The following is a 71625-nucleotide window of genomic DNA, read 5'->3' on the forward strand; positions in this document are numbered from 1 at the left end:
AAATATTAGCATTTTAAAATAAAAACTGGGGCACCTGGGTGGCGCAGTCGGTTAAGCATCCAATTCTTGGTTTCAGCTCAGGTCGTAATCTTAAGACGTTAAGATCACGACCCCCCCCCCCCCCCGCTGTGTCAGGCTTGCGGCTCAGCACGAAGTCTGCTTAAGATTCTGTCCCACTCTCCCTCTGCCCCTCCAGCTCCTGCTGGCTCTCTCTCTAAAATAAATAAATAAATCTTTAAAAAATAATAAAATAAAACCCTTCAGGTACTTCTTGAAACTATATATATAGCACTAAAATCTATCCCTGAAACTAATAATGCAGTATATGTTAATGAAATTGAAATTATTTTTTATTTTTTAAAGATTTTATTAATTTATTTGACAGAGAGAGAGAGTACAAGCAGGAAGAGCTGCAGGCAGAGGGAGAGGGAGAAGCATGCCGAGGAGAGAACCCGATGCGGGCTGGATCCCAGGACCATGGGATCATGACCTGAGCTGAAGGTGGATGCTTAACTGACTGAGCCAGGTTCCCCTGCAATTGAATTTAAATAAAAAATTAAAAAATATATATGTAGCATCTAAATACGATTTTTTAAATGAGATATTGATTTGATGCCTACTATCATCTATTTAAAAATACATGAACAATTCCTTAAAAATCAGAAATTTTATATAATTGCATTTTCTCCTTGAACTTGTATGTCAGTTTTACTTTCCCCACAATAATTTATAATAATGCAATAGTTTTAACCTTGAAAGTTTTATTGTTCACTTCATCATCATTTTCTTCAACAAAAATATGTTGAAAAATATGTTGAAATCTATTTTTTTAAAATATTTTATTTATTTATTTATTTCACAGTGCGAGAGACAGCGAGAAAGGGAATCCAAGTGGGAGAGGGAGAAGCAGGCTTCCCACTGAGCAGGTAGCCCGATGCGGGCTCAATCCCAGGACCCTGGGATCATGACCTGAGCTGAAGGCAGACGCTTAACTGACTGAGCCACCCAGGTGCCCCCAAAGATATGTATATAAATTAAAATATTCAAATTTTTTCTGTGGCCATTTGAAAAATTATTATGATTGACTAAGCATAATTAGTAGTAGTATACAACTTATCAAAACAACATAAATATATTACAACTTTTTTAAATGCTTTAACTATTAGTGATTAGCATATTTTTATGTTACAATTTTTCAGAGTTGAAATATATCTCTTAATGAAAGGGACAGAGGCTTTTTGGGAAAAGAAGAGAGAGAGAGACATATCCAGGAGTTGTTATTCACTTCCTCATTAATTTGGTATATCAAATTGTCCTTTTGAAGTCACTTGAAATTTTCCAGGGGTAATCAACCATAGTTAGACCGGAGGTAGCTGAGACGTATGGCTTGCTTTTGTAAGATGAGAGAAGGGCCATTGTGAAATGGGACACCTTGACTTTAATTTTTTTAAGTTTTTTTTTTTTTTAAGTAATCTCTACACCCAACGTGGGGCTCAAAACCACAACCCAGAGATCAAGAGTTGCATGCTCTACTGACTAAGCCAGCCAGGCGTCCCATGGACACCTTGAATTTAGAGCTTTCTTAGGCAAAGCAATATAAAGGAAGAATGGGGGCACCTGGGTGGCTCAGTCAATTAAGATCGACTCTTGATTTCGGCTGAGGTCATGATCTCAGGGTCATGAAATCAAACCCTGAGTTGTTGGGCTCTGTGCTGGGCATGGAACCTGCTTAAGATCCTCTCTCTCTCTCAAAAATAAATAAAATAAAATAAAATAAAATAAAATAAAATAAAATAAAATAAAATAATGTATATGATCTAGAGATTGATTCTCTTGACACTATCCATGTTTTCAGGGCACCTGGGTGGCTCAGTCAGTTAAGTGTCTGCCTTCAGCTCAGGCCATGATCTCAGGGTCCTGAGATCAAGCCCCATGTCCAGCTCCCTGCTCGGTGGGGAGTCTGCTTCTCCCTGTTCCTCTGCCTCTCTGCACTGCTCATAGTTTCTCTCTCTCTCTATCAAATAAATAAATAAAATCTTTTTAAAAAAGAAAAAAAAACTATCCATGTTCTTATCCTAAGAAATCCTTCACTACTCCCAGAGGACCCTAGCTTCAGGATAGTGCATCTTGAGTATTTTTTGTTCTTATCCTATTCTATCCCTAGTCTCTCCTTTAAAAAAACTTACCCCATCCTTCTCTTTCCATTCCCATATTCAAGCTGCACCTTTATTCTTTTCCCAACCCATTGGGCTTCCCTGAAACTAATCATTTGAGGATACACCAACAGCAAACCTGATGGACACTTTCATCCTGATCTTGTTTGAACTATGGACTCCATTCTCCCTTTCAAAACTCTCCACTAGATCTTCCCTACACAATGTTCTCCTGATTCTTTTCTACTTATCAGTTACCTTCACTGTCTTCTCATTCTCTGCTACCCCTTTGAAGTCGCCACTGTATTGGCTGTTAGTCCGAGACCACTTCTCAACTCTGCCTGCCCTTTCTCTGCATTCCCTGCTGCCTCATCTTCAATTACTAAATGACGAATTTCTCTCTCCAGTTAGCTTCTCCTGGACATCTCCACCTACATGTCCTACCTGTGCTTCAAATTCAACAGATCTCCAACCGAATATATTTTCCTTCTCAAACCTACCTCCTGTATCCCTCAGTGTGTGGAACCAGCATCCAGTTGACCAAACCAGAGTCCTGAGAGTAGCCCATAATCTTATCTTCTCCCTCAGTGCTACTCACCATCCGCAGATTGTCACTGAGCAGTATTAGTTAGGGGTTCTTCGGTTCCCAGTGCAGACCAACTCGTGTAAGGACGACGATATCTGAAGACGAGTACTGGAGTAATTCACAGAAACAAAGAAAAATGAAAGAAATTGGCTTCCAAAAGATAAGAAGTGGGCACAACCAGGATCTAGGCAACAGAACTCGAAGATCATCCCCCAGGGAATTACAACCAGCTGATTCAGCAATAACACAGCCTTTCATTTCTGGATGTTGTGGAAAAAGAATGATAAGCCCCAACCTCTGATTCGACCTTGATTAAAAATAAAAGAAACCTTAAGTGCAAATGCTAATAGATGAAAGGTAAACAACCTTAGTGACATAAATTCTTTGGGAACCCAAATTATTCTGTGACATAAGTACTTTGGGAATTCAAAGTATTCTGTTGGTCTAACATTTCTCAACAACAATAAAAAAAAAGAGATGATTTTTAAAACTTTGCATTCTGATGACTAGAGGAGCAGGATGAATAAGAGACCGACTTGTAAGTGGCAAAGGTCATGTTTAAGTTTCAACTAGGGGCACCTGGCTGGCTTAGTTAGTAGAGCATACAACTCTTGATTTCAGGGTTGTAGGTTTGAGCCCCATGTTGAGTGTAGAGATGATATCTTTTAAAAAAATTCAAGTATAAATGTGCTCTATTTCTTGTTATTATGATTATAGCTTCTTTAATGTTTAGTAAGGAACAAGAAACTACTCTTAAGTAATCGAATTATCTCATTCACGCTACAAATGAATTCAGTAGCCTTTGGTGTACAAAAACGCTGTGTGGATGCGTCTGTCAAATCAAGAATGACTTTGAATGACTTCCTCTCAGAGCTGTAGAAATTAAAACCACCTCTCATATAGCTGATCCAAATGCAAACGAGGTGTGATTTCTTCAACGGTGTCAAGTTTAAAGTCCTGGAATGGGAAAGTTGATTGATCTAGTTTGGATCACTTGTCCACACTGGTGGAGATTTGGGACTATTAATAGAAGAAGGAGAATGGGAAAGTTGAACAACTAGACAAACATAGCAACCACCTCCCACTGGTCTAAATAGCAAATATTCATTCTCCTTAAAATGGCTCTAATCTGCCACTTTCACTCTATACCTTGACTTTTTTCTTTTTTTGAAAGATTATTTTATTTATTTGACAGAGATAGAGACAGCCAGCGAGAGAGGGAACACAAGCAGGGGGAGTGGTAGAGGAAGAAGCAGGCTCCCAGTGGAGGAGCCTGATGTGGGGCTCGATCCCATAACACCGGGATCACGCCCCGAGCCAAAGGCAGGCGCTTAACCGCTGTGCCACCCAGGTGCCCCTCACTCTATACCTTGACTTAATCTACTTTCTTTAAGGCATCTTTTGGTAAAAAGAAGTACTCAGTCTTTAATCCTTTGCACACTGGCTTCTGGCTTCTTCACTTTACCTTGATAAAGAACACCACTGTTGGGGCGCCTGGGTGGCACAGCGGTTGAGCGTCTGCCTTCGGCTCAGGGTGTGATCCCGGCGTTGTGGGATCGAGCCCCACGTCAGGCTCCTCCACTATGAGCCTGCTTCTTCCTCTCCCACTCCCCCTGCTTGTGTTCTCTCTCTCGCTGGCTGCCTCTATCCTGTCGAATAAATAAATAAAATCTTTAAAAAAAAAAAAAAAAAGAACACCACTGTTGATCCGAAAATTTACCATGATTTCTCTATGTTTTAATTTTTTAAATTTAATACATATGTACATGTATGCTTTATACATATATTTTTATATTTTGTATAATTTATCATAAATACAAAGATTTAATTTTCAAAACTTAGTACATATGTATGCATTTTTAACATTCAGCTCTGACACGTTATTGTATTCCTTCTAGGTGTACAACACAATTTAATATATGTATATATTACCAAATGATCACTACAATAAGCGTAGTTACCATCCATCACCACACATAGTTTAAAAGATTTCTTGTGATGAGAATTTTTAAGATCTACTCTCCTAGCAACTTTTAAACCATAAGGTTTTGTTAACTATAGTCACCATGCTGCACATTTTATCCCTAAGACTTTATTATCTTGCAACCGGAAGTTTGTACCTTTTGACCATCGTCACCCATTTTGCATATCCCTCATATCATATTTAGTGGTTTTTCTTTTTTTTTTTTTTTAAGATTTTATTTATTCGACAAAGACAGCCAGCGAGTGGAGGAAGAAGCAGGCTCATAGCGGAGGAGCCTGATGTGGGGCTCGATCCCATAATGCCGGGATCACGCCCTGAGCCGAAGGCAGACGCTTAACCGCTATGCTACCCAGGCGCCCCATTTAGTGGTTTTTCAAGACAGCTTAACCTCCCTGACGTCTCTCAAATATCAAACATTTCTTGCAACTCCAACCTCTCTTGTCACCCTTGACTCATTTTTCTTCTACCTTATTTTTTTTCAAGGTTTTATTTATTTATTTATTTATTTATTTGAGAGAGCAAGCACGCAAGAGCACAAGTAGAGGGAGGGACAGAGGGATGGGCAGACTCCTCGCCAAGCTCAGAGCCTGAGAGCCCGACCTCGGGCTCCATCCCAGGACCTCCCCCTCCCATTAAGATCATGACCAGAGTGGAAATCAGACACTTTACCGACAGCCGCTCAGGCACCCCTCTTCTACCTTTCTAAAGTTTGCCTGATTCCCTCACCATTTCCCCTTCCTACTCCTTTATGCACCTTATCAGCCAATCTTCAGCCCTTCCTGTAAAGGGCTAGCTAGTATACAGTTTAGGCTTTGTGGGCTACAGAGTTTCACAACTATTCAATTCTGCCATTATAACGTGAGAGCAGTCGTGAATACTACAGAAACCAAGGAGCATGGTCATGTTCCAATAAAACTTTATTTACAAAAACAGTGGGCTGATTTGGACTAAAGACCAAAGTTTGCTGATCTCTCATCTAGGAGCTTCCTGAGAAAGGGAGACTAGGAGATGAATGTTGGGGGCTTATATGTCTAAAACTGTCTCTAATCTCCAACTGAAATACCCAGGATGACTGGAATAGAATTCTAGGTTGGAAATAACCACTCCTCGTAATTTTGAAGGTACTGCTCAATTTCTTCTACCTTCCCCAACGGCTTCTTTCCTTTAGCTTGGTTAGCTCCACTAGCCTCCAGAGGTAGGGCTTTGCCTTAAGATTTTATTCAGGCTCACGGAGCTATTTTACTTCATTAGTAACATTTTTTCATTTCTAAAAAATAAAATGCATTTGAAGAAATTGACCATGATGTTTTCCAATTTCCTGTACCCAAGGAATACCTTTTCCTAGAATTTGGTACCAGGAAAATGTTTGAATCTCATGGAAACTTCTATGCTTTCTTTCATGAGACAACGGGCATTAAGTAATCCATTGTGATTCATTTTTTGTCTTGACTATTAGTGTCCAATTGCATTAAACTCTCATACTATATTCAATTCATTTGCATCCTCAGATGTTTAATAAAAGTAAATAAATGTGGAGGAACAGACAATGCGAAGGCAACTATTTTGTCAACTATTTCAGCACTCCAGACTGAAGGGAAAGAAATAGATATTTCTTTCAATGGAAGGGCATCAACATCAGGTTGTAATAATATATATCTAGATTGGAAATAGATCAGTGCAGCCATCTTTACAAAATATAATCTGCCATATTGTGCATGATTTTGATGATTTCTTTGTTCTCACCCATCAGTATTTGCATTAAATCACCAAATCCTACTACTACCACGTGCTGGGTCTTTTTTAGTTCGTCACCATTTAGACCACCTTCATTGTCCCACCTGGATTATTGCACAACCTCCTAACAAAACCAGTCTTTTTGCCTCCAGCCTTCTCTCTCCAATCTTTTCTCCATCCTGAAGCCAAAACAGCTAAAAACAAACAAAAAGCCTACTTATTTAAGTATTACTTAGTTTGCTTATCATGGCTAGAGATCCCACCAGATTGCTTACAAGTGAAACTAATTGACTTGTGGTTTTTCTCTTTCTTTACTGATGCACGATCTCCCACCCTTTACCATGATGGTGGCATTTAATCAAAAGTTACAGTTTTGTCACAGTTCCAAGAAGGAGTCATTTTTTCCCTGGGAATTTATTCATATGTAACATGTCACTTACTTACAGAGTATTTCAACTAGCATAGTGTTTCTCAAAGTGTAGTCCAAGGATCACTCACAATGGGTTGTGGAGGGGAAGGTCCCCGAATTTGTATTCAAATGAAGAATACCATGTGGTTCTAAGGTACATACAGTTTGAGAACCACTAAGTAAAGTTTCTCTGACTTGCCCAGTTAAACTTAAGAGCCAATTTGATTTCACATCCCTCTGCTTTCTCCAGCTTCTCCTTGATGCCCCATTTTCAGCCTGACAAGGAGAGGTGGGTATAGGATAAGAATATGTACTCGGACCTGGGACTGGGATAGCTTCTTCTTGACTGTTTCTTCAGCTTGCATTGCTGCCTGTGAGATGAACCTAGTGGTTCATTTAGTTGAGTTTGCTCTATCTTTTTAAAGTCTCAGTGCCTTGACTTACCCTGGTCTTTCAGTCTAGAATGTTTTTCTCTCCCGACTCCACCCCTCCAAAAATCATCTCATTATTAGAACCCTCCAAACAATCCTTCTGGAGTCCCTCAGCCCTTTTTGCTATGCCCCCAGGAATCCGGGCCAACGGCCATTCATATAGTCAACAAATCGACTGACCCCTGCTATGTAGCACGTACTGTTCCAAGGACTGGAGATTGTGTCTCATGGAACAGACCAGATAAAAATTCTTACTCTGGAATTGGTATTCTAGTGAAAAAGACAGACCCCCCCCCCCAAAAAAAGACTGCCAACACGTAGTAAACAAATAAAACTGTATGTTAGAAGGGGAAACAGGAGTGGGGAGGGTTGGGGTCCAATTTAAGCAGTGTGGTGGGAGAGCTTCATTGAGAAGCTATTAAAGGATGGAAGAGTGAGCCATAGGGCTACCTACTGGAGAAGCGCGCAGCCAGAAATGCCAAGCAGGTTGGAAGGAGAGGGAGAGCAAGGAGACCCTTGTGACTGGCGATTTCTAGGAAGAGTTCAAGGTTATGGGTGATCAGTTTCTATCAAGCTTTGTAAGCCACTGTTAAAATTCGGGTTTTTACTCCAAGTGGAATGGGAAGCCTTTGCAGGGTGTTAAGCAGAAGGACATTATCTGTTTCACGTTTTTAACCATCCCTTCGCTGCAGTGTAAAGAACTTAACCATCCCTTCGCTGCAGTGTAAAGAACGGACAAGATTAGAAAAGTGGGGGCGCCTGGGTGGCTCAGTCGTTAAGCGTCTGCCTTCGGCTCAGGGCGTGATCCCAGCGATCTGGGATCGAGCCCCACATCAGGCTCCTCTGCTGGGGGCCTGCTTCTTCCTCTCCCACTCCCCCTGCTTGTGTGTTACCTCTCTCGCTGGCTGTCTCTCTCTGTCAAATAAATAAATAAAATCTTAAAAAAAAAAAAAAAAAGGTTAGAAAAGTGCATTCAACAGGCTATTGCAGTAACCCAGGGGAGGCATGATGGTGTTCTGGAGCATGGTGGCAGGTGTGAAATTAATAAAATTACTATTTGTTCAAATGCAACTTGTGGCATTAATTATGGGTTGCATTGAATGCATCACTGGTATGCTTCTGCAGTGGGTTTTTCCAGCCTGGATTTCAGGGAAGGGCAGAAAGAAGAAGGAGGAGGGATGGTTTGAGGTGACCAAGGAGACCGAGCATCAAAAACCTGAAAACCTGAGATGGTTCCAGGCCTTTAGGCCTCTGGCGCAGCAATAATTCTCTGGGCGAGCCCACCAGCCGTTTCCCAATGACCATGCGCAACAGGCCAGGTGGGAGCCTATGGAAAACACAGGACTCTCGCAAAGCGGGACAAACGCATTCCGGGAATCGTAGTTCTGCGCCTTTACGCAGGCGCAGTGGCCCCTCGCCGGCTTGCGCGCGCAGCTCCTGCAGGACCAGTTTCTAGAAGCTCATTGCGGTGGCGATGGTTCTGACTGCGGGTGCTGATGCAGGTAGCGGTTGTCCCGGGCCCCTGATTTGGGGGCCGCGGCCGGCTCTCCGGTTCCAAGGATGCACCCGGAGCGGGGTGGGTGGGGAGCCGAGCGACCTCACCGTGCACTCCCGATGCCGCAGCTTGGGGGGGGGGGGCGGGTAGGTGGGCACTGTCCTGAATGATGGAGCTTTCCTCCATCCCTTCCCTGCCCTTACGGTCCTGCAACTTGGGGACGCGGGCATTTTGGGCGGGAAAGTTCTTTGATGTGTGCGCGTAGGGGAAGGGAGCTATGCGGTAACTGCAGGATGTTTAGCAGCATCCGCTGTACGCGCCAGGTAGGTACGAGTAGCGCGCCTCCTCCAGTCGTGATAACCAAAATGTCTTCAGCGCCCCCCTCCCTTTGAGAACTTCTCTCTGCCTGCGTCACATTTTCGCGGAGCCTCTGTTGTAGGCTCCCTGGAGACCGAGACGAGTGTCTAGTCACCGCACAGCCCCAGGTGCTCAGCGCGGCGCAGGTACTCCGTAGGCGCCTAATATTTGGCGGAGGAATAAGTGACGTCATGCATACGTGTGAGCCAGGCTCTGTGCTCGGAGATGGGAAATTACTGGTGTTATAGTTGCAACAGGAGGAGAGAGTGCTTTCACCTGCCGCATTGTAGCGCATCTCACTCAGGCTGTATTGTCATTTCCTGGGTGTTGTCTGAGGGTGGGGACCCTGCCACATCTGTCCACGCGTGTCTCCATAGTGTCCTGATGTTCAGTTATTTGCAGCATGAAAGAACGCACGTAGCACAGGATAGGTTCTGTGCAAAAGAGCACCTGGGGATCAGAGAAAGCTTTGTACAAGAGGTGACAGTTGAAAGGAGTCAAGTTTTAACGGATGAGTAAAAGTTTGGTAGGAGAGGGAAAGAAGGCAGCTTTCAAGGAGAGGGAAGGGCCCAGTGAAAGGATGGAAGGGGAGAGAGGGTGTGTGGAAATGGGGACATTCTTTCTGGCTGCAGCCCCCATCAGGGGCAGCTAGAGCTCGAGAGGTGAGGTCTTTAGGGCAGGGTCTCTAGCTCATCATGCATGGCCTCTGCATTTGAATTTTACCTTGGTACAGATGGGGGGGGGGGGTTTGACCCAGGTGTGCATATTAGAAGGCATCCTTAGGCTGCAGTGTGACTGAATTGAAACCTGTACATGGGTAGCTTAAGTAGGATAGAATGGAGAGGTTCTTAGGAAATAAAACCGCCAGAACTTGGTTATTGATTATGAGAAATTTGAGAGGCAAATAGGAAATCAGGCTGGTAAGTTGAGCACCTGGTGGGAAGTGGGTGGCCCTTCACTGCAATAGTTCAGGAGCTGATAAATAACTTTGTGCCTGGATTCTCTTGTAGCCGTGAGCCTTTTCTTATGTGTTTTACTTATGAGGAGTATTTAGTTTGAAGAAATTGTTTTCTTGGAGGGTATCTTTAATTACTGTTAAATAACTCCTCCGCTTCTCACGTAGACCTTTAATGTAGCAGCTGGGCAGGGCTGTTCTAGGCTTCTAGATACACGCATGTCTACATATATCTGAACCAATCCAAGAACTATGTTCTTAGGAGTAATAATTTGTTTTGCTTAATATCTTCTATTTCTTGACAGTTGCTGCAAGACCATAAGCTGAATGCTTGGAACCCTTGATATTTCACTGTCTATAGTGCCTGTTGGTGGACTGTACTGATAATTCAACTAGAGTCTAAAGGGAATTGGGTTCCTGCTGCTGATACACATTGCAGGCTGTGGTATCCTTGAAGAAGATGACAGCCATCTCCCCAGACCCTCACACTCTGGCCTCAAGTGAACCAAGCAAGGTCCTAAGCATGGATACTCCTGGGGATCAAGAAGCCATCCTGAGAGGAGACAGTACTGACCCAGAGACTTTCAGACAGAGATTCAGGTGGTTTTGTTACTCAGAAGCAGCTGGACCCAGAAAAGCCCTGAATCAGCTCTGGGATCTCTGCATTCGGTGGCTGAGACCAGACATCCACACGAAAGAGCAGATTTTGGAGCTTTTGGTGTTTGAGCAATTCCTGACCATTCTGCCCGGGGAGATCAGGATTTGGGTAAAGTCACAGCATCCTGAGAGTAGTGAGGAAGTGGTGACCCTAATAGAGGATTTGACCCCAATGCTTGAAGAAAAGGAAGGTGAGATTTATAGATGGCGGGAGGAAGAGGGAGCAGTCTTCTCAAGGTGTGAAAGTAAACTCCCCCAAAGAAAGCAACTGATTGCTAAAAAGGAGTCTAAGTTTGGGGTTGGAACTGGCTTTGGATCAGCCCTGACTTTTACGGTGTAATCGTGGGCAAGCTATGCAACCTCTCAGAACCTTCTTCTTCTTTTTTTTTTTAATCTTTACGAGGGTTAAACTTGATAAGGTATAATACTAATTTCTTTCCTTTCAGCCTTGAGTAAAAGGGAATCTTAGAACACGGGAAATTACCTGAAAATGTGGGGACTCACAAGCATATCATCCAGCCCAGGCCTTAACTTTTGCCTCCACTGTGTGTGGGAGCAAGTTTGTAGATTGGGGTGCCCGGTATCCGTGATGATGGAAATGCATTCTGTGCTGTTTGGCACTGCAGGTTAAGCCTCTGAAATGTAACAAGGGCAAATAAGGAAATGAATCTTAAATTTAAATGGCTGTAGGTGGCAAGCAGCTACGCTATTGGATAGTACGATTTCCACAGCATCGGGGGAGGAACAGCTGACCTACAGTTTTATAATTACATTATTATACATATACACATGCTTAAAACATAAATTGAATTATATCTTCGTAAAATATTGATAAAAAGACTTCTAGGGTGGCTAGCCCTTTGAGGTCATGTGGTTCAACTTTTATAAAATCCCTCTAATATGCTACAAGTGTTCCGAATATGTGGAGCGGACGAGCTACCGTAAGGCTCTCAGTACATTCATAGGACAGTTTATATTCCACCAAGAGTTCCATGGTAGGAAAATGGCATTTACCTCCACAGAGTTAGGTTGTGGTGACACAGCTAATTGGTATGTTCGACATTGGGGTTTCCTGACTTCTCTGACTTGTCATGGCAACACAGTGCTTCTCCAAAATTAGGGCCTCTGTGTGGAAGCCTCTTGCAATAAAAAAGTTCGTGAATTAATTGCTTTAGCACTCTGTAAGAACAGTTTCCTTAGAAGAGTCCCTTCTACATAATTCTGATTCTTAATTCCTCTTGATTATCTAATCAATACGCTGTCTAAGATTCTCTTCATAAGAAAGTAAAGCCTGATTTAAAAAATACTTAACCCTTATCAGAAGAAGATCTGTTGACATCTCAAGGTATATAATCTCTTTAGTTGATATGTTCAGGTTCCTCATTTCCCTCTTTAGGCATCTGCTGGTGACCGCAGAAGAGGTGCGTGTTCCTGAGACCAGCCCCATGCTTTCATTCGAGAAGTGACTCTCTGCGAGGCACTGTGCTAGGACTATGAAGAAAACAAATTAATACATAAAACAAATATGCTGTTTTATATTAATACAGCCTGTGAATATTTTAAAAATAACTTATGCAAATTAAACACATTAAAACTGTAGGTGTGTGGATTGAATGAAATCAATTATTGTGAGCTTAGGGATTGAAAGGCTATTTTGTGGAGTAGGGGAAAAACTTGGATTTTAAAAAGAGAGTGTATGTGGCTTTTATCTCTGTTTTAAAAAGAGTGGGAAAAACTTTGTTTCTTCTGACCTTTTTCTCCAAAGAAACATGTATAAGAATTTCTAGCCTGAGGAATGCATTTGAAAGACTAGAGTGTTCTTTCCCACCCCCCGTTCCTAGATCCAGTCTCTCAAGAGTCTGTTATTTCCCAAGAGGAGAACCCTGAAGAAAATAAAGTGGTTTCTGTCCTTCCAAGTACTGAGTCCCAGGTAAGCTTCCTTTCACTGGTTTTCATTCTTAAGTGAATTACTTGCTGAGCTCCTACAGAGTGGTATAAAGATACTAGAATGATGAAGACAGTTTCCTTCACATTCTTCACATTCTTCGAACTCATTCTTCAGATGCTGTTTTATTTCAGTTACCAGAATTTGTCACAGGTCTGACTCTAAGAAAAACAACAACAAAAAGTTTACTAAAATTCTACAGTTATTCTTGATAAAGTTAGTCAAGTGGAAATAGAATTATATTTCCTTAAAACAATTTTAAAAAATCTCCAGCTGAGCGGTGTTGGAAAATAAAAAGCATCTCTCACAATGCCTGTAAAAAGATAAGGATGTCTAATCATGCTGCTGTTAATGAGTAGTTTTTGAATATTCTAGCCAATGCAGTAAGATAAGAAGGGAATGAGGTAAGTATTGGTATGAAAGAGACAAATGTGTTATTTGCAGATAACATGGTCTATTTGGAAAACCTCTGAGAATCAACTGAACAAGTACTAAAACTCATAATTGAGAAAAGGAGCTAGTTACAAATCAGAATAACTTGTAATCAGTTAAAAATCACTTAGAAAAACATTTTTTTAAAGATTTTACTTATTTGAGAGAGAGAACACATGTGCACGCACGCATGAGCAGCGGGGATCAGCAGAGGGGAGAGAGAAGAAGGCTCTTCACTGAGCAGGGAACCCGGATGCAGGGCTTTACCAGGATCCTGGGATCATGACATGAGCCAAAGGCAGACGCTTAACTGAGCCACCCAGACACCCTGGGAAAAAAAATTCTTATTCACAGTTGTAATTAATACTGCTATCGTAGACTGATAATGGCTCCCCAAAATATGTCCACTTCCTGATCTCTAGAACCTGTGAATGTTAATCCAATGCAAAAAGACTGTATTTTATGTGTTTGTTAGGAATCCATGACATTCAAGGATGTGATCGTGAGCTTTTCCAGAGGAGAGTGGAGGAGGCTGGAGCCTTTTCAGAAGGAGCTCTATAAGGAAGTGCTACTGGAGAACTTTAGGAACCTAGAGTTTCTGGGTAAAGATACCTCTTTATGATCTAACATATAAGCTGTGTACCTTTTTGTCCCCTATTATTGAAAGATAAGTGCTATTAACTATATTGGCTGGGCATGCAGGGGTGATAACGACTAATCCTAAAAGTGGGTTCTGAAAATGTACTTTTCTGCAATGTTTTCTCCAAAAAAGCATTTCCGCTTCATTGAACTGGAAATGTTGAGTATCACTGTGCTGTTTTCAAGGACATACCTTCCCCAGTTCCTCATATTCCAGGATTAATGTCTGTATTTGACAGCATCTTCTCTTTCCTGGAGAACCAGAGGCTGTGTGTGAATGTTGGAACATCTTCATCCTGTGCAGAAACAGTCATTTTTTTCATTCTTTTCTCTATGAGCAGGATTTCCAGTTTCCAAATTAGATTTGATTTCCCAGTTTAAGTGGGTTGAACTGCCATGGCTGCTGGAAAAAGAAATCGCAAAAGGCTCCAGACCAGGTGAGTTGGTGAAAAGCAAAGAAATTAAAACAGTTGCTTAAACAAGTCATTTGTGAAGAGCTTTTGAAATGTTGGGTGGGCTAGATGCTAAAATAGAAAGGTTGACTAGAGTAGACCCTTGCTTTCCTGGAATATTCATTTGAGCGGAGAGACCATTCGTGTAGGTCCCCTGAGAGGTAGATGCCAAGACATGATTAGCTATGCCAGGGACTTAGTGGGGAGAATTGCAGTGAGGGAAATGGGGAGACCTGTCAGGGCATAAGGTGGGTGTGACACCTGTGAATGAGAGAGGGAAGGAAGGAAGGCTGGGTAGGAAGTGTCTTAGACTGATGTGCAGTGTTTTGTTTTTTAAGTATTTGAGAGCGAGAGAGGGACAAGAGAGCATGAGTTGGGGGGGGAGGGGCAGAGGGAGAAGCAGACTCCCTGCTGAGCAGGGAGCTCAATGTTGGACTCCATCCCATCATGAGCTGAGCTGAAGGCAGGTACCTAGCCAACTGAGCCACCCAGGCGCATGATGTGCCGTTTAGGAAAGTTTTGGCAAGGCCAAAGAAGAGTTCTCCAGCTGGAGTCGCCTATCAGGAGTACTGTGTCTCTGGGCTGCCCAGGTGTACCTGCCGTACTTGCCATTGCCTGGGAGCAGCTGTGGGAAAGTGGCCTTGGCGGGAATGCCGTGGTGGAATCAGAGAGCAGCCATGGGGGCTGTTAAGTAAGCACTGCAGAGCTGGAGATCTGAGCAGTGCATTTCTGGGAATGCCATAATACAGATATCAAAGCACACAGTGTTAGTAATGGGATGTATGCTGTACTAACAGCCGTATAACGTTGAAGTTGAACTTTGAAGGAAAAGGAGGAATTCATCCAGCGGACAGCATGGAAAGTATAATCTCATTTTTGTTAAAAGGAAAAAAACGTACATATATGTGTATAGATACAGATAGATTTTTTAATGTCTGGAGAACATTCACATTAACCCTGGTCATCTTCGAGGGATTACGTTTTTTCTTTGTCCTTCTATTTTAAAATTTAGCAGTAAATTTCAAGAAAAATTTTAGCAGTAAATATATTAACTTTACATTTAAAAAATAAGTTATTGTTTATATATCAATACCTTGTTGGTTTTTTTTTTTTAAGGAAAAAACCCTGTAATTTCACTTAGCTCTATTCCATCTTAACCAAAGTCAACCTGTTGGCTGTTTTCAGTATAGATGCCCAATGAAAGGATATTATGTTTAATACAAATGATGTAAATATGCACCCCTCTCCTGCATAAGCATTATGTAGATGTACAACTTGTTTAAAAAGTTATTTACAACAGACTGGAGAAAAAACTTTTTTGATAGACAAAGCAGAGTCGGTAGCTATAATTTAGAAAATACTTTAGCAAATCAATAAGGAACGCTGAGCCTGTTAGAAAGATGGGCAAAGAACTTGAGCAGATAGCTGACAAAATTAAAAGTAACCGACAAAACTAAACTTTAAATTGCTGTAAACTTGAAAAAAATGTTCCAACTCACCAGTCAACAATGAAATATACATTTAAAGCAACAGTATGGAGGCGCCCGAGTGGCATAGTTGGTTAAGCCTCCAACTCTTTGGTTTTGACTCAGGTCATGATCTCAGGGTCCTGAGATCGAGCCTCACATCGGGCTCCACGTTCAGCGGGAAGTCTGCTTGAGCTTCTGTCACCCTGTCCCTCTACCTCTCCCCCCGTGCACTCTCTCTAAAATAAATAAATAATTCTTTTTAAAAATGCACAGACTTTTTAATAATGGTTAACTTCTGGGGAATAGAATTTTGTTTTTTATAGTTAACTCTTTAAAAAATAGTTTTATGAAAGTGATGGTGTGATCTCATGATTAAGAGTCAAGATGAATGATGTGGTTAATAAGTGAGTTCAAAGTTCGGAGAGGAGTATAGAGTATGGTATTGGAGAAAGCTGTGGGGATTGTGGGACTTGAACCCGAGGCTCTGGGTGTTTGTGTTCAGGAAGGTGCTATGAGATTGCATTTGAGGGAGGACAAAGACCGAAGGAATAGGATTGAAAACACAGTAGTGTGATAGGGACAGCAAATGGATGCCTGATTAGAGTGAATCCATAAGGTTGACTGTGATAACCTTTGAAAGCCTAACATAGGGAATACTGCATGTCTATGACATTTTCTATAAACTTAGTGCTACTTGGCTGCTTTGAGAAGCAGTGTGGTATAGGGATCAAAAGTATGGGCTTTGGTGTCAGAATAGATGAAAAATCTGGTTCTGTCACTTAGAACACGTGTGACTTTGGGCATGCTTCTTACACCCTCTGTGCCTAGTTGCCACACCCACAAAACAGGGATAATATCAAGACCAACCTTATAGGGCTGTTGTGAAAATTAAGGGAGATACAAGTATAGTGCTTGATATGGGGCCTGGCGTTTACTAAGCATTCAATAAACGTTTGCACTGTCATTATTTGGAAAGAGAATAGAGTGGATTGAGAGAGAGTGCGTTTGTACCTCTTACAGAAATTTGAAATGAGGGTAAGAACTTGCATCTTTATTCTAACTATAAAGCACAAACTTTTCATTTTCCCCAATATTTTTCTTAACCCCTATATTTACCTAGTTTCTCTATATTTTTTCCTTCTCTGTTTCCTAAGATTCTGAAAATCATCCAAGACATATTCATATCGTTTATAGTCATTCCTTCATCTCTTCCTGTCTCAATCCCAGATAGGACAGCTTCCTTCATTGCAAACAGGACACATTCTATTTGTTATTTCTTTTAGAGTGTGAACCTAGAGGTGAATTGAAGGAATCCTCTCGAAATCAAGATGTTCTTCTGGAAGAATCTACTTTAGATAAAATAATAGAAAGATGCCTAATGGGTGGTAATTATGGCTTGATGGGAGAGTCCCGGAAACGTAGCAGTAAGGAATATTCGCAAGTCACAGGCACACAAAAGAAAACTCATGGGAGAGGCAGTAAGGGTGAGGAATTTGACCCAGAAAAGAGCCCCTTTGGAAGTAGTTTCAAGCAAACCTCAGATATAATTAAACATCTGAGAGTCTACTTAAGGAAGAAATCTCGGAGGTATAATGAATGCAAGAAACCCTTCAGTTTTCATTCAGACCTTATTCTGAACCGCAAAGAACACACTGGAGAGAAGCCACGGAAATGTAATGAAGGCAGAAAAGTCTTAGGTCACTCTTCCTCCCTAACTGAACACCAGAAACATCAGAAAATGCACTTGGGGGGGAAGACCCAAAAGTGCACTAATTGTGGGATAGCCTTTACGCGGAGCTCATCCCTTAAGAGAAAAAACTCCTCTATCTGTGAAAAATGTTGGAAAAATTTAAATCAAGATGCAACCTCAGATAAAGATGAGGGAGCTGAGATGGGAGAGAAGACCCATAAATGTAGCAAATGCGGAAAAGCCTTTGGCTACAGTGCCTCACTGACCAAACATAGGAGAATTCACACAGGGGAGAAACCCTACATGTGCAATGAATGTGGAAAAGCTTTCAGTGATAGTTCATCCCTCACGCCACATCACAGAACTCATAGCGGAGAAAAACCCTACAAATGTGACGACTGTGGAAAAGCTTTCACCCTGAGTGCCCACCTCATCAAACACCAGAGAGTTCATACTGGAGAAAAACCCTATAAATGTAAAGAATGCGGGAGACCCTTCAGTGACAGTTCCTCTCTTATTCAACATCAGCGAATTCATACTGGCGAAAAACCCTACACGTGTAACAACTGTGGAAAATCCTTCAGTCACAGCTCGTCCCTTTCCAAACATCAGAGGATTCATACTGGAGAGAAACCCTATAAATGCGGTGAATGTGGAAAAGCCTTTAGACAGAATTCTTGCCTCACTCGACATCAGAGGATCCACACTGGAGAAAAACCCTATTTGTGTAACGACTGCGGGATGACTTTCAGCCATTTTACATCTGTCATTTACCATCAGAGACTTCATTCAGGAGAAAAGCCCTACAAGTGTAACCAGTGTGAGAAGGCCTTCCCTACCCATTCACTCCTCAGCCGCCATCAGAGAATTCATACTGGCGTAAAACCGTATAAATGTAAAGAATGTGGGAAGTCTTTCAGTCAGAGTTCATCTCTTAACGAGCACCATCGAATTCATACCGGAGAGAAGCCCTATGAATGTAATTACTGCGGAGCAACCTTCAGCCGGAGCTCCATCCTCGTCGAGCACCTAAAAATCCATACTGGCAGGAGAGAGTACGAATGTAATGAATGTGAAAAGACATTTAAGAGTAACTCAGGCCTCATCAGACATCGGGGATTTCACTCTGGAGAGTAATTCTTGAAATACAGTTAAGGTGGTTGGGGGGGTGGAATCTCATCAAATTGTCCCTTATTGAAAACCCGGGGTGTCCACTACCACAGCACGGATCCGGAGCTACAACTTTAATGGGTTGGCACTGGGAAAACATATTGTGCCACTCACCACTCTTCTGTGGTAGATCATAAGAGGCTTGGTAAAGTCCCGTGGGAAGCGAAGGAAGCAGGATGAGATGCGCAATGATTCTGAAAGGCCAAATGCAGATTTAAAAAGCAAGAGGAGGTGCACGGGACCCACTGGCGAACCTTTTTTTTTTCTTCAAGAGATTTCCCTCTTCTAGCTTCTAGCAAGAACTGGTCTCGAGTCATAACCTAGGTTCTGGGTTCTGTCCCAGTTTGCCAACGAGCTCACTAACCTTGGGCACATCATTTGACCTTTCTAAATTTGAGTTTTCTTTACTGGCAGCATGAAGGGGGTGGGACTCACGATTTCTAAGTTTACCTCCGATCCTCTCCGAAGCTGTGGAAATAAGCTAACCACTTTGGGTTCGATGGAATTTTCAGGTTTCTCTAGTAGAAAGTGCTCATTTGGGATCCTGAACTGAGACTGTGGTATACTTTTTGAATGGCTGGTGCTGGGAACCCTAGAGTATCAACAGGGCCGAGTCGGCGGAGCTCACGTGGGTGTGTCTTCAGGGAACGTTTTAACTGGACAAAGTACCCCAACCTGTTTTTCCCTCTGGGCTTTGACTGAGGGGATTAGGAATCTAGAGGGCATACATTGGAGCCATCTTGGCCATGAGAGTGCCAGTCTTAGGAAAATGGGTTGGGGGCTGGGAAACGGGGGGGGGGGCGGTGTGGAAGGAAATGGGTGCTGAAAACAGAGCTATTTGGGATGGATTATCTTTTGCAAAATAGAATTCTATTTTTTTTAAAAGTTTGCTTATCCTAAGTACAGCCCCCTGTGATCAGAGTGCAAATGTGTAGGACAAAGGTCACAAGCTATGATTGGGCCGTCTGATATGTTTTGGTTGGTCTGCATGGTAAGGGGTGTGTGTGTGTGTGAGAGAGAGAGAGAGACAGACTAGTTGTCACCATTTAAAAAGGAGATTTCATACCAAAAAAAAAAAAATCTTGCCTTGAAAAATTATAAGGGCTGACAACCCTGGCCCGTATTTCTGTGGGGTCGTCAGCTGGTTTGGAGTAGCAGCTGCTGCCTTTACATGGGGAATCTACTCTTCTACTGGCCAAGTCCTCTGATTTATAGGACCTGACTTGCCCCACTATAGGAACTTGATACTATGGTCCCCTACCATCTGGAGAATACATATTCTAAAGTCTAAAGAGACTGCTCCACTGATAGTAAAATTCAGGAAAAGAATGTAGAAATCCCACAAAATAACTTCTCCATTAAGTGTTTTGTTGAGAAATTAGACCTGAAAATAAGAGTGAACAGTATCAGTGGGTCATTTCTTACGATGCCTCTCATTGGTGGAGCGTGAGTAATAATTTCTGACTGAAAAAGGAACTAAAAACCCAGAGTCAGGTTTAGGTCTCAAGTCCTAGGGTTCTGGAGGCACCCTACAGATTCACCGATGGTACCACAAAGTTCGTAAAGTTGAAATTTGAGGTAGCTCCTATAAGTGAGGACGCAAACAGACAACTGTTTATGAAAGTGAAGAGATCCTTAGTGCTGATGGGAGACTCAGCAGTATTTGCTGTGATTTAAGGGGTGTAGGCTTGCAGTGCTACCTCTGAATAATGCTTCTGGTTTCTTCCTTATACCCCAACTCCCCCCCCCCACCCCCACCCCCCAAAAAAGTTTGTAGTTCGGATATTGCTGTATGGTAATCTGATCTGCATAGTTACTGCTAAATGGACCAACCAGAGACATTCTAGCCATGAGAGGAATATGGCTTACAGGAATCATTCATCTGGTCTTAAGTTTTTTGCAAACATATATAAACCCTGATTTGTTTTCTTGAGAAAGAGACAATTTATAGAGAAATATATAAGATTCTTGAAAAGAGACTTCTTCAGGACGTTTACTGGTTACAGCCTCCAGCATACGTAAGAGGAGGTGTTATACCAGCACCGGCTGGGTATCTGGAACATAGAGGGGCTTTTTAAAACAAGTTTTTGGGGTATAAAGTACATATAAAAGTCATTTCAAGTGTACAATCCAGTGAGTTTTGGCAGATTGACCGAGTTGTACCAAATCACCATAATCCATTTTTAGAACATTATGTAACCTCAGTAAGATCCCTCGTGCCCGTTTACAGCTAACCCCCTTCCCACACCTAGTCTCAGGCAACCACTCATCAGTTTACACTCCTGTCTTTGGAGAGTTGCCTTTTCTGGACATTTTATACAAGTGGGATCATATGTGCTCTTGTGTATTTCATTGACGTATTTTCTAAGTTTATGTTCTAGCACATCAGGCCTTTATTGTTAAATGATACCCTGTTTTATGGGTATACCGTATTTTGTCCATTCACCGGCGCAAGGACGTTTGGGTCGTTTACAGTTTATGGCTCTTCAGAATAATGCTGCTTTGAATATTGATGCGTAAGTCTTTCTGTAGACACGTTTTCATTGTTCTTAGATGCCTGAGTGGCTGGCTCGTAGGGTAAATTTTTGTTTAACTTTTTAGGAAATTGCCAAATTGTTGAGCAGCCCTGTATGATCCCCTACAATCTGGGGAATATGTATCTTTTTTTTTTTTTTAAGATTTTTATTTATTTATTTGACAGAGATAGAGACAGCCAGCGAGAGAGGGAACACAAACAGGGGGAGTAGGAGAGGAAGAAGCAGGCTCATAGCGGAGGAGCCTGATGTGGGGCTCGATCCCATAACGCCGGGATCACGCCCTGAGCCGAAGGCAGACGCTTAACCGCTGTGCCACCCAGGCGCCCCCATGGGGAATATGTATCTTAACATCCAAGACTCCGTTGAGAGTAAGTGAAATTCAGGAAAAGCATAAAAAAATCATACAGAGTGCCTTTTCAGTTAAGTTTTCTTTGTGAAATTAGACCTCAGAGGAATAGAGTGTGCAGATACTAGTGATTATCTCTTTAAGAATTTCATTGGCAAAGTCTCCGTCATAATTTCTAAATGGAAAGGGAACTGAAGCCCTGAGTCAGTCAGGTTTCCCTACATCCTCACCAACCCTTGTCTGTCTGTTTCATTATCGCTGTCCTAAGGGCTGAAATGGTATCTCTTTGTGATTTTAATTTGCATTTCCCTGATGGCTGATGATGGCGAGAATATTTCCATGTGCCCTGTAGCTATTCATATATCTTCAGCAAAATGTTTATTCAAGTGTTTTTTCCATTTAAAGAATGGAGTTTATTGAGTTGTCATATTTTTTATTCTACATAAAAGTCCCTTCTCCAGTATGAACTCTCTAAATACTAGCCACAGAGAGCAACCTCAAACCCTGCTTCACGACATTTATCAAAAGCTTGCTTTCAATAACTCCTTAGGTATAATTGCCTAAAGGATATTCAATGCGGGCTGTCATCTAAGTACTTAAATTCATTTTTTATGTCCTATCAGATCATCAAGAGATTTTAAACTTCTTTTGATTCCTTATAGAATTGTTCTTATTAACCAGCGTGTGACTTCGTGCTGTTGATGTACGTTGACAGGTATTAAAATCAGCCCTTTAACACATTCTACTTCAAAGTGAAGACTTTGCTTTTCAAAATGTTTCTTCTTAATGACTTTCCACTGAAGACACTTCTTTCAGGTCACAGGACAAGATAAAGCTGCTCCTGCCAGCGAATCTCCTTTTATATACTTATTTTTGAGTTAGTTTTTAATGTGTCAAAATACACATAACATAAAATGGGCCATTTTAACCCCTTTTGGGAGTACAACTCAGTGGCATTAAGTACATTCATGTTGTTGTGTAATCATCACCACTGTCCATCTCCAGAACTATTCTGTCCTGCCCTCAGCCCCTGGCGACCACTGTTCTGCTTTCTGTCTCTCTGAATTTGAATATTCTAGGTACCTCCTATACATGGAATCATTGAATATTTGTTCTTTTGTGTCTGGCTTTTTTCACTTAGCAAAATGTTTTTTTTTTTTTTTTTTTTTTTTTAAGGTTCATGTTGTAGCAGGTGTCAGAATCTCATTCCTTTTCAAGACTGAATAATATTCCATCGTATGTATATACCACATTTTGTTCCTTCATCCATCAATGGACATTTGGGTTATTTCCACCATTTTGACTGTTTTTAGTGGTGTAAAATAGCAGAGTCCCTGTATTCAGTTCTTCACAGATGTTGTTAATGGCATCTAGAACGGAGACTCTTCCAGAAGGTTTTCAGTTCACTTTTCCGAGATCCCACAGAGGAATCACTATGGCAGCTACAGCCTTACGAAATGTATTCCTGATGAGACCTGGAAGTTGAAATCAATCCTTGATGTTGATGCGGGGGTTGCAGAGAGGATATTGTGTTAGCAGTGACAAAAACCACAACCTTGTACATCTTCATCAGAGCCCTTGGGTGACCAGGTAAATTACTACGAGCAGTAATATTTTGAAAGGGATTTTTTTTTTTTCTGAGCAGTAGGTCTCAATAGTGGGCTTACAGAATTCAGTAAAAACCGTGTTGTAAACAGATGTGCTGTCATCCAGGTGTTGTTCCATGTATAGAGCACAGGCAGAGAAGATACTAGCATAATTCTTAAGGGCCCTAGGATTTTTAGAATGGTAAGTTAGCATGGTTGCAACTTGAAGTCACCAACTGCATTCGTGCCTAACAAGAGAGTTAGCCTTCCCTTTGAAGCCAGGCACTGACCTCTCTGGTTATGAAAGTCCTAGATGGCATTTTCTTATAAGGCTGTTTGGTCCTCACTGAAAATCTGTCGTTTGGGGTAACCACCTTCATTAAGTAGCTAGTTCTGGATAACTTGCTGCAGCTTCTGCATCAGCTGTTTATCTGTTATCTGTTTATCTGTTATGTAGCTGTTATTTCTATTTACTGCTTATGTGATGAAGGTGCCTTCTTTCCTTAACTCTCATGACCCAATCCCTGCTCACTTTGAATTTTTCTGTGCACCTTTCTTACCTCTCTCAGCCTTCATAGAATTCAGGAGAGTTAGGGCCTGGCTCTGGATGAGGCTTTGGCTTAAGGGAATGTTGTGGCTGGTTTGATCTTCTCTCCAGACCACTCAGACTTTCTCCCTATCACTAAGAAGGGTACTTTGCTTTCTTATCATTCATGTGTTCATTGGAGTAGCAGGTTTAATTTCTTTCAAAAACTTTTCCTTTGTGTTCACAACTTGGCTAACTGACGCCAGAGGCCTAGCTTTTGGCCAGTCAGCTTTCGACATGCCTTCCTTACTAAGCTTAATTATTTCTGGTTTTTTGATTTAAAGCGAGGAATGTGTGACTCTTCCTTTCACTTGAACCCTTAGAGGCCATTATAGGGTTATTAACTGGCCTCATTTCAGTATTGTTGTGTCTCAGGGAATCAGGAGGTCTGAGGAGAGGGAGAGAGACCTGGGGACCATGGGTCAATGGCACAGTCAGAACATACACATTAATCAGTTAAGTTCGCCGTCTTATGTGGGTGTGGTTCGTGATGGCCCAAAACAATACAGTAGTAACATCAAGGATCACTGATCACAGAACACCATAACAGAAACGGTAATAGTCGAAAAGTTTGAAATATTGTGAGAATCCCCCAAACGTGACACATAAAGTGAGCAGATGCTGTTGGAAAATGGTGCCAGTAGACTTGCTCAACCCAAGGTTGGTGCGAACTTTCAATTTGTGTAACACAAAAAACCACATGCACAATATCTCTGAAGCACAATAAGATATGCCTCTATTTTTGTAAATGCTACAAACATTCATTAATGCTTAGTATATACAATGCACTTTATGAGGAGACGAATAGTTCACATTCTCCACCCTGTAGAAATCCAGTCGGATGTGTAAGACTGACGTGTATTGGAAGGGTGCGTAGGCTGCAGGTCAGAGCAGGATTGCAGCTAACAGCTAAAATGAGCTGTGTGCAGTGCTAAAAATGAAGGGAAACCTCGCAGGTGGGAACACACGGGAAAGTGACTCTGACACTTGGGGGTAGGAGTCGGTTGCACCTCGTGTTGCCACAGTTGAGGCCCCACATCATAAAGACCTTTCTTCCCAGCCCCTTTGAGGAGTTTGTGTTTTATTAGCAGGGCAGTGGAGAACCACTGGAAGTTCTTCCCGTGTGTGTGTATTACCTGATAGAGACTTCTATTTTTGTTGTTTCTTGTTTTGTGTTTTCCTCAGAATTATTTCTCTGAGGTGGAACTACTTGATGAAAAGGGAGACACATTTTAAGGTTCTGAAAATGTACTGTCAAATTGTCGTTTATGAAGTACAGCACTTTCATAGGGTCTCTCCCTTATGTGGAAATATGGACGTCTATAACGGTCTGACCTAAGGAAGCTTTTCCCCAAACCAGGGCACTTGTGTGGGCTCTCTCCTGAATTAATCTCATGCTTACAAAGTTGGAAATTACTAGCAAAATATTTTCTACCCTGAGGGCATTGGTGAGATCTTGCTGCTGGACTCTTTCTTACAGGTTCTAAGGTCAAGAGATTCTTCCAGGTTGGAGTCCTCAAGTGTCTCTCCCTATAGAGTGATTCTGGTAACCTACAAGCATTGCCAAATCTATCAGTAGCTCTTCTGGGGGCTTTGCCGTTGGTATTCAAGAGGTTTGTAGTCTTTTTGTAAAACAGAACCAAGGAGAGCAGTCCCCTCTAAAGTAGTAATTCATGGATGCCTAGTCCCTGTTTTTTTCTGCTTTGAAGAATCTTCATTTTCTCACTTGATCTGCCAGCCTCATCAGAACCTTCCTTTCACTCTTAAAGATCTTTAAGACGGTTGTTTTAAAGGTTTTGTTTAGCAAGTCTGATCCCTGGGCTTCCCAAGCTACGTTTTCTATTGATTTGTGTTATTCCTTCAAATGGGCCTTACTTTTCTGTTTCTTTGTATGCCTTGTGATTTTTTTCGTTGAAAACTCGACATATAAATCTTCTGGTTTGGTAGCTCTGGAAATCAGGCTTTCCCTCTTTTGAGAGTTTGTCATCTTTTTGATTGTTTTAGGGTGTGTCTGTGCTGGGGATCAGTCTGTGCGGAATGCTTAAATTTTTCTGACTCTGTATTTCCCTGGGCAGAGGCTATGGTTTTCTAAATTCTCCCATATGTGAATTTTTTTTTTCAATGTCCAGAAAAACCAGGTGCTCTCCCTTACTTCCTCTGGAAGCTACTTTAGCCAGTGGGGGTTGGAAGAATGGTGGCTGGCTTCTGTGTCTGCTCTTCCTTCATGATCAAAAGATCCACCCACAGTCAGAACCCAGAACTCCGATATATAGAGGCAAAGGTGTTTATTGCCTCCTGTGGCTCCAGCAAGGCAAACTATGGATGTGGGCCGGCCAGTAGAGGCTGGGTGGCTCCTTACTGTCCTGAAGGCTAACATCCACCGTGAATCATCCCAGTTTACCAGTCAAGGTTTCCCCTGGGAGCTCTTAAGTTTTTTTAAATAGACCTCCTGTATTCCAGAATAATCACTAGATACCTTCTTCCAGTACAGTTGTTGTCTAGGTGGCAAGATGGATTCCTGGCACTTCCTACTCCACCATCTTCCCTGACATCACTTCCTCCACATCTTTGATCTTTATCTTGCTTTCTGGAAAATTTTTTTGGCTTTATCCTCCAACTCTACTACTAAATGTTTTGAGTGTTTTATTGCTGTTGTCATATTTATAATTCTAAATGCATTTTCAGATTCTCTTTTCTTTTTTGATCATTGGTTTTTGTTTCATGGGTGAATTTTTTCTTCCTCTGAGGATGCTACTACAGTGTCTTTCCATGTTATTCTGCTCTCTGCATTGTCTGTCTTCCTCCAGGTTTTTAACCTATTTTCTATCTTTCACATTGGAAGCTTTCCTCAAATTTCTGGTGATCTTTGTCCACATTTAAGAAGAGGGCTCTAAAAAGCTGACTGGAAGGTGTTTAAGTTACTGCAGCACTGTCCAAGAGGAGCAAACTGTGAGCCACATATGTAATGTCAAATTTTCTAGTAGCTACTTTTAAAAAGCAAAGCAGATGAAGCTAACAGTATATTTTATTTTGAGGGAGACATAATATTATTTCAACATATTTTAACCAGTGTAAAACTTATTGATGAGATATTTTATATTATTTTTTGCATTGTCTTCAAAACCCAGTGTGTATTTTATAAACGTTGCAGCACATTTTAATCCATATACTAAATTTTCATCTGAATTACTTGATGCATTTTTAGATTTATAAAACTTAGTGTTGAAAAGTAGATTCACATAGTTCTTCCAAACATATCTTGTTATTCTAAATAGATGTAAAATTTTCCAATAACTACATCAAGTATCAAAAGAATAACTTTACTTCGATATTTGCATCCACATTGACAAAACTATTCATCTTTTTATTGGAAGAACTGATTTGATTTTGAAGCAGAAGCATATCATTTTGAAAACTGTTCAAGTAAATTCACTAACTCTTACGTCAACTCAGTATTATTAACATCAAATTTGGTATAAGGTATTGCATTAAATAGAAACAAAACTAAATTTATCCGTATCAACAAACCAGTCTTTACATCTTTTTTTTTTTGCAGCTAACATACATAAAATGCTACTGATTACATTTAAAATTTCAATATTGACCCAATGTTAGAAAAATGTATACAATTGTCATTTTTAATTTGTATTATGAAATGTTTCAGTTTTAACTAAATTATTTTAAATAAATTTTTTCACCTAAGTAGGTACAAGTTTTTCCTGTTTTAAGGATCTTCAAATTTAGCTTATTCGTGCACAGTGTTACGTTAAGGAGAATTATCATACTGCCACTTTTTGTCCTTGATTAAGTGGCAGGCATTCCTTTCATTTTAAGAAAACCTTGAATTGGAATTCCTCATATAGGAAATCTTTGTAAAAATTCTTTTACGACGCAACCAAAGGACATTAATAAAAACGCAAGATCATTAAAACCATTATCGTCACCAATTCCATAACCTGGCAATGATTATTTCATGGGCATTCGCAAATATATATTGAAGAATTTTGACATCTGTATTCCTGACTCCTTAGAGTCTAACTTAGAAAACAACACAAGTATTTTCAACAGTTATCAGACAATGGAACAAAGCAATGAGGGAAACATCATTCTCTTGCTTTAAAATTCCACTACTTTTGGTCTTTTGACTTAACATAGCTGGAGTCTCCTTCTTATGATAGAAACTAATTTTTCTATGTCTAGCTGAAATTCTTCAACAGATGAAAAACTGTCAAAAGTACCTGTCATGAGTTCGAGTTTTTAGGCAATGAATTGACATTCCTTTGTAAATTTGGATGTTCTTTGAGACAGAATGTTCCAAAATTTCCGACGGGCACTGTCTTACTTTACATGACTCATCTAAAGCTAAAGTATATACTTCGCAACTTTTAAAATTGTGAATCAACTGATCTTTGATAGTATTAGAAACTTCTTGTATACTATGAATAACATTGCTTAGAGGGTTAATTGAAAATTTCAACTTTTGGAAATGTCTTTTTAAGTCTTTCTCATAATTTTCTAACTAAATTACCATAACTGAAATGATCATTTCTTTTTATCATCTTTCCACCGAGGATCGTGTGTGTGTGTGTGTGTGTGTGTGTGTGTGCCCAAGAATTCAAGTATTGTATAGCTGGCCAAGTTTACAAGCTCAAAAATCCTGTTAAAAACTGTTTAAATTTTTTTGATGGATATTGCTCATTTCATGTGACTAATTTCGTGGATTTTTTTTTTTTTTTTGACTGTTAGAATACTTATCGAACTCACTAGATTGTTACTGGAAATGACAAATATTAGCTGTTGTCTTAAATATCGTCTACTGTATTTAACGCTTCTGTATACAACAGACAGCTTTTCCATTTCGCTGTGCCTGCAGTAAATTGCAATCACCATTCATCGCACTATCCCCCCTTCCCCTTTTCCCTTTGCTAGTTGTAGTACTTGCTTCTGTAGTGCACTGAATTCTGCCTTGGTAATATGCCTTCATTTAAAAGTTAAATATTTTCCCATTATTTTTTTAACCTAGAAAATGATTATAATCAAAATCGTGCGTCTCTCAGTTGATGATTACGATTTGCATAGGTATCACCATAACTCGTACTGTCTATCTAGGTATACTTGAACTCGTGCTAGCCACAACAAATATCCAAGCAAACGCATCGTGATGTTATTTCAGTGCATAGAAGAAAATCATCTGAACCGAATCAATCTGTCGATCCTGCCTAGATTGGTGAAGTGTTTATCTGTAATCCTAGAACTAATGCACGTTCCTGTATAAGCATTACAGTACAACATCCTGTGCGATGCAACAGTTAAAGTGAATTGTAGTTCTATGAAAACAATAAAGTTGTGTTTAATGGGAAAACATTGCGCTTCAGTGTTTTAAATCTCAGAACGTGGCACTGTTCATACTTGCAACTTTATGTGGCTACCATATTGGACAATACAGGGTCGGAGTAACCCTTGCTGGCCAGTAAGCCCAACAGGTCAAAGTGGCCTAACTGAACAACAGTTCCTTACCCAGGCAGGCTTCCTGCATTTTGTTGCCTTCCAACATTTTGTAGCTGTGCCATCTGGAGGCCCCAGAGGCAAAGAAAGCAAGAATAGGAGCATTGTACATTTATACATATATATTTAAACACTAACCTGGAAGCAGCTTAGAACCATGGGTCCTGGGGCACCTGGGTGGCTCAGTTGGTTAAACAGCTGCCTTCAGCTCAGGTCATGATCTCGGGGTCCTGGGATTGAGCCCCATATCGGGCTCCCTACTCAGTGGGGAGTCTGCTTCTCCCTCTTCCTCTGCTGCTCTCTTGCTTGTGCCCTCTCTCAAATAAATGAATAAAATCTTAAAAAAAAAAAAAAAAGAAAGAAAGAAAGAAAGAAAGAAAGAAAGAAAAGAACCATGGGTCCCAACTGGGTCCCAAGGTATCACAGGTCACAAGAGAACTCATAGGGATTTCCCAGGATATTTTAAATTTTAGGGAAACAGCTATCACTATTGGGCATAGTACCAAATACTATTTGGACCTATTTAGCAAATGGGACAGTTAGGTATTTCTTACTTAATTGTGCCTAGGGGCACTGTGAAAAGCTGACTGTGGTGCTAAGAATGCTCTAACCAAGAAACAGGGAGCATGTGGCTTAGAAATCGCTTCCGCTCTTTTCTGTTGGCCAGAAATCAGTCACATGACACCTCACTGCAAAGGAGCCTGGGAAATTGTCTTCCCCTCATTGTAAGCACATGGATTGGTTTGGCCACAGCCTCTCCTAATCACTATGGACTTTCATTATCCCCCCACACAGTACATACCTTCTTTTCCTAAGGGAGGCAATCCAAAGTCTGTTATCAGTGTTTCCACCTGTAAGTCCAGGGTCTCTGGGTTAGAAGCTTGAGTACATGGGAGCAGCAGATCAATTTGTGGGCTTCACAGAAGGATGGGGTGTTCACTTAGTTTTTGCCTTAGGGACCCCAAATGTCAGTGTCTGTCGGTCATCCTTGGAGTGGTGTTATTTCTCCAGAAGGATCTACAGTTTTCCAGAGAGGGAACTAATCTGCCAGGGGCTATACAGCTGGCTGTTGTGGACTAGGTGGAAGAAAGCAGCATGGCAGGATGGGAGTTGGACTTCACCCCGCCCCCCTTATACAGACTTCCGCTTAATCTGTTCTCAGCCTTACATCTCATCTCCACCCTCTTCCAGGGCCAGGGACCCAAGTTAAAAGCCTCAGTTCCCATTCGGTCAAAGATTATACTTCAGTTTTCTGTGGGGGTTGTGGAGGGATAGATAATCACTGTGCAAAGTAGGAGTGGCATTGTGGGCTTGAGCTGCTCTTTACGCATATTTTCAAGCACTATCTTTTTAGCCCCCCGATTTCCTCCCCACTTCCAGAGTACCTGATGCCTCCACCCCCCAATTCCTTGTAGGTTTCATCAGTGCCCTTTGAAAGAAGGCAGTCGTGCCTTTTTTTTTTTTTCCTGTGCTGTCAATAGAAGTTCCTCTAAACAGTATGTGTCTTCATACAATATTGTTTGGAGTTATATGTGTTTCTTAATTTTTTATAACAGATTTCTTGAGATATAGTTCACATATCAAAATTTCACCTCCCTTTTCAGCTTTGTAGAGGTAAAATCGACAAAATTGTAAGATATTTAAAGCATACAAAGTGATGATTTGATATACATATACATTGTGAAATGATCTCCCCCTTGAGTAAATTCACACATCCATCACTTTACCTTTTTTTGATGGGAACATTTAAGTTCTACTCCTAGCAAATTTCAATGATACAATATGATGTTATCAACTATACTCATCATGTAATACATTCGGTCCTCAGAACTTATTCATCTTATAACTGAGTTTGTATCCTTTTACAAACCTCTCACTATTTCTCCCCACCCCCAACCCCTGGCAACCACTTTTCTACTCTGCTTCTATGAGTTTGACTTTTTTCTTTTTCTTTTCTTTTTTTTTTTTTTTAAGATTTTATTTTTGAGAGAGAGCACGAGCGGGGGAGAGGGGCAAAGGGAGAAGCAGACTTCCTGCTGAGCAGGGAGCCTGATGTGGGGCTCCATCCCAGAACCTTAGTATCATGACCTGAGCTGAAGGCAGACGCGTAACTGAGCCACTGAGGCGCCCAACTTTTTTCTTTTTTTAGATTGCATATATGGTGCCACACAGTATTTGTCTTTTCCTGACTGGCTTATTTCACTTAGCATACATAATGCCCTTGTTTCATCCATGTTGTTGCAAGCGGCAATTTCCTCTTCTAAGTCTGAAGGATATTTGTGTGCGTGTGCATGTGTGTATGTGCGTTTTCTTTATCCGTTCATCTGTTGATGAATGATGATGATGATACATTGGCTATCGTGAATAATGCTGCAAAAATTCGTTTCTTTGAAAAGCGTACAATTTAGTGGTTTTAGTGTAGTCACAAATATGTGCAACTATCACCATTATATAATTCAAGAATATTTTTATCTCCCCCAAAATAAATTCCAAACCTATTAGCCATCACTTCTGACTCCTCCCTGCCCCATCCATACAACCACTAATCTACTTTCTGTCTCTGAATTTGCCTGTTTGTTCTGGACATTTCATATAAATAGGATCATACAGGGGCGCCTGGGTGGCTCAGTCAGTTAAGTGTCTGTCTCGGGCTCAGGTCGTGATCCCGAGTCCAGGGATGGAGCCCCATGTCAGGCTCCCAGCTCACTGGGGAGTCTGTTTCTCCCTCTGCCCCTTACCCCGCTCGTGCTCTCTCTCTCCCAAATAAATAAAATCTTTAAAAAAAAAATCATACAATGAATGGTCTTTTGTGTCTTCTTTCAGTTAGCCTAATGTTTTCAACATCTATTTAGGTTGTAGCATGTATCAGTACTTCATTCCTTTTTATGGCTGAATAGTATTCCATTGTATGGATATGCCACATTATAGCCATTCATCGTTTGATGAACATTGGGTTGTTTCTTCTTTGGGCTATTATGAATAATGCTGCTATGAGCACCATGTGTACAAGTTTTTGTGTGGATGTATGTTTTCAGTTCTCTTTGGTGTATACCTGTGAGTGAAATTGGCGGTGCACATGGCAACTCTGTTTAGCATTTTGAAGAATTGCTGAACTGTTTCCCGAAGCGGCCACACCACTTTACATTCCCACCAGCAATGTGTGAGTAAATTGGTAAAATCAATTTTTCACCTCTTTGCCATCACTTGTTATTACCTGTCTTTTTTTTTTTTATAACAACTGGTTATAAAAATCCTACTGGTTCCTCTTAATTTTTCTTAAACAGAGTTTCTTTTTAATTTTTATTTATTTATGTTTCTTATGCCCTTTGTTGTTTTGGATGATTTTCCAGATGAGAGGGCAGAATTCTTGCTTCCTTAAAATTAGAAGCTCTGTACATCTTGTTAAACTTTCTGTTGGGCTGATGATACATGTCAGTGGTGATGTCCTGCCTGGTTCTTCATCGGGAAATGTCCATAGCATGCTGACTGTCACTTTACTATTGAAATTACACTGAAAAAATTATATTCTTGGGACATACACAAGTTCACAGAACATAAACTCAGAATACTTGAATTGTGGAATATTACATGCTGGCAAAAATCACATTTTTTTTTGATGCAGTGAGTTGTAGCATACCAAGTCCAGTTAGTCACTTGGCAGTAGTTCTGGATTATGACAAAACACTGCGGGGGCGCCTGGGTGGCACAGCGGTTAAGCTTCTGCCTTCGGCTCAGGGCGTGATCCCGGCGTTGTGGGATCGAGCCCCACATCAGGCTCCTCTGCTATGAGCCTGCTTCTTCCTCTCCCACTCCCCCTGCTTGTGTTCCCTCTCTCGCTGGCTGTCTCTATCTCTGTCAAATAAATAAATAAATTCTTTAAAAAAAAAAACAAAAACAAACAAACAAAAAAAAACACTGCGGCAAGTATTTTAAGTGAGTTAATCTTCTGAAACTAATAATACATGTTAATTAACTGAATTTAAATAAAATTCAAAAAAATAAATGAGTTAATCTGAAATACTATATTAAAAAGAGCATTCTTTTCTTCAATACTTTATTAAAAAATGCATAATTGTGCATAGATTGATAGACATATTTAAAAACTTTCCCAAGCTCTAGCAGTAACTAAAAAAAAAAAAGTAATGGAAAAAAGATCCTATTCACATTATTGTCAAAATAATGAAACACAAATCTTTGTGTTTTGAGTGACAAAGTCTAGATATGGAACCAAGTACCTATGAATAGGAAACATAGTAAAAGATGTATTTTAAGACAATGAAGGGAAAATGGATTCCATCAATGATGTAGAAAAACTGGGTCATAACTTGGGAAAAAATTAAGACAGAAACCTATCTTACTGTTGGGACCAAAATAAATTCCAGAAAGAGATGTCGATGGGAGTGGGGGAAACATGAAGACCTGTGTTGCTCCTGTCTCCTCTGAAATTGAAAATATGAATGCCCGCTTGGGAGGTTTTCCCACAAAGTATATGTAGCGTGTGGTTGTGAGTCTCATAGACTTTGGCCTTACCTTGGCTGTTTATTGTCTTTCTCCCTCAGAGTGAGTCAGGGCTCCATAGCAGTTTGGCAGCCAGTACACTCCTGTCTTGCGGCCGACTTTTGTACTGGATGTATTTTTTTCTTCTTTTAAAAAATTAACTGTATTGAGGTATAATTTACATATAATAAGATGCACATTTAAACATACTGCTTTATGAGTTCTGACAAATGTCTCCCCTTATGTCATCCCCACCCCAACGGAACACTGAAATCACCCCCAGAAAATTCTCTCTTGCTCCTTTGTAGTCAGCCTCACTCAATCCCCTATTCTCTGCTCTGTCACAGATCAAATGGAACAGCTAAAATATGGGAGAAAAATTTCATGAGCTTGAGCTAGGCAAAGGTTTGTTAGGTGAGACATGAAAATCAGTAACTGTAAAGGAAAAAAAGTAAGTATTATCAAAATTAAAAATAAATCCTCTTGGGGCACCTGGGTGGCTCAGTCAGTTAAGCATCCGACTCTTGATTTCGGCTTGGGGCATGATCTCAGGGTTGTGGGATCAAGCCCCTGTGGGCTCCACGCTCAGTGGGCAGTCTGCTTGAAGATTCTCTCGCTCTGCCCCTCCTCCCACTTGTGCTCGTGCACGCTCGCTCTCTCTCAAATAAAGCTTGAAATATATAAAAATAAAATAAGTACTCATGACAACCAGTTTCTGGGCCAGCATGTATTGCATTTGGAAGTCATCACTCTGTCCTAACAAGAAACAAGTTGAGGAAACTGAAAGATCAACTCTTTTGAGATACAGCAGAGAACTGAGGTCACAAACAGCTGCCCCCAAAATTGGAGAGTCAGGCAGGTAGATACAGACACGTGCTGTTGGAGTTGAAGCCCAAGAGCAGAAATCTCCATGAGCACCAGTGGCACCATGGTAGGAAAACTCAAACTGTAAGCGAAGAATTGCTGGAGGCTCAGTCTGGACATCTTTGAGGTAAAAACACCAGAGGCGCCCATCTTGGGTGAGGATACCCCCACACTTTCCTGAGTTTTCTCTCACACAGATATTTTACTTCCCCCGTACGGAATGGGGACATGGAAGAGCAGAGACTTTTATTTTCTTAATTGTATTTTTAATAGTGGATAATTTATAAGATTTAGAATTTAGAGTTCAGAAAGTACAAAAGTACAAAAGGTTAGGCAGTGTCAGGTTTCTTTCTTATCCCTGCCCTTCAGGCATTCCTCAGTTCTCTTCCCTGGAGACAAATCACGTGTTTATTACATTCCTCCAGAGGTTTCTCACACTTTCTTCTCCCATTCTTTCACTGTGGTCTGATTTAACCCCTACTCTATTCGGAGGCAGAACTGATCAATAGAATTGACATCTTTGTAATTCTGAATCTTCCTGTCCAAAAGCATGGTACCTTTCTAACCATTCAAGTCTTTTGAGTTCCTGAGTAGTGCTTTAAAGCTAGAAAGTGTTGATGGGGCTGGCTCAGTTGGTGGGGCATCTGACTCTTGATCTAGGGGTCAGAAGTTCAAGCTCCACGTTGGGTGCAGAGATTACTTTTAAAAAAATAAAGCTTGAAAGTGTTCTTCATATAAATCTCACACATTTTTGTAGGCTTATATTCCCATGTGTTACCTTTTTGTAGCTGTTGTGAATGACAGATCCCTTCCTTGGTCTGATGTTATTAGACTTAGCTGCAGAGGACCAGTGTGGGCTGCCCTGAGAACCCCATATACTAGCAATGATTATTTCTTCTCATGTAATCATAAGCAATAAGGGTGGTAACCTCATGACTTCAAATTCACTGATTTCTCCAGGAAAGTAGCTAACTGTGCACCTAATATAGGCCAGCTGTTATGCTGGTGTTTTTGTTTTGTTTTTAAGATTTACTGATTTTTTTATTTTAGAGAGAGAGAGCGTGTATGCAGTGAGAGGAAAAAGGCAGAGGGAGAGAGAATCTGGAGCAGACTCCCCACTGAGCACAGAACCTGACGTGGGACTCGATCTTACAACCCTGAGATCATGACCTGAGCTGAAATCAAGAGTCAGATGCTTACCAGCTAAGCCACCCAGGTGCCCCTATGCTGATGTTTTAAATAAATGTATAACATGTATATAAAGCAGATGTTACTATCCTTACTTTACAGATCGAAAACACACACACACACACACACACATAACTCCAAAGTCACAGAAGCAGTAAACTCTTGGACTCCAAACCATTATTTTGCACCATAACCCAGAAGGAGCTGTAGCAGGGAGTGAGGTGGTTGGCCATTGTTCACTATGAAATTTTCACTCTCTGTTCTGATCACATACCACTTAAATGTGTTTTATTAGGTAGTCAAGCTCATTACAATGACTATTTCTTAGATCATGAAGGTAGTATATACAGTTTTACTAAATGGTTAAAAAGGAGTTAATCATCCAAATGATTTCTAGATTCCATGTGTCATTTTTTTCATGCTTTCACTATTGTTTTTCCCAAATTATCTCCTTTCAGCATTCCCATAAATGCAGCTGGCATGTTTTCAAATCCTTCAGTGATGTATTCATGGTACTGGATTTTACCCTGTGTCAGAATGAAAAACAAATATAACAGATCAATTTCATAAACTAAATGATACATTTTTCTCATCACAGCAACAAATTTATCAGGTAGACTATGGGAAACCTGGAAATCTAAGACGGAGGCCCTGTCGTCTGTGAGCTTACAGTCAGTCTCGGGGTATGATCCACAAAGTACAGATGAAGTTTTGATCATAGGTGTTAGATCACAGTATAATAATAGGAGAAACGTCACAGGAAGTGATTAAGCAATTTCTAAGTAACTTATATAGAAAAGCTTATTAATGTAATGATCTCAGAAGAGATGGAAGAAGATGGAAAAAGGGGCCCCCTTCCAGGTTATTATCTGTTTTAATCCTTCCAGTAGCTTGTAGCATCATGACCTCTTTGACCCCAAAGCAGCAGAGCCTGTTCGGCAAATGCAAAGGCCATGGCAGGCTAACAGTTTGTCCTTGCATCAAGCCCAGATTCTCTCAATATATGCTGAACATTCACTAAGGAGTGTGGGAGGGAAGGGTTCATTTAATGAGGGCTTTCCATTTTTCTTTCTACTGCAAGGCAGTCTACTAAGTGGAACTAATTTACATTTTCAAGGTTTTTTTAAAGGGGTCTTATGTGGAGACTGGAGTTACCTGATACCACTTACTTTCCTAATGTATTCCAGTGATGGCTTAGCACCCAGTATGGATTCATGGAGGGACTATTTGCCTGGGGGTCACTCAACTAGTTAATATGTATGGGAGCTGGGATTTGAACCTTGACTAGAAAGCCCCAGCTCTTTCCTGTTCTTAAAGAGGCAAAGAGCCTGGAAAGGGGTTAAAAACTGTAACCCAAAGCTTAAAAGTTCGAAGATGAATACTAATATAAAAGTGTTGTTAATATGGTCATTTAAGGTACAGAATACAGGGTATAGAGAAATTCTTTGTACTTCGTGATTTTTCTGTAAATCGAAAACTAAAAGAAAAGTATTTTTCAGAAGGGGAAGAGATGAGAAAAAAAATAAGTAGACGAGAGAGAAATTAGGCCAATTCATTAGTTACTGAAAACAAAACTGTCACTAGGTCCACTCTGTAAGGAGGAGGCATTTGGGACCCCAACACAGTGGCTTCTTGTCGTCGGCTGGGATTGTGGGAGGGCTAGATCAGATTTCACCAACAGGGACAAAGAGGCTCCACAGTGGGGATTAAAAATCATTCAGCTCTTCTCAGCTTCCGGGAAAAAGCCCAGCTCAGCACTCCAAGAGTTGCACTGGGAAAAACACCAAGCTCGGTGGCTGCCAGAGGAGCAATCAATTTCTTTGAATTGGGAAGTGATGATAAAGCGAGGAGTTTAGAAGTGTGATACCACTTTCCCCCTCTAAAACGAAAATGATGCCCCTTGGTTATGCGTGGTGTAAGGTGGGAGAGCATCACAGCACAGGACAAGGGGATGGGCTTCCTCCTGTGGATCTAAGGCCGTGGCTCTAAGAAGACACCCACCTGGGGCCCGAAAGAGCCACAGCTCGAACATATGCCCCTCCAGCACGTACTCAGCAGTATTCGTCTATTTACATTGACTCAGACACTGTTCTAGATGCTGAGGGTACCTCAGAAAACAATGCACAAATGTTTCTGCCTTCATGGAAGTTACGTTCTCACAGGAGGGAGACGGGCAATAAATACAAGTGAATTATAGCATGCATTATGTTGAAAGATGATAACTGCTCTCGGTAAAAGTAAGATAAGGAGGATCAAGAGTGAAGGGGGCTTGCAGGCGCGCCTGGGTGACTCAGTCAGTTAAGCCTCTGACTCTTGGTTTCCACTCAGGTCGTGATGTTGGGGTTGCGATCTCAGGGTCGTGGGATTGAGCGCCTCAATGGGCTCTGAGCTTGTCCATCTCCCTCCCCTTCCACTGCCTCCCCCGCCCCCCTGAGGGCACATGCACTCACGTGCACGCAGGCCTGCGCTCTCTCTCAAAATAAATAAATAAAATCTTTGAAAAAAGGAGAATGAAGGGCGACAGCAATTTAAAATAGGGCCATTTTAAAAGTTGCCTTATTCAGAAGGTAGCTTTTAACAAAGTCCTAAGGGGAATGAGCGAATTAAGGAAGCAGTTACAGAGGGACAGAGGGAAGTGGGGAGGGATCGGGCAGAGCAAGCAAGGGGTGAGCACTAAGAAATGAAATTAGAGAGGTAATGGAGGTCAGATCACGTACAGCCTTGTAGGTTTTATTGTACGTGAAATGGGGAGTTTTGCAGGGATTTGAGCCGAAGAATGACATGGTTTGATTTTTGCTTTAAAAGATCACTCTGGCAGCTGTGTTGGGAATTGTCTGTTGGGGCACAAGGTCGGGAGGTCAGAGAGAGGCTCCTGCAACATCCAGGCTAGACCAGATGGCGGCCTGGCCCAGGGTGGTAGCAGCCGAGGTGGGAGAGCTGGTCAGATTCTGTGGGTATTTTAAAGGTTGAGCCACCAGAATTTCCTGACAGATGAGATGTGGGTAGGAGAGAAAGAATCAAAGATGATTTCAAGGTTTTTGGACTGAGCAATTAGGAGGATGGAATTGCCGTAACTGAGATGGTGAGGTCTGTCTATGGAACGGGTTTGGCAGGAAAGATCAAGACATATTTAGTTTTTTGACGTGTTGAGTCAAAGATGTGTATTACACATGCAAGTGCAGCTGCTGAGCAGCTGAGAGCCCCGGGGAGAGATCCCGGCTGGAGACAGACGTTTAGAAGCTGTCAGCATATGCAGGATATTTAAAGCCAAGAGCCCGGCTGAGCTAAGTAAGGGATAGGCAGACTGTGGGTAGAGAAGAAAAGAAGCCCAGTGAGCCCAGTCCTGTCCCTTGGGACACTCGATTATTAATTTGGAGAGCAGAAAAGAAGCTGGAGAGGAGGAGATCCTCTGAGGAAGACAAATCTGCAAGGAAAGCCAAGAGCCACGGGAAGAAAGTGTACCGAGAGCGTGATTGCCTCTGTCAAATACTCGCCACAGCCGGGTGGCGTGAAGAACTGACCCCTGCAGTTCACAGCACGAGGACATCGTCAACCTTGACAAAGGCCATTTGGGTAGAAAGGCAAGAGTGTAAAAGCCTGATATGTGGGTTTAAGAAAGGACGGATAGAGAGGAACGGCAGACAGTGAGTGTGAACACTCTCTGGGATTTTGTTCTAAAAGGGGGAGCAGTGAGATGGACCTATATTTACAGTGGAGGTGAAACCTATAGTGTGGAAAGGGAATGGAAGCTCGTGTGCAGCTGGGATGGTGGCTCTGGAGCCCATTACCTCTATGACCCATTTCAGCAAGTCCTTCAGAGCCTTCTGGCGGACCTCTCCTTGCCAGCGGGTGACGATGAACCCTTCCATGCGGAGCTGCTGGTAGATAATATTCTCTGGGGATGGGCCTGTGAACAGGAGGACACGTTTAGGCGACAAGGTCCAGGGAGGTGGCCATGGTGAAAACACAAGCAGTACAAGTCACGTCACTGTTCTAGATGTCTCCACTTGTTTCTGATCCATGGGGCTGTCCACAAATCAAAGTGGCCTCTGTGGTTGGCAGAATCACCCCAAAGATGGCTGTATCTTAACTCCCAGAAACTGTGAATGCCTCTCCTTATGTGGCAAAAGGGACTTTGCAGGTATGATCAAGTTAAGAGCCTTTAGCTGAAGAGATTATTGTGTATAATTCAGGTGGGCCCAATATAATCACAAGGGTCCTTGTAAGGGAGGCAGAAAAGTCAGAAGCAGGAAAAAATGTGTGATGATGGAAGCACAGACCAGAGTAAAAGAGAGAGAGAGACACTGGAAGACTTTGTGCTGCTGGCTTTGTGGATGGAGGAAGGGACCTCGAGCCAGGGGACAGCAAGCAGCCTCTAGAAGCTGGAAAAGGCAAGGAAACAGCCTCTGCTCTTGAGCCTTCAGAAAGAATTCAGCCCTGCTGACCCAGTGTAGACTTTTGATCTCTGGAATTATTAGACAATAAACCTGTGTTGTTGTAAGCCACTAAACTTGAGATAATTTGTCACAGCAGCAATAGGACTGACACACTCAGAGCCCGTTCACAGGCCAGGCAGCAGGGAATGTTCAGTTTCACATGCCGGAAGCAAGGCCCACCAGAACCATCCCAAACAGTTCTACAGAACAGGAAGAGGTCCTGAAGATAACCTGTGAAAATGTTTCTGTGCTACTCAGGCACGAATACCCTGATGTTCCCGATACTTCGCATGTTCTTTTTTTACGCCTTACTGCAGTCATTCTATGGCATAGCCCTATCTCCTGTTCTCTTATCAAAGCAGGTATAAAAAAGCTAGTGTCTACCTCTGGCCCAAGAGCCAAGAGAGAAGAGATCAAGAGGTTCCACAACTCTAGCTGCCCCTGGCTTCGCCATTTTGGAATACCAAGAGTCAGCCCTGTGGTCGCACAACTGCGTGTGTATGAGAATCACACAAAGGGCTTGTGGAAAGAGGTCGCTGGCCCCTCTCCCAATTTCTGACTTTGGATATGGACTGGGTCCCAAGAATCTGTATTTCTAACAAGTTCTCAGGAGATGGTGATGCTGCTGGTCCTGGGCCGACACTTTGAGAACGACCAGCCTAGAAAAAGCCCTAGGCTACTCTGTGGCCTATCAAGAAGGTAGTTCTCCTCTGTGTGAGAGAGAAAAGGTTGTGTTGGTTACCTGGCTTATTTTCCCAAGGATCCTAAGGGACCAGAAACTGAGGGAAAGACCCCCAAGCATAGTGTTCCAGGAAGTCAGGTGAAAATGCCTGGGAAGAAGAGCCAAGGTGACTGGCATCACTCAAGCTCTAAGTTCCCACTCACTACTTTGAAGAAAGTCACAGGAGCAGTCAGAAAAATAGGGCTTTGTCTGGAACCAAAAGAAACTGATGCAAGTATGAGTGAGACTTGAGGGTGACCCAGGAGAGTGGCACGTCCAAATGCTAGACTGCTCTTGCAGAAAGAGTGCTTCTTCAGAAGATCCACACCAACCATATTTCTTTTCAGGTTAAGGATTGGAATCCTCATCTTCTCATCTTGGAAGAGGATGAAATACTATTTCTGGGCTTATCCACCCTGTTGGGTGGATAAGCCTTATTGGGAGCAGTAAGAATGCGCATCCTTTTAGCACAGAGGATGGGAAGGAAAAATAAAACAAGATAAAGTCAAAGAGGGAGACAAACCATAAGAGACTCTTAACCATAGGAAACAAACTGAGGGGGGCTGGAGGGGAGGGGGTTGGGGGATGGGTAACTGGGTGATGGGCATTAAGGGGGGCACTTGATGGAATGAGCACTGGGTGTTATACACAACTGATGAATCTCTGAACTCTACCTCTGAAACTAATACTACACTATGTGTTAATTAATTGAATTTAAATTTTAAAAAAGTTGGGGCACCTGGGTGGCTCAGTTGGTTAAGCGTCTGCCTTCAGCTCAGGTCATGATCTCAGGCTCCTGGGATTGAGCCTCAGTGGGGAGTCTCCTTCTCCTTCTCCCTCTGCCTCCCCACCCCATGCTCTGTCTCTGTCTCTGAAATAAATAAATAAAATCTTTTAAAAAATAAAATAAAATAAAATATAGTTAAAACCCATCAGAGAAAAAAAAAAGAGTGTGGCATTTTAATGTGGAATTAAAGCCGGGGAAATAATTAATTACCCCTGAGCTATCCTAACAATGAAATATGTCAGAATTTCTAGAGATCAGAAGCAAGGCAGAATCTCATCCAGAATGGATGGACAAGGCCAGCTGATGTCTTAAAGACCTATCTAAGCAGCTGAACTTCCAAACTCTAATTGCTAAAAAGACTAGATCAAGTTACTGGACCCAAAATATTTGGCTGTACCTAATTGGACTATGGTCAAGAAAATGCATCCTGGAGCTTTGCTCAATGGGCAGGCAGAAGATTTCCCATGATTCTAGCTTAGCATCAGTTAGGAAAATATAAGGGGAAAAAGTCCCTAACAATACGACTGCCAAGTGCACCTGGAGTCTTCTTAGAGAAGATAATGCTTTGATTTTTCACAGCCAAGAGGGAATCTACAAGCTGACCTTTCTCGGCCCCTTCCACTCTCGCTCACTTGTCTTAATGCAGTTGTGGGGTTGTTAACTAGCAGAGCTGTAGGGTTTCATTCCCATGAGTGAAGCCTAGCCCAGAATGAATGCCCAATTTATTTATGGTTATCATCCCAGATCCCGATGACACTCTCCAAGATTCCTTTTTGCTCTTTTTTTCTCCTTTTTTTGGACCACAGGTAAATCTGTCATCTCACCAACAGCACAGAATTGTAGTAGAGGGGCGTCTGGGTGGCTTAGTCGGTTGAGTGACTGACTCTTGGTTTCCACTCAGGTCTTGATCTCAGGGTCGTGGGATTGAGCCCTGTGTTAGACTCTGCACTTAGCTCGGAGTCTGCCTGAGATTCTCTCCCTTGGCCTTTTACCCTCCCCCCCACTGGCTCCCTCCCTCTCTCTCTATAAAATAAAATAAAATAATTTTTAAAAGAAAAAAGAATTGTTGTAGTAGAGAAGGACTCTGTATGAGGAAGGAGTTTAGAAGACTCATCTTTGAATCTCTTGCTAATAGGATTTAAAGAGCCTCTGGTCCTCTTGCCATTCATCTCCCCATCCATAAAATAAGAGGCCTGTACAATGTCTCTCAGAGAAGTAGGACTTAAGGAATATAGTTCTCTAGTTGATACTGCTTTTAGACCTCTGTGGTATGAAGAGGGAAGGGGGCGGTCTCCGCACTGGAGAGTGGAGAAGTGGGGGAGAGAGGCACAGGAGAAACAAAACAAGAACAATCCCGGAACCGAGGGGGAATACACACTCCTTTCCCTTTCCATGGAAAAGGGTGTCAGTTTTGGGGAGCCAGTGTGTCCTGCTGCTCTAGGAAGCACTGCCCACTACTGTCAGAAGGAAATGGTGGCCCGTTGTTCCCTTCACGTCAAGTCATCCTCTCCCCAACACCATACCTCCAGCAACATCTCAAATATCCTAAAGAACCCTCATATTGCACCAGCCAGACCAATGTAGTCTGTTTCTAAATCAAATCATGGCTGCCTTTTTACAACTTTGCCCAAAACAATAGATAAAAAAACTAAAACTTTTAAAAATTATCAACGTTCTTCTATATTTTCAGATTCTGTTATTTCTCTGTATCAAAACGTAATGTAAAGGTATTTAGTACAAATATATGAAATTACGTATTTTTTCATTTAATAAACACTATTTCATCAAGAATATCAGGAAGTCTTTTTAACATTTTGATAGTCACTGGCCTATACCATATCTGTCCATCTTCTCCTTGTCCAGTCTTTCTACATCTGTGACCATGTGCATGAGCTCATTACCTGGGGGAAGCGGGCGAGTACTGTTATATGTAGAGATGGCTCCACATATAGCAATTCTTCCAAATTTCTTCATCTGGGGGATAACAATGTTTGAAAACTCTCCACCTACCTAAACAGGAAGAAAAAAAAAACCATTTTAAATAATCTAAACACTAGAAGACTCAGGAGAATCAGTAAGTCACAACCATCACTTCACAAAATTTACTCTAGAAGTAAAAAAACCCTGATTGATTTAGCACAGCAGTGCAGAAAACTGCAGTTGGAAAAAGATAGGAGAGGCTGGGCATTTCTATTTGTAGGAACATACCATATATAACTTATACCTTTTATTATATTTTGGAGTTCTCTGATCAGTTCAATAATCTCATTGCTTCTATCTAAGAGTATGGAAAAAAATACTCAAAAGCCACATCAAGAACAAAGTTGGAGGACTCACATTTTCCAATTTCAAAACTTACTACAAAGCTGTATCCATCAAGACAGTGTGGGAACAGAAATATAGATCAACAGAACTAACTTGAGAGTCCAGAAATAAACCCTTATTTCATGGTTCATTGATTTCAACAAGAGTGCTAAAACAACACATTAGGAGGAAAAATAGTCTTTTCAACAAATGGTGTAGAATAACTGGATATGGAAAAGAATGAAATCGGACCCCTTCTTATGCAATACACAAAAATTAACATAAAATGTATCATGGGTCTAAATGTAAGGGCTAAAACCATAAAACTCTTAGAAGAAAACATAGGAGCAAATTTTTGTGACCTTAGATAAGGCAAGGCCTTCTTAGACATGACACCAAACGCCCAAGTAACAAAAGGAGAAATACACCGGCCTTCATTAAAATTTAAAACTTTGGTGCTTCAAAGGACACCATGAAGAAAGTGAAAGAAAAGCAAAAAGGAAAGTGAAAGACAACTCACAGAACAGGAGAAAAGAATCGCAAACCATAGAGTCAATCCTCCTTATTAGTGTATTCCGTATTTGAGAATGGGACTACTTGCTAACGTTTATTTATAACCCCCAATGCAACACTCACAGAGCTTGCCGGCTCATTTGGAGACATGCCTAGAGCCGCAAAAGAGAGACACAAAGTTCCCAGCTAAGGTCAACAAAGGCCAAGGCTCTGTCCTTTTTTCAGCTCTCCCAGAGATTACTGGGGCGGGGCGGGGGGTGGGGGAGCGGAGGGCAATAGGGGGCAGTACAGAGTAGTTCAAAAAGCTTCAGCTCTAAGGCTGGTTGGATGGGGTGTGAATCCCAAATCTGGAAGAATGAGTTTGTGGGGCACTCTCAGGCAAGCTTCTTACCACTTCTGAGCCTCCTTTTCCTCTTTTAAAAAATAAAAAAAGTAGAAGCTTTTAGGATAGAGCCGTTTTTAGGATTTAAGATTGTAATTAAGCTGAAACATGTACATGTATGTACGTACTTCCTCTAGAAGCAATGGTTTAGGGTTTGTGGTGCTTGATGGAACATAATACCAGGAATATTGAGAATTGACTATATCTGATAAGGGACTTATCAGAACTTTTATGAAGAACTCTTAAAACTCAACAAACAACCCAATTGAAAAATGGGCAAAAGATTTGAATGGACATATCTCCAAAGATATACAAATGGCCAATAAGCACATGAAAAGATGCCCGATATCATTAGCAATTAGGGAAATGCAAATCAAAACCACAGTGAAATACTACTCAAACCCACGAGGATAGCCATAATAAAAATGATAGATAGTGTTGGTGAGGATGTAGGGAAATTAGAACCCTCATACATTGCTGGTCCGAATGTAAAATAGTGCAGCCATTTTGCAAAATTGCTTGTCCATTCCTCAAAATGTTAAATATGGAGTTACCACATGACCCAACAATTCCACGTATAGGTATATACCCAAGAAAAATGAAAACGTATGTCCACACAAAAACTTGATCATGAATGTTCATAGCAACATTATGCATAATAGCCAAAAAGTGAAAATTACTCAGAAGCTCATCAATTGATGGATGGATAAATAAAATGTGGTGTATCCATACAATGGAATATTACTTGGCCATGAAAAGGAATGAAGCACTGAGACACATTACAACATGGGTGAACCTTGAAAACATGCTAATGTATAATGCAAGAAGGCAGTCACAAAAGGCCACTTTTGGGGGGAAATGGGGAGTGACTATAATGAGTACAGCATTTCTTTTTGGGATAATGAAATGTTCTAAAATTGATTGTGGTGATGGTTGTATAAGTCTGCGAATATACTAAAAACCACTAGATTCAACACTTTAAAATGGGTGAATTATATCTCAATAAACCTGTTTTTTTAAGGCATATATACTTTACATATTTTGGGTGGAAACTCTAGAAGCATACTCTCTGTATAGTACTTTGTTAGTAAAGAAGATAGTAAGTCCAATTTGTACTCACATTATCAAAGTAACAATCATAACCATCAGGAGAGGCTTTTTTCAAAGTTTCTTCCAAAGACTCTACTGTTTTGTAGTTAAAGGCAACATCATATCCAAGCTTTTTAAGGTAGGCAACCTTTTCATCAGACCCTGCTGCTCCAACAACTTTGCAGCCCTAAATGGGAAGAAAAAAATGGAAACCATGTATAAGCCGAAAGCATGGACCAACCCCCCCTCCTAGTCTAGCATGGTCAGGTTCCCCAATAACACCCTAAGTGCTGAGCCACATATATGAAGACACCATAATGGGTCAATGGGCCCAGAGGTGAAATTAGTCCCTGCATCAGCCTACAACCCAACTTGTAACTTCAGCTTGCCTCTGACCAACCCATAGATTCCGGTCTATGGTTATGTGGTTTGCAGCTTATTTTAACTTGCTAGCTTGACAACCTTTTTATGTGACTGTCTTATTTCTTTAATTTTGGGCTTCTCTTACAGTGACTTGCATGCTATCTTTTGGCACAGTGGTCCTTTAGACTATAATTTGGGCTTAGCTCTGGGACTCTCAGCCCTCTTGTCAGCCCTCCTGGTGACTGCCCCCTTAGCCTTTGATTTGGGCTAAAGCATTGGACTAGATCCTGTCTAATCACAGAGGAACTGGAGAGCATCCTGAAAAACACTTTCAGGATGAGACTAGAGACTGAATTGGTACACAGAGAGTAACTCTTCAGAAATCTCTTATATTCTGAATGTATCTTCAACTTCTAAACAAGACCCACTGAACTAAACTCCGTGAGACTGGGGCAGGTCTGCTCTGTTCACTGTTGTATTCTCAGTGCACACTGTGGGTACTGAGTAAATATTTGGTACTGGAAGAAGACACTTACCTTGAGCTTAGCTATCTGCCCCACCACAGAGCCCACTGCTCCTGCTGCTGCATTAACCATCACTGTTTCTCCACCCTTCACACCACAGATGTCAAGTAGGCCAAAGTAGGCTGTTAGCCTGAGGGAAGAAAATTAAAGATATGTGGATAGATTTGTTGCTTTCCCCTATAATTCATTCAGATACATCCTGAAGGCCTTCTCAACAGCCCAGTGCCATGGGTCCAAGTAAAAGACAAAAAATATAGAAAATGAATATTACTAGCCACTAATGGTCCACCTCCTCCTTCTTCGCTCTTAAATAGGAATAAAGATGATGGAAACTAGAGAAGAAATGGAGAGCTGGTTGGAAAGGGGCTGCACCTAGGCCAAGTCTCAGCATAAGAAGATAAACTCTAGGGATCCTAGAAGAGACAGCTCGTGTCTCAGTCCCATGTATGTCCTATGGAGAGGTTGAGCTTCATGAGGAAAGCCTCCACGTCATCATGGTGCCACAGCCTCAGAACAGATATAATGGTATGTGGTGTCTAGGTATAAGAGGTTCTCAGAGAAACACCTGGAGTTTTCCATGGCTCCTAAGTGAGATGGAAGAACTGAAATTTCCCCATCTCATTCCAAATGAGATGTCGAAGTTAGCTTGCAAGGAAAGAACTACGAGGTCTACAAAGATACAGCTCAGACAGTATTGGACAAGTACTGGGTGAAGAAGCCACCAGCTTGGATGGCCAGCTTGGAAGGCGATGTGGCTGAGGACTCAGTGGGAAAAGGAGACCAGCATAAGATTAAGACAGAGCAAGTTCTAGAAGCTGTTGTCTCCCCTCTATTGACACAGAATCTGCGTTAGCGATTGGACCTTTGCATTAACCGTAGGGAGAGGAAAAAAGGAAATCCTGAGTTTTAAACCTGAACAATGTGAAAAATCACTGAATTTAACTGAGGCTCTGTTTTTCTAACCAAGCCAAGATGCAGGCTTGAGACAGAAATGATGTACAGTGCTTTTCTAAGTTATGTTTTTGCACCCCTGAGTCTGAGCCAATGAAATCTATATCCACTATGGTGATGGCTAAGCTGCTTGCAAAATTTCAGACAGATTCATGTAAAGTTATTTCTCTATGAAACAGAAACTCTACGTCTGCCTCTGAGTATATCTGGGGATCCATTAGGGTTGGACATCAAAGGTGAGGCAGCGAAAGGCACCGAAAACTACAATTTTTCTGAGGACCCAAAAGCTAATATTCCCAAAGTGTTTTTTGAAAGTTGGATGGAGAACCACCTGCTCCAGAATCACCTGGAGTTTTATGAAAAATTTACATTCCCAGAAATTCAATTGACCCTTCTTCTCCAGGCCATAAAAGGAAACTTGAGGTCCCAAGTACAGTTGAGACAGGAGTCTTCCTGAGGGATAAGGCCAAGGAACTCCTAAGTAGTTCAAGTCTGTGTCAAGCTGAGTGATTGTACAACCATACTTATGATTCATCTCAGTTTAAATAATCTCAGATCCCTTCATACCTCGGGAAATTCAGATGTGCATGGGGAAAGGTGGGGAATGAGAGACACTATAGAAAAGGCAAGGCAGACTGAATTCTTTTCCCCCTTTTAAATTCTGAATGGAGGCAGAGATGAGTGAGGAGTGAAGCCAAGATGCTTCCAGGGACTGAAGGAGCTGGTTCCGTTGTGTTACATTTGCCAGCTGCTAGGAAGGGATCGTGCCCCATGCTGCTCCTCACTGCCACTCTCTGGACCGGAGGGTCGGACCAGAGGGTCTCTGGCCTCAATTTCCCTCTTTCCTTCAGTCCAAGACTAACTCTAGCCCATCTTCTTCCCTTCTTAGTCCTACCATCTACTCGAACCGGCCCCTGAGCCTAGACTGTCTCAAGTCTCTTCTTGTTGACCAAACTACTGTGGAAAACCAGAATGTCAGGTATTTAAACAAATGAAATATACCCATGAAACTCACCCTGTCATGCCAACTGTTCCCAGAGCCAAAGACACTGGGATCGTGTCTGGCCACTCTGCGGGTAGCTTTTCCAGATCTTTCCCATCAGAAATAGAGTGCGTCGTCCAGCCTGAAAAAGCCACTACTATAGTTCCTGCTGGGAAGGCTGAGTTTTTGCTTTCCACAACTCTGAAAGACAAAGCACATTAAGACATGGGAAACCTCTTTCAAGGGAATTGGGGTGCTACATGGTTAGTTTCCTAAAAGGGCACTGAAGTTAATAATCCATGATTAAACACCCGACATCTCTCCATCGGAATTCCTAGGCGTTGGTTCTCCTCCTCCTTGAGAGCAAATGTGGACCACTAGAGAGGAACTCTCTGAACTGGTTCCACATCCATCCCTGTCCTCACCCACTTCTCTCTAAGCAAGAGGCATGCATCCTCTGGCTCAAGGTGCCCTGGATACCAGCCTCTTCTGTTCTTCAGAGGCCACCATCCATCCCTAGCCCCTCGTCTCTCCTGAATCTTTAGCAATGTCCTCTCCAGTGCAGCCTGTCTTCCACTCCTCCTCCTTCACTAAGGTCACAACTTCTGATTGCAAAATCCAGTGGACACTCTTCATTCATTATCTGATTTTACCTTTCTACCATATTAAACAGTCTGGGCTACCCACACTCCTCCTCACTGGTTTCCATAATACTGAATTCACTGGGATTTTGGCCTCTCCTTCTAAGCTGCTTCTTTTCAGTCTCATTTGCTGATTCTCTTTCTCCCACCTTCTCCCACCATTATCATTTTTTACTGTCTTCCCCCTGCTCATTAAGTTATATAACACATTTATTTTAGAAAATTTGATATACTAAATAAAAATATCAGCTCTAATCCCACAATACAAATATAACTGCTAATATTTTGAGGTGTGTTATGGCAATCTTAATGATATATTTAAAAATGTATATTAGAAGAAGGCAAACTGGTGCAGCCACTGTGGACAACAGTATGGAGATTCCTCAAAAAATTAAAAATAGAACTACCATATGATCCAGTAATTCCACTACTGGGTATTTACCCAAAGAATATGAAAACACTAATTCAAAAAGATATATGCACCTCTATGTTTTCCCCGAATTTAAAAAGATACATGCACCCTGATGTTTACCTGCATTACTTACAATAGCCAAACTATGGAAGCAACCCAAGTGTCCACTTATAGATGAATGGATAAAGAAGATGTGGTACATATACACAATGGAATATTACTCAGCTATCAAAAAGAATGAAATCTTGCCACCTGCAACAATGGTAATGGTTCTAGAGGGCATAATGCTAAGTGAAATAAGCCAGTCAGAGAAAGACAAATACCATACGATCTTACTCATATGTGGAATTTTTTAAAAAGATTTTTATTTATTTATTTATTTATTTATTTATTTATTTATTTAAAAAGATTTTTATTTATTTATTAGAGAGTGTGTGTGCAAGAGAGAGCAAGAGCAGGGGCAGAGGGAGGAGAAGCAGACTCCCTGCTGAGCAGAGAGCCCAATGTGGGGCTTGATCCCAGGACCCTAAGATCATAACCTGAGCTGAAGGCAGACGCTTAACTGACTGAGCCACCTAGGGACCCTCATATGTAGATTTTAAGAAACAAAACAAACAAACAAAGAAAAAAAGAGACAAACAAAAAAACAGACTCTTAAATGAAGTGAAGAAACTGGTGGTTGACAGAAGGAAGGTGGGCCCTGGGGGGATGGGTGAAATAGGTGGTGGGGACTAAGAGTACACTTACTATTGTTTTTAAAGGTTTTATTTATTTATTTGACAGAGACAGACAGAGAGCACAAGCAGGGGGAGCTGCAGGCAGAAGGAGAGGGAAAAGCAGGCTCCCCACTGAGCAAGGAGTCAGATGCAGGGCTTGATCCTAGGACCCTGGGATCATGACCTGAGCCAAAGGCAAAACTTAACTGACTGAGCCACCCAGGTGCCCCAAGAGTACACTTATTGTAATGAGCATTGAATAATGTATAAATTTTTGAATCACTATCTTGTACACCTGAAACTAGTAACACTGAATGTTAATTACACTGGAATTAAACAAACAAATGCATTTTTAAAAATGTATATTATATGTATTTACATAATTGAAATCACTTTATGTTTTGCAACCCAGTTTTTCTGTCTCAACATTATACTAGTATATATGACTTATACTTTTTCCCATGTTAGTAAGAATCCTTTAAAAACAAATAAATTTAGGGGTGCCTGCATGGCTCAGTTTGTGAAGGATCTGACTCTTGATTTCAGCTCAGGCCATGATCTCATGGTTGTGAGATCAAGCCCCGCATTTGGCTCCGTGCTGGGCGCAGAGCCTGCTTAATATTCTCTCAAGCAGACTCCACGCTGAGGGCTGAGCCAGATGTGGGCTCGATCGCATGATCCTCAGATCACAACCTAAGCCAAAACTGAGAGTCAGACGCTCCACCAACTGGGCCACCCAGGTGCCCCACATAAAAACTTTGAACTACGATTGGACATGGGAGAAAAATAAAGATAAACAAAGACCCAAATACTTGCAACACTAATATTCCTAACATATAAGAAGATCTTACAAATCACTATAAAAGATGAAAAGACCTGAAGGAACAAAGGAAAGGGCATGAACATAATCCACAGAAGAAAACTGATAATTAATTTATCAAAAAAATGTCAACATTGCTAATAATGAAAGAAATGGAAGTTAAATGGACATATCAACGTGAATTCATCTCAGATTGCCAAGATGATAAGCAATGGGCATATAGGTATGAGAAAACAAGTTCTTTAATATGCTATTGGTGGGAGTGGATATTCATACTATCTTTTTGAAGAGCAATTTGACATCAAAACGTCAAATTAAAAATTTGCATCTCTCGGGTTGGTGATTCTGGACGAAATAAGTGTACGGCATGGGGAAGCAAAAGAAAGAAAGTATGTGACCACGAAGTGAATGCTTAGTCTCCGAGATCAGAGGCTTAAAGGAAAGGATAGATTAAAACCTAAAAAGAAAAAAAAAGAAAGATCCCAGTGCACTCAAGGAAGGAAGTCCCCCAACATCCTTCCTGCTTATTCTTCCAATATAACACACAACTGGGCCCACCTTAGCACATCTTGGTTGATACCAACTTTATCAACTTTTCCATTAAAGCCAAACTTGACTTAGTACAGTCAATAATGGACTGTCTGTATGCCAAGGGTATCCGTTGTATAACTGACTGTGTAATGGCTGAGACTGAGAAGCTGGGGCAAAAGTATCGAGTGGCTCTAAGGATTGCCAAGGATCCAAGATTTGAACGATTACCGTGGACATACAAAGGAACCTATGCAGATGACTGCTTAGTACAGAGAGTAACTCAGCACAAGTGTTACATTGTGGCTATAGTTGAACCGGGACCTTAAAGGAAAGATCTGGAAGATCAACATTGAGCAGATGCCAGATGATCATGGAGCCCTTCGGTTCTAATTCTTAAAAGATAGAGTTCCTCTGCCTTCCTTTACCAACTTTTTCTGTTGCCAGTTCATATTAGCAATATGCTATAGCATGAATTATTCTTCTTACCCATTTGCTGTTATGAGCAGAGTATGGTTAAGCACACTCACTTTTTCATGTTGTTTTGAAATCGATATTTTGTATCATTTTAAATATTGTTGCATTTTTTTATAAATCAGATGATTGCTCATATTTTAAAAAAGATGATTGCTCATATCAGGCACCTGAGTGGCACAGTTGGTTAAGCATCAAATCATGATCTCAGGGTGCTGAGATCGAACCCCGCGTTGGGCTCTGTGCTCAGCGCAGGGTCTGCTTAAGACTCTCCCTCTCTCTCTGCCCCTTCCCAACCCTGTGATCTCTCTCACTCTCTCTAAAGTAAATAAATAAATCTTTAAAAATAAATAAATAAATAAATAAATAAATAAAATAAGCATCTCCTTTGACCTAGAATTTATACTTCTGGGAATTTATTGTGAAGCAATATTCATCCAAGTAGGCAAAGAATACACAGACATGCACATAAAGAGGCATACATGTTCCTTGCAGAACTATTTGTGATAGAAAAAATTGGAAACAGTTGCTACCAGCTGTAGATTAGTTACATGGCAGATAACAATGGGATAAATTGGCAGCCATTAAAGGGTGCCTGGGTGGCTCGGTCAGTTGAGCATCTGACTTCAGCTCAGGTTGTGATTCTAGAGTCCGGGGATTGAGCCCTCTGTCAGGCTCCCTGCTCAGTGGGGAGTCTGCTTCTCTCTCTGTGCCTCCCTGCTCCACTTGTGTTCTCTCTGTCTCTCTCAAATAAATACATAAAATCTTTGGGAGAAAAAAAAAAGATTGATTTTTAAAAATTTGCTATTAAAAGGTAGGTAGTATATTTTCATATTATCCACAAATGGTATCCACAATATATTAAGTGAGAAAAAGCAATTTGTTGAAGGGCATATAATCCCATTATTTAAGAAAAATTATAAATATTAGTTTGTGTACTAAACAATTTTTGAAATAATAATACATTAACAACAGTCACCTCTAAGGTTCAGATGGTGAGGGGACTTTCAGTTTCCAAGATATACATTTTTGATTTATTTGAATTTTTGCAATAATCATAAACTGGACAATTACAATTACAATTTTTTAAGTAATTAAAAGTTGCAACTACGGTAATTTCACAGGTTTCCCTCCCTCCCAATTAGTCAGGAAAGATTTCCCAAGTTGCTTCCAAGATCAGTGAGTGAACCACATGGACTAAAGAAATTATAGGGGTGATAGAGGCAGATCCAGAAGGAGGTAAAGGAAAGACATATTTTTCAAGCACTGAGACACACAGAAATACCTGGCCACTTGCTGCCCCATCATCGTATCACCCTCCTTCAATCTTCTGGCTGCCACTCTGAAAAAAAAAAAATCCATTCTTAATACATAAGGACTTCTGGTGAGGGGCACCTGGGTGGCTCAGTGGGCTGTGTGTCTGACTCTTGATTTTGGCTGGGTCATCAAACCCCGCCTCTAGTTGGAATTGGTTGGTATTGTAGGAGAATTGGTTGGAAAAGGCTTACAAATTGGAATTATTATCACAGAATCATACTAGCCACACAAAAAGGGATGCTAGTTAACATCTGGAAACATTTTTTTACCTTATATTTGAATCTCTATTGATCAGCTCTGAAAACAATGATATTAAAGAATGATGACTACATTATTTACCAATAAGCAAAAATTACTGAGAGGTTAGTGCCCCATAAAGGCTTTTATTCCCTCTCTTCCCTGAATTGTTTACTGAGTACACATATTTGATTAAATTAAAAGAATACAGGTAAATGGAAGGCAAGAAAAGCTTATTTTCGTCTTACCATCTTCCTCTACCCAAATTAGTTGTCAGTAGTGAAATGACAAATTGGATTTGGGCTTCTTTAGTCTTTTAATTTTTCGGGAGCAGTGAGAGGCAAATTGTACACATTAAGATAGGAAATGGTGGTCAAATAAAGGGGCCGGGGGAATCCCTCATCAAACTTCTCAAACCTTTGCTAGCAAAGATGAGCATCCGTGAATCTCACCGCTGATATTATACTCGGACAATGGGGGGGTGACAATCAGTTGGATATTTTAAAAGATGGACTATTTCAAAACGGGGTTCGAAGCACAACACTTGACTTCTTAGGAGGAAAATCATACCTCATATAAGGATCCACGGTAAGGAACAAGGCTTCCAGCAGGACCTCTATAAAATAAAGCATTCCATAGGCAATTAGAAACTCAATGCTTGATGCCTTCCTTGACTTTGGCATGCTAAATAAACACTCGAAATAAACATTGTAAATAAGATCATCTTTCTGCTTCACGGTTGCCCTTCTGTGCTTGCTACTGAAGAGACAAGAGGGGTCCAGCCCAGATTATCATCATCCTCACCATCACCGTCATCATCATGTTATTCACTCAGCACTCACTCCGTGCTTTACATGGATTATTTCACATGATATTCCCAACTATTATTGTTCCCGTTTTATCTAGGATTAGATTAAGGAACTTGTTCAGGAACACATTTGTAATCACTATGTTACAGCGCTCACGTAAGGTTTCACTGACAGCCCCCATTAGTATTAAATATATTTTGCTGGAGTGACCCTCATGCACACATTCTCTGGAATCCTGAATCTCAGTCCTGGCTATCTATCCAACTTAGATGGGACTGAACTTGGCTATGCTATTTGATTGCATGCCCCTTTCTCAAAGCCTGCCTACCTACCTGTAAACACCCCTTAATTGTCTGCTCTACAAAGCTAATCTCTAAACATGGTATAGACTGTGCTGCTGTTTCTCTCCCCTAGATTCTTTAGGGGTTTGCCTTGTCCTTCCACTTCCCCCAATGATGGGAGACTCCTCAGTGAAGGATGTGAGTTTTTCCCTCCTATCTTCACACAGGATAATCTGAGTTCTGCACATGGCTGCTAGGCCCCGCTTACCCCACTTGCTTACCCCATCATCAGTCTTGCCAGGACAGAGAGAAAATCCTCCCCAGGGTGTGGTCAAAGTCACAAACAATGTACCATTTCAGTTATGAAAGAAATCAGAGGGCTCCTCCCACATGACATCAAGGCTTCAAACAGAAAACCTTGAAAAAGTCTCTGTGGCGGATTGCGAAATTGTCACGAATACCTCCCATTGCTGTGTGGGGCGTCCTCACCACTCCTCCCAGCAAGAAGTCTATGTGTCACTCCTTGAATCCGGACTTGCTTTGCAAATTAGCAAACATGATACAAGTAGAGGCTTGAAAAGTACTTGCCAACACCCAGTGCTCTAGATCAGTGAAGATCAGTGAGCGAAGACAGAGAGCTCACAGCCTGCTAGGAATGAGCCTGCTAGGAAGGCCACCCAGAGGACTGAGGCACGCACCTCTGCTGAGAGCTTGCTAACCACCAAATGAGTGAGGTCCATCCTAGATTAAACGGTTAGCCCAGATGAAACCTACAGAGTTACCACCAATGTAACCCAGCCCAAACTGCCAACCCACAGAACTGTGAGCCGATAAATGACTGTTGTTCGATGTCACTAAATGTCGCCGTAGTTTATTAAGCAGCAAAAGCTAACGGATACAGACTTTTCCAACTCAAACCTTATGACTTACCTCCATTTTTTAAGGATGGGAGTTCAACAGTCTTTAACTCAAAGTTACTATGAGTAGGGCTGCCTTCAAAGTGCTTCTTCAGGGTCCAGCTCTTAGTGTGAACCATCCTGAAGTTCCTGGAACACAGTAAACACATAGTCAACTGCCATGACGTGACTGGATTATTAGGACTTCCTCACCCCTGCACTGAAGCCAGGCAGCAGGGTCTATCACCATCTACTTCTCTTCGTGGTCATTTAACGCCAACCACATTTATTAGGTATTTACTACATTTCTATTCCTGTGCTAAGCACTTCATATGCATTATCTCATTTTCTTCTCATGAATTTTAATATAGGTATTATTATCATTGCCAGGGTACAGTACAGGCCTCCTCAGAAATCTCCAAGACAAGGAAAAATGCTAAAACGGACACAGAAATTCTTCGCAGCCCCCGCTGGGGTTTCGCTAGGGCACTGGACAGCTACGTGGTGTTCGAATACTCTGTTCCTCGCGTCACACACAGCGAATCCTGAGAAAGAGCATCAAACACAAAGAACCGAGGAGAAGTCCCCGCACACATTTCAGACAGCTACAACAGCTTTCTCAGGCAGGCTCAGCCTCCTGAATGCCACGGCGTGGCGCTGCTGCTCCGCTCAGTGCCGAGTCTACTTTGGCACCAAACTGGAAATCCAGGGTTTAAACTTGCCTCCACAGGAAACTAAGAGAGGTGATTCAGGCGGCCCTGAGCTTTGGGATCAGGACGCTTTGCTTGGACGGATCTCCCCCGCATCACGCGGGAGCCGCTCCTTCCCCACATGTGTACCTCCAGCGGACAGGACTGCAGTCGCTGGCGATTTCAACGGTCCCACGGCAGTGTAAGCAGAAAAGAGTCAGGGGCCCCCGGAAAGGAAAACTGAGACATAGCTTTCCGGCCACAGGAGAAGTCATTTTAGGCCGTAGGCTATCCTTGCGATCTATGCCCTACTGACTCTACTTGCCCGAGCACGCTTCCTGCAGAACTTCCTCTACGATGTGTTAGAATTACAAAAGAATGCAAAACCTCAGTAGTCTAGAATTTTATGGGAACGAGGGGAATGCAAAACCTAGTTGTTTTTACCTGGCCAGAAAAGAGCCCAACCGGATCAGAGACAATAAACCAATGGTAAAACTCCCAGCGCTGTTTCAAAAGCAAAGACCGATCTCAGGCACATCCTTCGGCTTTCTGAGCACTCAACCTCCGGGCGAACTGGAGTCAGAGAGTTGATGATGCCGACTCTCTACGGCCCTCAAGACTTCTCTCAGCTAGGACTTGGGCTCTGTCACCTTTGCCCCAAGTCAATACTGAACTCTCTTTTGCCCAACCCCCTCATGAATATGCATATACCCTAAGCTTAAAACTTCCCCAATTTTGTTTTTCGGGGTGACACTACTTTGGGAAATATCCCTGGTGTTCTTTACTCTTGCAAGTAAAACCCTTCCTTTTACTATGCGTTGGCTTGGTTGTGTCTTTTAACTGGACACCCACTGAGAGGCAACCCCAGCTGGGGTTAACAGCGGTGCCCTGGAAACTTTTCCATTGCAAATAGAGCGTTCCCGGCGTCGGGTCCGCAGCCCTGTTCTTCTATTTGTCTCTTCCCAAAAAGGCAGCCAAGAGCAAATTCTGACCTCGCTGCAAGTCCAGACGTTTCCCCCTCCCCGCCCCCGCCTCCCAGTCCCAAAGGACATGGCCTCAGAGGCGGCCGAAGTTCAGGAGAATCGCACCACCAGGGGAAGATGTCCGGGTGCAGTGCCCGCAGGCACACTCGCCTCTGGCTTCCACCGCTTCTCCCTGCACACACCGGTGCCCACTAACCGAATTCCGACCCCTATCTTTCTTCTCCTTCCACACTGGTCCCAGTTTTGCAGTCCGAGCTAAGGCAGCTATGCAATGCACCCGAATGCAGACAGACCATGCCCTTCCTTCCAGCATGTCTCCGAACTCTCCAAGAACAAGCAGGGACCCATAGACATTGATCGGGACATCTGGCTTTCACTTTCCTCGTAGTGCAAGACTCAGAAGTTATTAAGCAAGAGGAGAGGGAGAGCAACGTGCAAATGTTCCACAATAGGGAATTCTAGGAACTTAGCAGGAGAAAAAGAGTGGGGCGGAGATGTTTACTTACCGGAGTCCGTAGGTCCCACTATGTACACGGAGAATGTGGTTGGGGTTGTGCGGCAGAGCCCCCACCGCCTGGATTTAAGGCCCTCCAGGAGAGGGTGGGGCTTCCCCCAGGGGCGGAGCTGCTCCTTCAAGAGTGAGTGTGTGTGTGTGTCTGCGCTTCCAATAGTAAAGGCCTCCATTGGAGCCCTACCCAGGTGGAACTCTACCTGCACGAGCTTCCTAACTGGGAACTGGGTGCAAAGATGGTGTGTGGGAGAACCAACCGCAACCTTCCCTGCTTAGGCAGGAAGGAGACAAATGCAGGGTCCCTGAGCAGAGCCCGAAGTTTTCCACTTTTTATTTATTTGTTTATTTATTTATCTACCTGAGAGAGAGAGAGAGCGCGCGTGCGCGCATGGAGGAGGGGCAGAGGGAGGAAGAGACAGAATCTCAAGCAGATTCCCCACTGGGCTCCAATCCAGCCTGGAACTAATAAGCCTAATATATTTCCAGATATATATATATATATATATATATATATATATATAAACATATACTATATGTTTTCCAAAAATATAGTAGCAATTTACATTCCTACCATCAATGTAAGCGAGTTTCTGTGACCTGAAGCCAACATCAGAACTGGTATTATTGTTGTATTCACTTTTTGCCAATTTGATCAGTGCAAATGAATTTATGCCCTCCAAGGGATGAGATCTGACTTTATTCAGATTTATACCCTTGCACCTACCTGTATCATTTGGAATGTTCTATATTTTTTTTGCAAGTTACATAAGACTCATATTGGCTTTAAAAATAAGAGAGATTTACTGGTTCGTGTGACTGGAAAGTCCAGAAGTAGGATGGGCTTGAGGGTTGGTCTGAATCAAAATTTGGCATATTTCATCCTTACACACTGCTTTCTGGACATCAGAAAGGCTTGCTTCCCTCATGGTGACACAATGGCTGCGGTAGTTCTACTAACCTAAAGGAAAGAAAGATATCCATGTCACAAAATTCCTAGCAAGACTCCTCTACCTCTTGTTGGTTGAAATGTCTCTAAATCAATCTCTGGCCAATTAAAGACTGAAAAGCTTGGGCCTGGGCTACCTAAACCAATCATGTGTCGTCAGGGGTAGGAGTCCTCTCTTCTCTTTGCTAGGCTTTCAATTAACAAGGTACTGCGTGAAAGATTCAGAACTCCAAGAGACAGACTTCTCAGCTTTCAACATAAAATAGCATTAAGTAATAATCAGATGTTAGCTGTTAAGTATTGTCAGTTTCGCAGGAAAGCTGGTTTGTTTGGTGGCTTGAAAAGCTATCAACAGAAGAGTTGAAAGAAATCTGGGCATCTCTGAGAATGTATTTTGGATTGTTAGGGCTGCCATAACAAATTACCATAGGTTGAGTAGTTTAAACAACAGAAATTTAAGTTTCTCATAGTTATGGAGGCTGGAAGTCCAGATCAGAGTGTTGGCAAGTTTGGCTTCTCCTGAGCCCACGGTTTTCGGCTTGCTAATGGCCATCTTCTTTCTGTGTCCTCACATGGCTTTTCTCTGTGTACACACGTTCCTGGTGCATCTCTCTTCTTTAAGCCCCACCTGACAGTCTCCATTGAACTTAGTCATCTTTTTGAAGGCCCTGTCTCCAAATACAATCACGTAGTTTAGAGCTCATCCATTTATGACCTCATTTAATTTCAATTACCTCTTTAAAGATCCTTTCTTGGGGCTTCTGGGTGGCTCAGTTGGTTAGGTATCTGCTTTCGGCTCAGGTCATGATCCCGGGATCGAGTCCCGCATTGGGCTCCCTCTCAGCGGGAAGACTGCTTCCCCTTCTCCCTCTGCCTCTTCCTTCTGCTTGTGCGTGCGTGCTCTCTCTTTCTCTCTCTCAAATAAATAAATAAATAAATAAATAAATAAATAAATATTTTTTTTTAAAAAAGAATTGTATCAGATACTAGCCAAGTGGATAGCAGGGTGGGAAGAGGTACTAAGAGGGGAAACCAGCATGAGAGAGTGACATTCCAAGACATTCAGTATACTTGTATGTCCAAAATAACATTACTAATAGTTGTTTACAGAGATCCCATAAGTGTGACCTTCCTAAATTTGTTCTTCCCTACAAGAGGAACCCATCTCACCTATACTGGGAGATAAAAAGAAACAGTGAAAAGTGCAGGGTTTTGAAGCATGGTAACTCAGCTTCAAATCTCAGCCCTCCTCCTGACTAACTCTGTGATCTTGTCAAATTGATTTCACCTCTTGAAATTCAGATCCCTTAGGCTCTGAGGAAAATAATAGTAATATTTGCTTCCCTGGACTGTTGTGAGGCTTAGAAATCAAGCTACCAAGGGCTCCTAGGTGGTGCTGCAGTGGCCACATTCATTGTGCTGTGGGAAGAGGCATAATCGTTCTCTCTCCAAATGTAGCATCTTACATGTATTAAGGGATTCTTTCAATTATAAGAATAGTATTACTATTCAGTTTTATAATTATCTCACAATCATTATCTCTCCAGACCAATGCAATGGAAGTTGTAGAAAAGAAAGAAGGTCTATTTTTAAAGTGCATTGCCATAGAAAAGCATCAGAAGTAATTTCCACCAAACAGATAACAATGACTTTTGCTTTTTACGCTGTACACATCTGTATTATCTGAATTATTTGACTAGATACATTCTCTTATAACTTGAGTGATTGTATTAAGTGAAGTGTTCCCTCAGCTTGCTAGATCAGAACTCCTTGAAACCTAACGTCAGAGCACTGAATTGAAAAAGATTTTGTCTTAGAACAAAATAAAGGAAACATCTTCCTTGATCCTTTAATCCATATTCTGTCTCTGTGATGATGCAACAGCCAAGATTTAGCTTTATCATCATGACAACTCATTTCAGTCATTAAACCTGAGTCACAATGACTGGGAACGAGATCCTGGTTAACCTGGCATGGTCATATCTTTCCTTTTTTTCTTTTTTTTAAGGATTTATTTATTTATTTGAGAGAGAGAGAGAGAGCGCTTGTGTGAGAGAGGGCATGAGCAGGGGTGAGGGGCAGAGGGAGAGGGAGAAGCAGGCTCCCCGCTGAGCAGAGAGCCTGATGCAGGACCCAGTGCAGGGCTCTACCCCAGGACATTGCTCAGGAAACCAGACACCTTTTCTCTGTCTACTGCCATCTGTGGTGAAAGGCAGAGGGCCAGATATAAAAACTTTGAAAAAGGTTTCATGCTTGTTATATCCAGAAGCAGACTGTGCTGATTGCCTGTCCGATATCCACTTTCCCCTTCATCTTTCCTACATACATATCCCAATTTTGTTCACGGTAGCAGGGTGCCCAGTTAAAGAACTCTGCTTTCCAGACTCCTCTGCAGCTGGGGTTTTGACACAAGCCCAGGACTCATGGATCATGACCTGAGCTGAAGGCAGATGCTTAACTGACTGAGCCACACAGGCGCCCCTGGATTCATAGACATTTCAAATCTGTTTTAGGTTTTCATTATCATAGAATAAAATCCGACTCAAAGCTTCTTCAGTTTGCTTTAAACCAAAAGAATTTTGGGTAAAGGCAGATTATTTTTACAATGTTGTTGATATTCAAGTCAAAGTTATTGGTAATAAAGAACTCATGAATTTTACAGTAACAATTTGGTTTTTTTTTTCTTATTATAACATTAAAAACAAGACAAGTAGGTGTAGTATTTTTGTGCCTAGGCATTTGTGGAATGGAAGGAAGATCAATCTACACTGGGAGCCCCCCTGCAGTTCTGGTCAAGTTCAGGAGGCAGGATTCTCTCTGAAGCAGCCTCTCTGATTTAGCAATTTTCTGTGAAAGAAACTCATTTAGGGGAATGAATAAGGAGTTAACCCTAACCAAAAGCTTTTTTTTTTAAACCACCCCTGCCTTCTTAATTTGCTTCTTTTGAATTGTTTCCTTTGTATCACAGGATGATACATGTTTATGTTCCTGACAGAATTGTGACATAGTGTCCTTGAAAACAATTTCCAACCTCAAAGGACCATACAAGTAAGGGTTAAAATCACTAACACAGGGACCAAAGTGCTCTGTGATAGGAACAAGCAATTGAAAACACTAACGTTCGAGGAGAGACAGGAGCAACTCTATTTGATTTTCTCCATTTACCTTCCAGATCCACTCTCCACACTGCTTTTCACAAATCCTGCCCCCTTCCCTCAAACTTCTGCTTGGTTTTGGGGGAGTCTACTGTTGATTCTCTCTGTCAGTCTACTTTGGATTGGCACTGTTAAAAAGCACAGCTCCTCTAGGCAGCCTCTCGGCACACCTCTGTCCCCTGACCCCTTTGGGCTCAAGTGGGAGGGTGTGTTCGCAGGGCCCATTGGTTTCCCTTTGCCCTACATACTGCCTTTTGGGTGGGTGTGCCCTCTGTCTCTGCTAGGAGACTGCGCAGTCTACATAACATGTGTAATTATTGTTTTGAAAAAACACAGATATGAGAGTACATGTACTTTGAAAGAGAAACTACGTTTCAAAGGAATTTTAGACAAATGGTTTAAATTAATAAAAATTGGAAAAAGGACATGCACACTCCCAAAGGTATATGGGAGCAAATGACACCTTGTCCTGTCACCACCGCAGGTAAGTATGCATATCACATCTCTCAGTCCTGTAGAGAAAGCTCTGCACTCTGAAATGTAAACAAAAAGAAAAACAGGGTCATCACCCTACATACTTTTTTCTTTTTTTTTACCATGTATACTTCTGGTCCCCAAAATGAGTGAAACTCAAATTTTTCCTGTAAGTCATTTACTTCCTAACATAATTCCATCTCTCACATTCTCAATACTGACCTTTTATGGATATGCAACATTTGTGGCTATTGTAATCATGGGAGAAAGTATGTTTTTCCACTAAGAACTTGGAAATGTCGGCAATTTTTAAATTTTCTTTTCTTTTAAATACATGTTGTATTAAATTTAATGAGCCGATCCTTTCAAAGTCTTTACTTTCCCTAAACATCTTCATTGGAAAGAAATTGGTTTCCTTTCTTTTGGTTCCGAGTCTTCCTTATACAGCAAGAACTCAAAAATCCTGTGTTTTAAATAAAAGGAAAAAACATTGTTGACTTTATCAGGTAGGCATAAATTTAGAAAGGAAGAGAAAGTTTTGCTAAATATTTAAGGGAATTAGAAAGACGATGCTTATCTTTTTTTAATTTTTAGGTGCTCTGTACACCCAACGTGGGCCTTGAACTCACAACCCTGAGATCTAGAGTCTCACACTTCAGCCAGCCAGGCACAATGCTTATCCTTGATTCTCAAGCTTTGGTGTCTATCAGAATCACCTGTGGGCTTATTAAAAATAAACATCATGTTGGGGCACCTGGGTGGCTCAGTGGGTTAAGTGGGTGAATCTGGATCTCAGCTCAGGTCCCGATCCCAGGATAGTGAGTTCAGGTGCTGCATTAGACTCCATGCTGGGGGTGGAGCCTACTTTGAAAACAAACAAACAAACAAACAAACATCAAACATCATGCCCCTTTCAGGCCTTAGGAGGTCAGTGTCTCCAGTGATCTGAATCATTACAGACTCTCTACCTTCTGTATTATTACAAAATTCCATTTTCTCATTTGTGAAATGGGGAAAACCTCACAGAGTTGTTGTGAGGAGTAAGTGGCATAATATATATAAAGCATTAAAGCACATAGAACTGTTCCTAATACACAGTAATCACTATATGAGTGTAACTACTATTATTTTTGTCAGGAGACAATTCTCCTTGTTTCTTCATGCTTGTGAACAGGGGCACTGACCACTAGTGTTCTGGACTATTTTCTCCAGGATATTTGAATGGCAAACAACCTGGGAAAACATAAGGTCTCCCTTCAGAGCGGAGGGCAGGTTTGTTTTCTGTCTAGTGTAACATCTCCCATTGGTGCAAGTGTCTATTATAAAAGCTTTGGGTTCCCTAAGCTCAGAGTTCCTCAGCTGTGATGCAAATCCACTTCATGCACAGCATTCACCTGGGCTCCCCTCGGTTACCCCCTGTGGGTGGGGGTGGGGGTGCAGGTGGGGAGCCAACGTGGACATGAACCTCGTGCTGCTTGCTGTGCCATGAGTGATAAAGTCCTGTGTCTCTGACCCTGGAGTCTGTGTTTTCTGCCAGCATCTGTGAAACTGTGCCAGGCTAACTTGCTAGTTTGCAAAAGAAGGTAAGAATCTGCATGCCTTCACAGTTCTTGACAATTGTAAAGTACAAAAATATGCAGTCATGTATAAAGAAGCACAATTTGGCAACCAAAAGTGATTAAGAAGTAATTTCATTTTTCACTCCTAAATGAATATTTAAAGGATTCAATTCATAATTACTTTATTGCACAACTGTGGCACCATGTAGCCTCTCCCACACACAGTTATGGTCCCCATCTTCTGGTTTGAAGGATACTATTAACGACCCGTGGAATCTAAATCAATCTGGCCATTATCCAAAACCACTGATCAGTGGCCAAGTGGTAGAATTGCAGAGTGTTTTAAGAGAATTGGCATTTCTGAACTCCCTCCAATATCTCAATTGACCCCTTTGTCAGCGTCCTAGCATGTGATGCACAATTCCCAGCATCTTCCTCCCAAACACCCAATTTCATAGCAACTATAGAGTTTTGTCCCTGTCACTTCTTCATTCCACTCAGTACCACTGACATCCTAAAAGAAATACAGGCTGCCAAGAAGGGCATCTAGGAGACTCCGTTTTCATAACCTATAGATCTTTTATTGATGTGTTTTTCTTTCCCTGCTGGCCTTTCATTATCATTATCATAGCGGGTATGAATTTTAGTTCAATTTAGTTCATACAAGATTTCAAGGCACTTCATTATAATTACTTCCTGGCAAATGCCTTCAGCTTCCTTGCTTCTCTCTGCCTTTATCAGTCACCTTGGCATAATACTAACCCTGAATAAAACCAACTATTGCCTTTTCCACACCTTCTCATGAGCAGCTGAACACTGGTTTTTACTTGAATGATCACAAACAATGTATTGGCACACTCAACCCCACCCAGCAATCCCAATCATTTTCCAGTAAATTTACTTTCTCACACGGTGTGATAACAGTTTTATATTTTTGCTTCTGTTCTCAAACCTCAGCTCCCAAGAGATAATCTTACCTTTGGCTTCATTGAGAAAATAGAAACCATTAGATCAGAGACCTTGTCTTTTCATGGTCAAAGTTACAAACTTCTCTGCATCTGTACCCATCCTCCCTTTTCTTCCTCTGATAATGGGGAAGCTCTCTCTTCCTATTAAAGGTTAATGAACATGGATCGTATCTCTTCTAACTTTCTTAGGCTACTTGGGTTATTTCTTTTCTCCTGCATGATCAACCTCTTCTGTATCAACTAGAATGCTTTCCATAACAAATAAAAAGACAAAAACCACTTGTAGACTAAAAGCTCTCAAATTTATATCCCCTGCCCACACTCTGGAGCCAGACAGATCTGAGTGGGTGTTATGCTAATTAGTAGATGCATATGTCCTTAAACTTCCCATGTAAAACCTTATCATAGAGAATATTTCTGAAATGACTCTTTACCTAATTTCACACATTATTTAGACAAAAAGTAAATAGATATACGTTTGCATATTGGAGATCTTTCTTTGCAAATGTTTTTCTTCCTTTTAAAAACAGAGCCAAATGCTAGTGTTTAAATTATATGGTTGGTCCAAAATCCTTATAACTGCCATCCCGTTAATGGAGCATGCCAGGGGAGTGGGCATTGGAGCTATGTTTAGTTTTCCTCTTTTGTCTGTGCAACCAATCAGGTTTATTTTCCCTTCTTAGATCCTTGGTTTTAGAAAGTGCTTCATTCAAGAATTCTGAGGGAAGGCCAAGAAAAATTGAAGCCATTGTAAATTGTGGAATTTAGCCATCAGATGGCTATAACAGACTGTGCAGGAATGGGTAGCACCCTCTGGTGGACAATATGGAACTGGTATAGTCTCTGTCTGACTCATGGGAACCAGTCAGAGGTATAGAGCCAGGACGAACTCTCTCCAGAATTTCTGCTCAACAAGATTTTGTTTGTGGCTCTCTGGTGGTCAACAAATGAAAAATTGGCTTCTGTCTACCTGATGACCTAGCGCGTCCAGGATATAAACCCAGTAGGAGTCGGGTATGTGAGTTGTGCAAACTGTACGATTTTTCTTCTTAAATAAGAATACCAGATGAGGGGAGAACTGCAAAATGAGTTTCTCCACAGAAGTGACTGAGTGGGCTGAACAGTTAAAAGGCAAATGGATGTGAGAAACAACAAGAACTGATACAGTCAGAAACTTCCCCTCCCTCATTCTTCAAGTGGATGGCTGATAGAAGAGACAGGGAAGAAACAGATATTACCTCTTTTTAATAAGCAGGCATATCAAGAAAGCAGAAGAGAGGTTATATTCATAGAATTCTGACAAAATTTAAAAACGACTTTGGCAGGGGCACTTGGGTGGCTCAGTCAGTTAAGCGTTCAACTCTTGATTTTGGCTCAGGTCGTGATCTCAGGATCATGAGATTGAGCTCCAGGTCAGGCTCTGTGCTGGGCCTGAAGCCTGCTTAAGATTCTCTCTTCCCATCTCCTTCTGCCCCTCGCCCCCCCAAATGAGTTTGGCAATGAAATTGGTGGTGTTCCAACTCCATAAACCACCTTGTTCACATGAGCAGACCTCTGGGCTAGTAGGTATGAGCTAAAGGAAGATCGAAAGCAATGCTGGTTTTGAATTAGCTTTTTTTTTTTCCTTCCTAATTTTACAATATTTTTCAGGTTTTAAAAAACAGATCTGGTAGCACCTATTCCTTGTCTTATACGTACAGAGAACTTTAAAATAGTATACATACCCCAAGGTGTATATGGAATGGTTGTTTTTCAACCATTTATTGATTTGTGGGTATGTAGGTGTAACTTTTGTTCACTTAATTCAAATCAACTTTTGAGCCAAGCAAGTCAATCTAAGTATGAAAAAAGTATGCTCAATTTGAAGGCAAAGACCTTTTAAAAGTCTCATATCCAGAAATTATAAGGAGGTTTTCTCTTGTTTCAGGTGAATGGAGATTGTACATACATTCTCACTGGCCTATGACTTTTGGTCAGACTGATCAGTAGTCATCCAGCACAGTGGTACAAATGTCAGCTATCTGGGAGTATGAATTACGACAGCCCACTGCTCTAGTTGGACAGTGTCGATCCACTAGGCTAAAATCTATGGTTAGAGTAGTTTATTATCTTTACTGTTTTACCTTTGGATACACAGAAAAAGCCAATCAACTCCAAATTATTTTACCCAGATTATTCACCTGGTAGATGAGTCAATTCGTTGCTCAGTTGGAAAATATTTATTGAACGCTAAATACATAAAGACACAGTAAGAATACAGAGAATTACAAGGCATGGCCTTAGTGGGTTTTTTTTTTACAGACTTTTTTTAATAGCAGTTTTAGATTCACAGCAGAAGACTGAGGGGAAGGTACAGAGATTTCCCATATGCCCCTTGCCCCACACATGCACAGCCTCCCCTATTATCAACAAGCTCCACCAGAGTGGTAGGTACATTTGCTCTAATTAATGAACCTACACTGACGATCATAATCCCTCCAAATCCATAGTTTATACTAGTGTTCATTCTTGGTGTTGTACATTTTATTTGTTTGGACAAATGTATACTGACATGGATTTGTCATTACAATGTTATACAGAATATTTTTACTGCCTTAAAAATTCTCTGTGCTCTGCCTTTTCATCCCTTCCTCTAACCCCTGGCAACCACTGACCTTTTTACTGTCTCCATAGTTTTGCCTTTTCCAGAATGTTATATAGCTGGAGTCATACAATATGCAGACTTTTCAGATTAGCTGCTTTCACTTATGATATGCATTTAAGGTTCTTCTCTGTCTTTTAATGACTTGATAGCTCATTTCTTTGTAGTGCTGATTAATACTCCATTGTCTAGAGGTACCACAGTTTATCCACTTACCTGCTGAAGGACAGCTTGGTCCTTCCAGGTTTTGGCAGGTATGAATAAAGGTGCTCTAAACATCTATGTGCAGGTTTTTGTGTGGACATAAATTTCCAGCTCCTTTGGGTAAATACCAAGGAGTGCAATTACTGGATTATATGGTAAGAGTATGTTTAGTTTTGGGGCGCCTGGGTGGCACAGCGGTTGGGCGTCTGCCTTCGGCTCAGGGCGTGATCCCGGCGTTATGGGATCGAGCCCCACATCAGGCTCCTCCGCTGGGAGCCTGCTTCTTCCTCTCCCACTCCCCCTGCTTGTGTTCCCTCTCTCGCTGGCTGTCTCTATCTCTGTCAAATAAATAAATAAATAAATAATCTAAAAAAAAAAAAGAGTATGTTTAGTTTTTTAGTTTTTTTAAAAAATAATGTTTATACCCAACATGGGGCTTGAACTCATGATCTCGAAATCTAAAGTTGCATACCCTACCCACTGAGCCATCCAGGTGCCCCAGAGTATGTTAAGTTTTATAAGAAAATGCCAAACATCTTCCAAAGCGACTGTACCATTTTACATTTCCACCAACAATGAATGAGAGCCCCTGTTGCTTCACATCTTTGCTAGTATTTGGTGTTGGCAGTGTTCCAGATTTTGGCCATTCTAATAAGTATGCAGTGATATCTCATTGTTTTAATTCGCATTTCCCTGGTGACATAGGATGTAGAGCATCTTTTCATATACTAATTTTCTATCTATATACCTTCCCTGGTGAGGTGTCAAGATCTTTGGCTCATCTTTTATTTTTTATTTTTTTTAAGATTTTATTTACTTATTTGAGAGAGAGAGAGAGAGAGAGAACGAGCAGGGGAAGGGGCAGAGGGAGAGGGAGAAGCAAACTCCCTACTGAGCAGAGAGCCCAAATTGGGGCTCAATCCTAGGACCCTGGGATCATGACTTGAGCTGAAGGCAGGTGCTTAACTGACTGGGCTACCCAGGTGCCCCTTTGGCCCACCTTTTAATCATGTTATTTGTTTTCTCATTGTTGAGTTTTACGAGTTCTTTGTATATTTTGGTCAGATGTGTTCTTTGCAAATATTTTTTCTCAGTTTGTGGCTTGTCTTTCCATTCTTTTGACCTTGTTTTTCACAGAGCATAAATTTTTGTTTGTTTGTTTTTTTAAGATTGTATTTATTTGTTTATTTGACAGAGAGAGCGAGAGTGAGAGAGCACAAGCAGGAGGAGCAGCAGAGGGAGAGGGAGAAGCAGGCTTCCCGCTGAGCAGGGAGGTGGAAGTGGGCTCCATTCCAGAACCTTGGGATCATGACCTGAGCCAAAGCAGACACTTAACTGGCTGAGCCACCCAGGTGCCCCAGATTTTTAATTTTTTAAAGTAATCTTCACACCCAACATGGGGCTTGAACTCACAACCCCAAGACTAAGAGTCACATGCTCTACTGACTGAGCCAGCTCAGGTGCCCCAGAAGTTTTTAATTTTAATGAAGTCTAGCTTAACAGTTATTTCTTTCATGGATACCGCCTTTGGTGTTTATCTTTAAAGTCACTGTCATACTCTAGTTGAATAAGCTTTTTAAACTGTAATTTCATTTTTAAAATATATGTGAATTAAGGTGGGGCTTGAACTCATGACCCTGAGATCAAGACCTGAGCTGATATCAAGAGTTGGATGCTTAACCCACTGAGCCACCCATGTGCCCCATTAAACTGTAATCTCATTTTTTTTTAAAGATTTTATTTATTTATTCGACAGAGATAGAGACAGCCAGCGAGAGAGGGAACACAAGCAGGGGGAGTGGGAGTGGAAGAAGCAGGCTCATAGCGGAAGAGCCTGATGTGGGACTCGATCCCGTAACGCCGGGATCACGCCCTGAGCTGAAGGCAGACGATTAACTGCTGTGCCACCCAGGCGCCCCTGTAATCTCATTTTTAAAGTATATATGAATTAAGGCATTTCTTCCTCCACTTAGAAGAGAAAGATTTTAATTTTGGGACATTCTGCCATGTGTGTAAATTAATTGTGCTTGTACTTGCAAAATTTCAAATGTTACTATTAATAGAGGCTTATATTTTGGAATAAGTTTGTGTGCTTATTCCAAATGTAACAAGTTAACATCAAATGAAATAAAGTTAAGTTTATGGAAGTCTCAAGACTGCGTTGACACTATAAAATCACTTGTATTCCATATGACCTTCCGATATTGTTTATCAAAACTTAGAAATGATGTAGAGATCAATCTCAATTACCAGAATCCTAAGTACAGTGGTCATCAAGTTTCTAATCACAAACTTTGTTAACCTGTGAATCTACTAACTCATTGAAGTCATTTGGTGAAAGGTTATCTGTGAAGAAATCATTATTTACTATACTTATTATTCCTCCTTTCATATTTCATATACCTTATGAAGAAATTCAAGGTACAGATAATTTTGGGATGGAATGTAGAGACTACATTTCAATATTCCATCCGTGCTCATCTAATCTTGCACTTTGGATTAAAGGAATGGAATCAGGGGCGCCTGGGTGGCCCAGTTGGTTGAGAGTCCAACTCTTGGTTTTGGCTGGGGTGGTGATCTCAGGGTCATGGGATTGAACCCCGTGTCGGGCTCCATGCTCAGTACGGAAACTGCTTGAGACTCTCTTGCCCTCTCCCTATGCCCCTTCCCACTCTCTCAAATAAATAAATAAATCTTCAAAAAAATAATAAAAGAAATGGAATCAAAGGCCAGAGTTTTGGATTAAGTTGTTATTACTCAGATAATTTACACTGGTCAACACAACCTACCCAGAAGATTGTTCTGATTTATTGAACAGTTTTTACCTAAGCAGTTGAGCCATAGGTGGTAATAGCCTCAAACCCCACTCCTGGGTTCTAGCATGAAATAAACCAATGAATGATAAGCCACCCCCCTACTTGTTCTATTACAGCCTAAGGAAAGAAAGCCAGGAAGAAAGAAGTTCTGCTCTGAGGGCAAGGATTATGAGGAGAACATTATAAATGACATAAACCCTGCTGCTGCAGTTAGTAGTACATCCATTCCTACTAGATCAAGATGTAAAACTGTTTACAAACACTGTTGGATTCAATTTGCTATTATTATGTTTTTGTATTGCCCTTATCTGGTTTTGGAATCAAAATTACAGTAACCTCATAAAATGAGGATGCAGGTTTTGAAAGTCGGTCTTCTATTATTTTCTAACAACTTGTTCTTTTCAGGAAAGACAGTCTGACGACTTTTCAGTTTCCTTAATATTGACACAAGCACCAATCTTGGCATTTAAAAAATATCTAGGAACTTTTGCATCTCGTCCAAATTTTCCAATTTACTATCCATACAGTAGTTTTCCTAATATTTTATTCCAGATTCTGTTTCATGGAGTTTCCCACAATGAGAGAGAGGAAGGGAGACATGAGTGGGTCAACACTGCGCAAGCATACTGTCCACCTCTTTGACTGGGGTAATTCTTTCCAGGATGCAGCTTCCGGTGACTAGTCTAGCATCTGACCTTGGCCTGGCCTGGCCTGTTTGTGGTCCTCCCTGGCTGCCCTTTGGTTTGCCTTATCTTCCCTTGGAGTTCTACCTCTGGGTTAGGTATACTCTTTTATGGTGCTGGCTATAGTTAGCAACTAAGAGGCACAA

The 71625-nt window shown here is 41.5% G+C and overlaps 2 protein-coding genes and 1 pseudogene across 4 annotated transcripts; 2 read left to right on the forward strand and 1 right to left on the reverse strand.

The window, feature by feature from the left end:
- The first annotated feature begins 8743 nt into the window (after positions 1–8743).
- LOC130543297 (zinc finger protein 483-like) lies at positions 8744–19286 on the forward strand. The gene is made up of 6 exons (XM_057309963.1): positions 8744–8799; positions 10410–10952; positions 12603–12691; positions 13614–13740; positions 14119–14214; positions 16982–19286. Exons 2-6 carry the CDS (start codon positions 10565–10567, stop codon positions 18523–18525), a joined length of 2244 nt encoding a protein of 747 aa, XP_057165946.1. The 5' UTR covers positions 8744–8799; positions 10410–10564; the 3' UTR covers positions 18526–19286.
- A 15437-nt stretch (positions 19287–34723) lies between these two features.
- Positions 34724–58225, reverse strand: LOC113260318 (prostaglandin reductase 1). 3 transcript variants are annotated; one of them, XM_026506019.4, is made up of 10 exons: positions 58029–58225; positions 55885–56000; positions 54435–54480; positions 53596–53652; positions 48753–48920; positions 46799–46916; positions 45931–46086; positions 43513–43621; positions 39456–39574; positions 34724–36194 (listed from the first exon to the last, which is right to left on the reverse strand). In XM_026506019.4, exons 2-10 carry the CDS (start codon positions 55988–55990, stop codon positions 36084–36086), a joined length of 990 nt encoding a protein of 329 aa, XP_026361804.1. In that variant the 5' UTR covers positions 55991–56000; positions 58029–58225; the 3' UTR covers positions 34724–36083. The 3 variants fall into 3 exon arrangements, with proteins under 3 accessions (XP_026361804.1, XP_026361805.1, XP_057165947.1); XM_026506020.4 differs by lacking the exon at positions 58029–58225 and adding an exon at positions 56984–57865; XM_057309964.1 differs by lacking the exons at positions 34724–36194; positions 58029–58225 and adding an exon at positions 56984–57179 and having other exon boundaries at positions 36777–39574.
- Positions 51510–52229, forward strand: LOC113260311 (rRNA-processing protein FCF1 homolog; annotated as a pseudogene).
- Positions 58226–71625: the final 13400 nt, after the last annotated feature.

This window comes from Ursus arctos, unplaced genomic scaffold (genome assembly GCF_023065955.2).
Source record: "Ursus arctos isolate Adak ecotype North America unplaced genomic scaffold, UrsArc2.0 scaffold_103, whole genome shotgun sequence".
Lineage (NCBI taxonomy): Eukaryota > Metazoa > Chordata > Mammalia > Carnivora > Ursidae > Ursus > Ursus arctos.

What these genes read in the sequence shown, in the direction of transcription:
- LOC130543297 (XM_057309963.1), top strand. Translation starts at nt 10,565, where the DNA reads ATGACAGCCATCTCCCCAGACCCTCACACTCTGGCCTCAAGTGAACCA. An exon ending in TAGGAACCTAGAGTTTCTGG is followed by an intron (nt 13,741 to 14,118) that starts GTAAAGATACCT and finishes CTCTATGAGCAG; the next exon opens with GATTTCCAGTTTCCAAATTA. An exon ending in CGCAAAAGGCTCCAGACCAG is followed by an intron (nt 14,215 to 16,981) that starts GTGAGTTGGTGA and finishes TATTTCTTTTAG; the next exon opens with AGTGTGAACCTAGAGGTGAA.
- LOC113260318 (XM_057309964.1), bottom strand. Translation starts at nt 55,990, where the DNA reads ATGGTTCACACTAAGAGCTGGACCCTGAAGAAGCACTTTGAAGGCAGC. An exon ending in ACCGTGGATCCTTATATGAG is followed by an intron (nt 53,653 to 54,434) that starts GTATGATTTTCC and finishes TTTTTTTTTCAG; the next exon opens with AGTGGCAGCCAGAAGATTGA. An exon ending in GGAACAGTTGGCATGACAGG is followed by an intron (nt 46,917 to 48,752) that starts GTGAGTTTCATG and finishes TTCTTCCCTCAG; the next exon opens with GCTAACAGCCTACTTTGGCC.